General features: G+C 29.7%; 2 protein-coding genes across 3 annotated transcripts; one reads left to right on the forward strand and one right to left on the reverse strand.

Moving 5' to 3' along the window:
* Positions 1-19720: 19720 nt before the first annotated feature.
* LOC129912250 (sensory neuron membrane protein 2) lies at positions 19721-60484 on the forward strand. 2 transcript variants are annotated; one of them, XM_055990403.1, is made up of 10 exons: positions 19721-19876; positions 20818-21085; positions 37857-38014; positions 38088-38235; positions 38347-38484; positions 42762-43022; positions 43180-43609; positions 59534-59652; positions 59747-59872; positions 60088-60484. In XM_055990403.1, exons 2-10 carry the CDS (start codon positions 20975-20977, stop codon positions 60268-60270), a joined length of 1674 nt encoding a protein of 557 aa, XP_055846378.1. In that variant the 5' UTR covers positions 19721-19876; positions 20818-20974; the 3' UTR covers positions 60271-60484. The 2 variants fall into 2 exon arrangements, with proteins under 2 accessions (XP_055846378.1, XP_055846379.1); XM_055990404.1 differs by lacking the exons at positions 19721-19876; positions 38347-38484.
* LOC129912246 (uncharacterized) lies at positions 48520-54131 on the reverse strand. Its single transcript, XM_055990397.1, has one exon. It carries the CDS (start codon positions 53838-53840, stop codon positions 48936-48938), a length of 4905 nt encoding a protein of 1634 aa, XP_055846372.1. The 5' UTR covers positions 53841-54131; the 3' UTR covers positions 48520-48935.
* Positions 60485-60948: the final 464 nt, after the last annotated feature.

The raw sequence follows: 60948 nt of genomic DNA on the forward strand, positions 1-60948 counted from the left end.
TCCTTTTCAGTGAAGCTAGCAACCTACAGGCTTACAGACAAAAAACTAATAACTTTTGTCATCCTATGGAGAAAAGGTAGCCCACAGTGGAAGCCTAGCAAAGTACAGCAAAATTCACAACGTTCAGTTCTTAACACAGATGCTCCTTCAATGTTAATTAATATCCATCAACTATAACAACATCAAGTGCTCATCATTTTAGTCAAATAAAAAACTTAAATGTTTAGGCAGTAGTAGTATAAAGACTTTCCTTAATCTTTCCATAGATAAAAATATTTTCTCAAATGTCAAACAGGTTTGAATTAAGATTTTCACTATTCTTATAAAAAAAGCACGTATACGCCATAGTGAACAAAGCTATTTTCTGCTCGATAAATTGTAATAAATGCATCTGAATTTTGAATTTAATTAAACAAACTTGTGAATTTCTCCTCACTTATATCTCTCTCATCGTCAGTCAATTGATGTATAAAAGAGATTCAGAGAGGAAGAGAGAGAGAGAGAGAAAAAGTATAATATAATTGCGAGCGAAATTTTTGTTGCGTTGTGCTCTCTGGGTGACACAGAACTTTTCCCACAAAGAAGCAAGAATGGCTTAGTAGGAGATTGCGTGTTAGATGACAGAGGAATGGAAAAACGTCGAGGAGAATGGGTTTCTCAAAAAAACACCTCATCTTTTCCATTCATTTAATTCGAGAAACTAATGGAAAAGTGAGAGCAAAATTTAAAAAAAAAAAAAAAAACAAAAACATATTGGACTGGATGTTGGTACACTATTCGCATTAGATATATGCTCCGGGATAACCCACTAGAGACACAACGATGACTACATAAAGACGAAGGCGACAACGACAGTGACAACAAAAACAACAACAAAACACACGACGAGGACATGAGTCCTTATTTTGGGTTCAAAGAGTCAATCTTCTGAAAGTGCGGAAGGTTTGTATGTTCTGAATGATTATGCAGTCATGAGTGTCCATCAAACTTCCCCTTATGTTGTTTGCTTGCTAAAATGGAGAATGAGAGAAGGAGAGGATAGTGGGCTTAAGAATTAATCGCCTCGGCCTCATTTTCCTTGCAAGACAACTACGACAACAACAAATATAAAAGTGAAGGCAAAAAAAAAAAAAAAAATTGGAAACCCCAAAGTACATTGGCTTGACACATTTTCCGCATGTACTTTTCTCAGTTTAAGTGGTCTTTGTGTACAAGAAAGGAGGCAGGATTTCCCAGGCTTTTTTTTTGTTGTTTTTTTTTTTATTGCAATTTTATTTCTTTTTTTTTTTTTTCTTTAATTTTAAAATGTTTGAGTGATGCGAGGTAGTACATCTTTTATGTGGTTCGTCCTTTTTTTTTCCTTTAGGGGATTGAAATCTCAATTGGATGTGTCCAATGTGGATGATGATTCAAATGTTTACATTTCGTTAGTGTGGCAGTTGGAGTGTGACATGATTGTTTTTTTTTTTTTTGTCTTCTATTCGAAACAATTGTCACTCTGAAATTTTTTTTTTTTTTTTTTAATATTCTTCACGCTACAACCACTATCTACCACGATGAACAATTAATGTCAAGGTTCTTGGCTGCTGTTTCTGTCAGTATTTTGAGAGAGTGAGATGAAGATGAAGCAATTAGTCGAGATGTTTTACTGCGACACATTGAAGAGTGTTTTCGTTTGTTTTTTTTTATCATTTTTTTATTTTTTACTATATTTTTTTGTTGTTGATACACTTTTGTGTTGTGCTGGTCCTGTTATGGATAAAAATAAAAGATATACGATATGTATCTTCTATACTCTCTCTGACACTGATGGTGTTGTTGGATGCGCTGGGAGGTATACTAAGGACCTTGGTGTGTGAAATTTTGTTTGTACAGCACGTAGTAAAACTATAATTCTACTTATTGCCACTTTATGCAATAGCCATGGGATAGAAATAGGATGCATGCAATTTAGTATATTGTACATTGCACTCGTATGTACAAAAAGAGCTTCAGGCTATGCTTTAAATGAAGGGATTTAGTGAAATGGCTGGAAGGTATTCTCTCTCTCTCTCTCTCTTCGCGCTATATAAGCTTTTATGTTAAAGTGTTGAGTTTAACAACAAAAAAAAATTAATTGTTTCATTCATGGTCAAATGTATTCAAAATGGCAATGAAAGTTAAGAGATATAAGGAGATATATGAAAGTTTTTGAGCTGTGAAGATTTTGATATTAAATTTTTTGAAAAACAATTCAAAAATATTGTTAGAAAGAAAAACACAGGATTTAACAGTCTAATTGCTTTGAAAATATTTCGTTGTTGACAACAAGGTCAAAAATGTATGTCATTGAAAAATGCATATTTTTTTAATTTCAGTTAGGTACTTTTCAGTACGATATTATATAGCACGCAGATAAGGGAAAAAGGATTCAATAAAATATTGTGAAGGAAATTGCTATGTCAGTAGCTACTAAGTAAGTAGGTAATATAATAATTTTTCTTCTTTATCCTGCTTTGTTAGATATTATGATCTGGATGTCGAGGAGATCATAACTTTCTCACTTTCTATCTGCTTCAAACTTGTGATCTGCCTGTTGGATTTGCTGAGTCTGAGAGAGAGAGATCGCTGTTGTATGACTGAAATAAAACAATAATTTTAGTTAATTTTATAAAAACAAAAAAAAAAAACAATGTTAAATATGTTTGTGTTATGAAAACTTTAAACTAAAAAATGCTGTACTTTAGCATGTTGAAAGTTTTGTACAGCTAAAAAACTTTTTCAATAATTCAGTAGATATTTTTAAACACTAAATTTCAATTAAATTTAAAATCATATAAAAGTAAAATAATAGAGGAGGAAAATTTTGTAATATCATATAGAAAAAAAAAAACAAAGCATACCTAATTTGTAGTTATCTTTTCTTTTATTTTATGCAAATTGTTTTATTAAAAAAAAACTTTTTAATAATAAATAAAAAACAAAATTTTTCGAACTTTCTGGTAAATTTCTTATGGATGCCGTGAGAAATTTTTTGATTAACTTCAGATTCGTGTTGAAAGCCTCTCAAAAAAAACATTTATTTTGCAATTCTACAATTTGACAAATCACAAATTAACTGAACAAAAAATTTAATAAACAGAAATACACATTTTATAAACAAATACAAATGCAAAAGATATTTCGAAGATTCAAAAAATAAAAACATTTGTAAGTTCATAGATCTTCTGGTGTTAGCCTCTTTAAACTATTTTATCGTTAAAAGTCATGAAACTCTTTAAATAATTTTTCGGAAAAATCGTCCTATTCTTGTGCCATTTGCTTAAGAAATTTTTAAAAAGAAAAAGGTTTTTGTTAGAGCTGAGATAATTCTAATCTGTAACGTCAAATTTTTAAAGTTAGTAAGTTAATAAATTCTTTCTGATAAATAAATTTTGGTTTTTTATTTTTTTACAATAAAGACCCGTATTAATTTGGGAAAAAAAAAAAATTTTCTAAGAGTCGAACTTTCTTAGTTAAAAGCATGTTTCGATAAAATCAATTTTTTTTTAATTAAACATCTTTAAGAGCGATACACACGAGTTAATTTTTTCCAATTGGCTCTTGTTACAATAGCTGTGTTTTATTTTCCACGTGATCCAGATCAGATCATTGTTTTTATTAACTTTACAACAAAAGCAGGATTTTGTTTTGTTATTGTTTCGCAAATAAATACAATGATCTGATCTGGATCCCGAGGGAATTAAAACACACAGCTAATAGTTCTGTTTGATTTTTATTTTTCAGAATTGAAAATAGTATTTTCATCATCCTAGTGATTCATAATACTTCGTTCACGCAGAAAATTTTATTTTTAAGCTTTAGCAATTAAAAACAAACACGTTAAAATTTAGGAAAAAAAGTACGATAAATTCTAAACTTTTTTGACTTCGGGAATATTTCCACTAAATCTTAACTCTATGTTGAATTCTAACCATGAGCGTTTTATATACATAAATATTTATGTGTGCCTACGAGTATGTATGTAAGTTCGAATCTAATTCAAAAGCATTCTCGAGTTGTGTTTTCACTTTTTTCAATTGTTCCAAGAAATATAAATTATTTTTTCATTTCGTTTTCACCATGAGAACTGTTCTTCATTTTTCATGATTTAAATTGTCAATTAAAAACTTCATTCGAAAGAATTTTAAATTTAATTGAATTTGAAATAGCCAACAATTTTTTTTTTATAGTTCACCAGAAATATAAATACCCATTTAAAAACTACAGATTATTCAAATGCTGGAAATGAATTCAACCACTAGAAATTAATTCTACTTTTAGGTGGAAAGCTAAAAACTAAATGATGAAAAGAACGTTGCATATTTAGCTTTGTGTTGACACCAAAATTCATGCAGAACAAAAACAAAAAAACATTTTTTTACCGTCCGTTGTTAGTTTTTTTTGTTTGGTTTAAATTGTGTAAATTTTTTAGGTACTCCTTTTTTATACCTATGTATTTTCATAGTTTTTTAAGAGTTTTTTTTATTTTTTGGTTGATATGAAGGTACATATTTGTTGTTGTCAATGTGATGTATACTCGTATATATTTGGTTCTGTCATGTTATGCAGCTAAACTCTAGCTAAATAAAAAAATATAATTGGTCACTATGGTGTATGAGTGATTTTTTTTTTGTTTTCATCGCCTTTCGAATAGGTTTCATCAATTTATCAATTTACCTTTAGGGATGACAAAAAGGCAATTTGATATAGTGAACTTGTAACTATGAAGTGTTATACTTGCGGTTTTACCTATAGTAAAATTAATATTATAACTTCGGTTTGGTAAAACTGTTTCTTAATTTATTTGCACTGTTATGATCTCGATGTATAAATACCTATATTTCAATTATTTTGGTTTAGCCTGTGTTTCATTTTGTAAACTATTAAATTAATACTAGTTTGAGATTTGATTAATAAAATTATGCAAGAAGTACAAATTAAACGAGTGCATTGCATCATTTTTACTTGCGATATAGGTACTATATATCAAGTTATACATTCGTACAAAAAAAAAAAAGTTGAGATAGCATTTTTCCATGACATTACGATGGTAGAGAATGCCAAAAAAGTGGGTCCCGGAAGTCCGTCTGTCAGTCTGTCAGTCTGTCTGTCTGTAAACGAAGCTACAGCCTAAACGGATGGACCGATTGATGTCAAACTTGGTATGTAGCATTATTTGGCGACTCTACAGAGGCTTTTTTGGAATTAATTTTCTTGGACCAAAAATAACGGTACTTGTCATATATCGATTTTAGTAAAATTGAAATTTATCAAAAACGGCTCCAGCGATTTTGTTTAAAAAATTCAAATATAAGTTTAAAGACAAGGTCTATCTTTTATAAAAAAAATTTTTTTTGAAAATCATTATTAACGGTACCTGCCATACAACCGTTTTTTTCAAATCCGATTATATCCGATTTCAACGAAACTTTTTGTTAAGAAGCATTTATATGATTCAAGTATAAGCCAAAAATAAAATATCGAAAAAAATAATTTTTGGATTTAAAAAAAAACATCTAAAATCAAATTTTCAAAAACCGGACATTGAATTGGTTTTAGATGTTGATTAGTGATTTCTACAAAATGTCATACCAATTTTATTAAAATAAAATTGGTATGACATTTTGTATGACTTTTTTTCAAAAAAATTATTTATAAAAAATTAGTTTTTTATAAATAGTTTTTAGTTTTTTTGTCTAAAAATGCATCTTAATATATCAATCAAAACTGCATACTTGTTTTGAAGGGCAATCTGATTTCAGATTTTATTTTATTTTTTAAAAAACGAATTTTATTTTTTTTTCCAAATTTCTATATAAAAAGTCTTAAAAATTTAAGCAACTTTAACTCTAAGAGCAAGTTCGTGCGACCTAGTCGTTAATTTTATTTCATTGCGTTTAGGTAATATATAACAAGTTATGCATTTTCGTACAACAAAAAAAAAATTGAGATAACAATTTTAGATAACATTACGATATGATAGAGAATACCAAAAAAAAAAAGGGTCCCGGAAGTCCGTCTGACTGTCTGTCTGTTTGTCAGTCTGTTTGTCGGTCTGTATAAGGAGCTCCAGCCTATAAACGGATGGACCGATTGACTTCAAACTTGGTATGTAGCATTTTTTAGAGACTCTCCAGAAGGATTTTGGAATTAATTTTGTTGGACCTAAAATAACGGTACCTGTCATATAGAAATTTCGGAAAAGTTTAATTTCTCGAAAACGGCTCCAACGATTTTGTTAAAAAAAATTCAGATATTAGTTTTTTGGCAAGATCTATCTTACGATGAAAAATATTTTTTTTTGAAAATCATTATTAACGGTACCTGCCATAGAACTTTTTTTTCAAATCAGATTTTCTGCAAAACTACTAATTCAATTTCAACGAAAATTTTTTTTTACTGAAGCAAAATCTTCAGCCCGATAGTCCGATAAATGCTTAAAAAAAACTGTACAAATTTTATAAATTAATATTTAAGTACCGGCTTTGAAACTTAATTATTGTTTTTTAGCTCAAAAAATTTTACTTGGTCAGTACACCAACAAAACCAGAAAATTAAATATTTGAAAATTTTTGTTTGCAAGATTTTTCTGAGAACTGCCAAATAAATATGGTTTTTAAATTATTTCAAATAAAATATCTAAAAATAAGATAATTGGAGCTTTTAATAAAATGATCACAAACTTCACTAGAAACAATCAAAATTTAGTTTGGCTTTTCAATAAAGTTAACGAGCTTTGGTTTTTGTAATTCATCCCCCGTTTTATACAACGCTACAGCTATGGCGATAGGACGAGGACCAAACAAAAGAGAAAAAAAAAACTGACTGAAGTCCGATAAAAATCCGAAAATCGATTTTTTTGACTTAACGCCTTTGTATCCGGCAGCAAAGAATTATGCTTCCATTTTAAATCCTTGTGTTAATAGTTCATTCCCCTTTCGGATGAGTTTGCCATGTGGATGAGGTTTATTATTTGATTTCCCTCATATTTCATGATAGCCCTAAAACTACAACCAAATCAAACATTCAAACTTATTTTATTCAAAATTACTCATTTGTCATAAAATCATTTAACTATGTCATTATTTTTTTTTTCAATCGTGACATTTTCCATAAACCTTCAATATTCATGAGTTCAGTGACCACTTTCACACAAAAATACTCTGTATTATTTGTTTCCATTATTACTTTTGAGTAATAATAAATCTAAAAAAAAAAAAATCCATTTAGTCATAATAATAAATTCAAATCCTGATGGAATAAAACCCCCAAAGCTAATAAATAAAATCCTTAAAATCCCTTTTCCGCCAAATCTGTCTACAATATATTTTGCTTCGATACCCGATTTATTTTCACTCTTGTTATTTTTTTTTTTTACTATTTTACCAATATTATATAAAAGAAACAAAAGCAACAAATGGATTAGTGGAACTCAGAGATTCAGGGTAGACGATCCCTATCGCAATTTGAATGCAGTATACACATACCTATACATTATTTTTTGAGCTATTTTTATAAGAGAGAAAGTATATTGCATTGTGTGCCACCGGATAATGGTTGCAATCAATTTGTGTGATTGCATGCCAACTTGTATAGCAAATACAGATGAGATGGGTTGCGGAGGTGGAAGGCAAATTCTAGAGTTCACTTTCGGGGTCAAACGGCTACAGAACTCTAAAGGCAAAAAAAAAAAAAAAAAAAAAATAAACGAACCCTATTTCCATTTGACGATTACATATTTATGAGGATTTGAGGGGGTTTGGCATCAGTGTGGTTGATGGGCACAATGCAGGTATATACAAATTCTTACTACAAAAATACTATTTCAAGCCTTGTTAAGAATTTTTGTAGGTCAGTGAGGCCGAATAAAGAGGATTTTGTATTGTAATGAAGGTTTTGTTTTATGTTTTAATTTATTTTTAAATTTTCAATCCAAAAATTGAAATAAAGCTTTGAGTTATTTTTGGTTATTTTTGAGGGGAATAATTTGAGGTAGTCGTTATGAAAAGATTGAAATAAAAATATGAAATGTAAATTTCAATCTTTCTCTTAGAAAATGAACTTTTACATCAGCACTAAAATATTAAAGTAATTTTCTCAAGTAATTAAAATTTTATGACCACAAAACCATAAGGGCCAACACTTTCAACCACAAATTTTGCCTCAAACACACCTTCACGTAATCTTTCATCAAAATTATATTATTTTCCTTTAGATAAATAAATTGTGTAAGACAAATTGTACAGAGATCATGTTAGCCCTTAATTAGTTCAAAATTAAATTAATAAAAAACAAAGCTAGAACAACCAATTAAACCCTTTAAAACCCTTAGTGAAATTTGTATTCCCAAACAAAAAAGGTATGAATCTTTTGCCCTTTATAAAGCTTTTAAAATTTTACGGCAGAGAAATGATTAAGCTTTCACGTAAGCAGTTTTATGATAACGAAATATAAAAAAACCATAAAATATTTTATATTCGTTTGAAATATTCACATTACCATTTTTGTCATTATATAACAATTTTTTGGTGAAGATTTAACTCAGTTAGTATTGAAATTAGCAATAATATTTAAAAATTCTATGCATATCTTATGCGGTTTTGTAGTTTTGGTGTAGGTTTATGATTTTTAAATGGACTTGCTTAATTAAGTGGTTTTAATTTGTCCTAGTTGTGGGCAGTAATATAATGGCTCAGAGTAACCATAATAGTAAGATGCATTTAGTGAAGTTATGTAAATGTTTTATGATGTTTATTTATTCATCAAAATTGGGTGTGAATATTTTTATGAATCGGTAAAATAGTATTTGGTCTTTTTTGAGGAATGAGACGTTGTTAGAAGCGTCTTGCTTTTCCGCTAAATGTTTGGTCAAAATTAAATTAATTTAAATTGAATATGCTTCTAAATAGAGAAAAGATAATAGATATAGATAAAAAACAAGTCCATCCAAAACCTAATATGCACGAAATCGAGTGTCATTTTTATCACCTAGCCCTAGCGTATAAAACAATGGTGAAATATTGTTTTTTTTTTATATGTTTGTTTTTACCTCTATGATTTTTTTTAATGATAAAAAGACGGTTCAGTTCTTGATGATCGCAAATGGTCAAGTTTTTAATTAAAATTTTTAGGGTAAAGCTTTCCATAAGACACAATTTTTGAAATGGAAAAAGGAATTTTTGAACCATTTTTTTTTTCTATTTCTGAATTTCTCGTAAACGATTGTACACAATTTTCAAAAAAAAAACGTTTTTGCATTTAAAAATAAAATATTTCAATTTTTTTTTTTTTTTTTTTTGAAAGTCAATTTTTTGAAAAGGCACCGATGAATTTTTTTGAAATGTCGTTTTTAAGTGTTGATTATTATTTTCTTTAAAGTGGCATACAAAAAATTTTGTTTTGAAAATTTGTGTACCTACAAAAAATTATTAAAAACAAAAAACCACTCTAACGATTTTCAAGTTTTTCTTTCAAAAAATTACTTTTTACACAAGATATCAAATGGGATACTTCGTTTCATGACAAACATCATTTGAAACAGTGTTTACATAATTATAAAAACAGATTTTATTTTTAATATGGAACCTTAAAAAACTCTGCTAACTTTTATTCAAAAACTGTGATACACCTGCATTTGTTTTAAAGAAAACATAATTTTTTTGACCCACTAAGAACTCAAAATTTGAACGTGACCCTTATTCTCTACGTTGACTTTTGGGACATCCTGCATATTTACCTTCTATGTAAAGTAGGTATCTACAAATTTTACTTGAATTAAAAAATTAAAGTTCATTCAAATTACATAGTTAGAAAAATAAAATAATGCCATTCAATTTCGTATATATAACAAAGAATTATTAGATAAATTAATTTTAAAATTATTGCAGGAGTAAAAAATATATTTTTTTATTACATAAAAATTTTCAAAATAATCTTCAAAGAAAAATTTTGGTATTCCACAAAAACAGGGTTTAAAAAAATTTATCGATCTGTTTTCATAAAATTAATTTATATAGGTAAATAAAAATTTAAATTTTCTTATAACATTCAAAAATGTGTTTTTACAAAATTTTGGTCAGTTCTAATATCACTGTTACTAAAACACTTTGGTATAAAAAATAGTATGTAAATGATAACGTTAATAATAATTTATACATAAATTTATGTTATTTTTCTCATTAAATTAAAAAAAAAACCATATTTTATTAAAAGAAAAATTAATATCAGGTGATTTAAACAAGTGCGTAACATAGCTATTGCTAAATTAAAAAATTTCATAACGCCTAGTTAACACTTCGATTCTATTCAAGATGAATCATCTTGAAGTGTTATTAAAATTTACCGGAAATATGACATCCGTCAAATAAACATCTTCAACAGTTCTCATGGTAATATGATACCAATGAGAACGTATAGCATGGATCATCGATCATCAACCATCAGCTGAATCATCCATCGACATCAAGTGGATGATATAGTCAGTTCATAGATACTCATCAAGCAAACCGGTTCTAAAATTGTAGTTTAGGTTATTATCTAAGTTCATTTAAATAAAAGTTCTTTTTTAAAAACCCAAACAGGAATTGCAATTATTAATTGGCGCCCGAGCAGGGACACGCGAATAGTTTTTAATTGAAGTTTAATTTTGCTAAGAGTGCAGTGACGGTTATTAAAACCCAGCATCGAAAAATTTTACTATTCAAAATTTTAAGCTATAGTGCATCCAAAGGGGAGAACAGTACAAGTATCCTCTAGCCGCGTGTGAAATTTTAAAGTGAATAAATAAGTTTTAATTAACAAAATAAGTTTTGTAATGCAGTGACGATTTTTAATTTTAAAATCAAGCAGTGACGTTTTTTTTTTTAATTTTAAATCCAGCAGAAAAATTTTCAACAATTTTAACTTGCGTACTAAATCTAAAAACTCAGTAGTCCTACTCAACATAAAACATTGAGAGGCAAAAAAGTTTAATTACAACAGATCATGAGAAGTATACTTATAAAGTAGAAAATCAGAAAAATAATTAAAACAAAAAAAATAAAATATTTTTTATAAACATATATTCAGTGAAGTGAAACTGAACAATTATAAAGACAAACAGAGTGAAAGAGAAGAAAGACAAAAACAAAATAAATGAAATAAAGAAAATAAAAAAAATTTTTTAAAATATATTCAGTACTCATAATAAAGAAAGACAGGAAGTGAAGAATAAACAAATATTTTTACGAAGTCATCATTGATCAGTGTTAAGCAGAGATTCAACTCTACATCAACAAATCAACAATAATTATATAGTAAGAAAATTTTTATTTAAAAAAAAAAAATATTTAATTAATTAAGGAAATTAAAAAAAAAAATTACTATACTTATTATTAAGAATCTTTATTTATAAAATTAAATTTTATATAAATATCTATAAAACAAAAAAACTCAATATGGCATTAACAGTGGATCAGATACATACGTTGATTTCTCAGACAGTAGCCGAAAGTACGGACAAACTAGATAAGAAAATAGATGACTTGACGAAATTATTAGGTAGATTAGCTCCCATTGATAACATTGAACCATACGAGGACGTTACAATAGACCCACTTATAACAACCACAGAAAGTTTAGAGTTAGTTAAAAGTTTGCAAAAGTTTGATGGGGAAAACTATATTAGCTGGCGGACATCAGTAATCCACTGCATGAAAGCTTATGAATGTTGTAAAGGTAGTTCAAGTTACTTTACAGCAGTTAACATATTAAGAAACAAAATAATAGGGAAAGCTAATGACGTGCTGACATCTCATGGTACGCCATTGAATGTCAATGCAATAATAGGACGATTAGACCTAACTTACGAAGATAAAAGACCAGTACACATGTTACAAACCGAACTATCGAGTGCTAGGCAGGGGAAACAAACTTTGCAACAGTTCTATGATCAAGTTAGTCAGTTACTGACATTAATAACTAATAAAACAATAATGAGTTATGGGCCTAGAACGGCCGAAACTAATGTGCTCATTAATGTAGCCCGAGAGAACGCTTTGAGAGTGTTCATAATGGGATTAAATCAACCCATGAGTAACATCGTATTCTCTCTTAATCCTGGTGATCTGCCAAATGCGTTGGCCAGAGCTCAAGAAATTGAGGTAAACCAGAATCAAAGATTAAGGGATATAAATCCAAATCCACATAGAATGGATTATAATAGAGGAATACCTCAACTTCAGCTTCCACCTATACCAAGGTACACAAATAATAACAATAATAATAATAACAGACAGAATTTCATACCGAGACAGAATAATCAATTTGTTCCACCACCGCAAAGAATGGACTTAGCAAGTGGAAACTACCATCCTCCTAAGCCCCAAACAAATAACAATTATTACAATCAAAACAGATATTTACATAACAATCCATATAGGGACCAACGTTTTAATAACGAAATAAGAAACAATAACAACCCTTTCAAGCGCGATAGGCCACGAAGTGAACAGATTCCGGTAAAAACACCGAGATTAAATAATTTAGATGAAGGGGATAATTTTTTAGAATAAGGAACGACCTGCCTTTTATAAAAAGAACAGATCCAAAGACAGGCCGTATATTTACAATTTTAATTGACACAGGTGCAACACATAGTTACGTTAAACCAGGTTTATTCAAAAATAAAGATTTAGAAAGGACTACAAAGGTCAGAAGCGTCCATGGGACAAGCACTATAAACAAGTATCAGGAGATAAATATGTTAGGAATTAAGGATATTTTTTACGAAATTAAAGAATTAAAAGATTATGATATAATTGTAGGAATAAGAACACTCAGGAAAATTAAAGGCAAAATAAATATAGTCGATGGTACATTAGAATACGAAAAAGGCATAGTACCTTTATTATTCAATGACGAACTATTGAACAATTTGGCAATCTGCATGAGTACAGATGAAACCTATATAGAAAAATTGAAATCAATTTTAAAACGTTTTCAAGGTATTTTTACAGAAAAACCGAATTATCTTCCATATAATACGAACATAGTAGCGACTATAGATACTACAACAGACGATCCAATATGGTCAAAATCATATCCATATCCGCAAGCAGTAAGCAATTTTGTAAACAATGAAATAAATAATATGTTGGAAAATAATATAATAACGCCAAGCAGATCTGCATATAATTCACCAGTGTGGGTAGTTGATAAGAAAGGTACTAATGAAGACGGATCCAAAAAACACAGATTAGTCATAGACTACAAAAAGCTAAATTCATTCACTAAGACAGACAAGTATCCAATGTCAGATACTTCAGTAATTTTGTTCAATTTAGGAAAGTCTAAATTCTTCACGACACTAGACTTACAAAGTGGTTTCCACCAAATAATGATGAAAAAGGAAGACAGAGAAAAAACAGCTTTTAGCGTAAACAATGGAAAATACGAGTTCCTTCGTATGCCATTCGGGTTGAAGAATGCACCCTCTTTATTTCAAAGAGCTATGGATGATATTCTAAGACCTTACATAGGGAAATTTTGCCACGTATATATCGACGATGTGATCATATTTTCTGAATCGGAAGAAAAACACTTGGAACACATAGAAATCATAATTAAAGCATTAAGCGAAGCCAACATGAAGATAAGTAGTGAAAAAAGCAAGTATTTTATGCAGGAAGTAGAATTTTTAGGATATGTTGTTTCCTACAACAGTATTAAAACGGATCCAAAGAAAGTAAAAACTATTAAGGAATACCCAGAACCTAAGACATTAAGACAGTTAAGATCTTTTTTGGGACTAAGCGGTTACTATCGTAAATTCATAAGAAATTACGCTATGATCAGCAAGCCATTAACAAAGTATTTAAGAGACCAAGACGCAAACACAAAAAGTAAATTTATACCGATAGAATTAGATAATGAGGGGAAAAGAGCATTCCAAATTTTAAAAGACAAGTTAGAAGAAAATATAATATTGAACCAGCCAAACTTTGAAGAAGGTTTTGAATTAACAACTGATGCAAGTAACTCAGCCATAGGTGCAGTGCTTAGTCAAAATAACAAACCAATAACTTTCATAAGTAGGGGATTAAGTGTAACCGAAGAAGGCTATGCAACAAATGAAAAAGAATTATTAGCAATTGTTTGGAGTTTGAAAAATTTGAGGAACTACCTCTATGGAACAAGCGGCATCCATATATATACGGACCACCAACCATTAACATTCGCTATGTCAGATAAAAACCCCAACGCAAAAATGAAACGATGGAGGGAATTTGTAGAAGAATATTCTCCTATTATAAAATACAAACCAGGTAGAGAGAATGTAGTAGCAGATGCTTTAAGCAGACAAGAATTAAATATGATGGACTCGGACGTTGCAACAGTACATAGTACTCAAAGTAGTCCAGTTGAAGAAATAAAAAGATTAGGAGGTATAATTAATAGATTTAGGAATCAGTTAATCATTAAAGAAGGAAATAACAATAGTATTAGTAGTGAACAAGTACATAAAGGATACTGGCGACACACAGTAATATATAAAGATGAAAATATATTTAGTGATTTTAAAGAAATTATTAGGAAAGGCATTAATGCAATACATTCCAGCGAGGAATTATTATTTAAACTAAAACCAAAGTTATTAAGTGAATACCCCACTACTCAGTTTGCATATGTAACAAATATAGTAGAAGACATTGTTGACAAAGACACACAAATAACTATTCTAAAAAACGAACATAATAGAGCGCATCGTGATTCAAGAGAGAATTTCAAACAGATTACAACAAAATATTACTGGCCTGAATGCTTTAAACAATTATTAGATTTAACAAGAAATTGCTCTGTTTGCAAAGAAAACAAATATGATAGACATCCAGTTAGATATAAGATTGGAGAGGCTCCAATTCCAAAGAAAGGGGGGGAACGAATACATGCTGATATATACTATATAGACAATGATCAATTTTTAACCATGATAGATTCTTTTTCAAAATTTCTCATAGTAAGACATATTGAAAGTAAAATAGATGCTAAGGATAAACTCATTGAAACAATACCAATATTTGGCAGAGTTGAAACACTTGTAACTGATAATGAAAAGACATTTTGCACACCATCAGCACAACTAGAATTAGAAAGACTAGGCGTCAAACATGAGAGAACAGCTCCAAACCATAGTAGAACGAATGGTATGATAGAAAGAGTGCACAGCACATTGACTGAAATTATACGAATTACGAAAACAGATATCCATGCGGAAACAAATGAAATAATGCCATTTGTCGTTAAAAAATATAATGAATCAATTCATTCAGTGACTAACTTCCGACCAATAGACGTGTTTCATAACTTTGAAAAACATATTAGTTTGACAAATGTATTAAAAGAAAAACAAGATAAGGATCTTGCGTACTTTAACAAAAACAGGACAGAAATAGAATTTAGACCAGGACAAAAAGTACACGAAAAATCGACACGAAGGCAAGGGAAAGTAAAACCTTTGTATAAAAAAAGAATAGTAAAAGAAGATAGAGGAAGAGTTATACTAGACAGTAAGGATAGGATCATACACAAAGATAATTTGAAAAAATAATATATTCAAATTCAACACCAATTCTATTTCAGATGACTAACAGTATCATACTAGTATTTTTGGCATTACTAGCCACGACATTTGCGCAAGTGCAAATAACAAACTATAGTACAGAGGAATACATTCTTATAGAGGACGGACCTGCTGCATTATTCTACGAAAGAGGTGATGTTTATCACATAATAAATTTAACACATTACAAAAATATACTAAATGATATAAGAGGTAAAGGTGCTAGGGTAACCAGTTTAATTAAGACGAATCTTGAAACTGCAGACAAATTAATTAATCAACTTATTATAAGAGATAGATTTAGACGAGGAATAAATGAGATCGGTACTCTATGGAAATGGATATCAGGAAGTCCAGACCATGATGACAAAATAAAGATAGAAACAAAACTACAGGAACTAATTGAATCTAACAACAAACAGTACCAAACAAATTCAATATTATTTAAAACAATAGAAAAACTGACCAGTGAGGACAATAACATTGACAAAGAAGACGAACTAATTTTAAAATTTATAATTGAAGATTTAAGAGACATTATCAATACCATCAATTTAAGAAAAAATGGCATTTTAAATACAGTGATTTTAAATATAGAAGATTTAGAGAAAATAATAAAAACAGAAACAATGCCAGTTTCAATTACAGATGTTTTAGATGCATCAGATTTTCAAATTATTCAAAATAAGGAAATAATCATGTTATACATTCAATACCCGATTGTTAAGGAAATAAACACTAAATTCATTGTAGAAAGCATTAATATAGGTGATGGCAAGTTACAAATCCCAAATCAAATTGTATTGTACGAAGAAAAATATAAAATGGCAAATTGTAAACAAGAATTAAACAATATGTATTGTAAAATAAGTAATGAAACTAATTGTCTAACAGATTTATTAAATAACAAGAAAGCAAACTGTCATAAAATAAAGGAGAAGAATCCAGACATTAAAATAATTAAAGATGGTATAATTTTTGTAAGTGGAGAAACCACAATCAATAGGAAAATATATAAGGGTACATATCTCATTAATTTCAAAAATAATGTAACTATTAATTCTAAAATGTATGAAAATAAAAAAACAAAAATTGTAAAACATTTTAAAATGAATGTACCATTAGAAATTAATATTTTGAAATATTTAGAATCAAGAAATGAAAAATTAAAATTCAGAAACATTGATCTAATTAAACCTTATATTGAAGATATAAAAGAACACCCAATATTGTGGGGAATAACTTTAAATATAATATTAATATTTAGTATTGTAATAGTTATTAAGATGTTGAAAATTTATAAAAGAAACGAAGAAAAGAAAAATAATTTAGCATTTAAGAAAGCAACAATTAAATGTTTAACAGCAACAAGAAAAACTATAGAAGAGCGATCGGGACGATCACTATAGAAGTAAGGGGGGAGTTAACACTTCGATTCTATTCAAGATGAATCATCTTGAAGTGTTATTAAAATTTACCGGAAATATGACATCCGTCAAATAAACATCTTCAACAGTTCTCATGGTAATATGATACCAATGAGAACGTATAGCATGGATCATCGATCATCAACCATCAGCTGAATCATCCATCGACATCAAGTGGATGATATAGTCAGTTCATAGATACTCATCAAGCAAACCGGTTCTAAAATTGTAGTTTAGGTTATTATCTAAGTTCATTTAAATAAAAGTTCTTTTTTAAAAACCCAAACAGGAATTGCAATTATTAATTCGCCTTTTTAAATATTTATCAGGCTTTTACGTCCTAAAATGACGTTTATTCCATATAAAAAACGTCATTTAAAAATTTAAAAGCCTTTTAAATGTTTATAAAATCGGCCATTAAATTTCTTTAGTAAAAAAAATTGATTCTCCAAAGAAAAAATAATTAAAAAAGTTCTTTTTTTTTATTTATAATATCTTGTCTTATTTTAACTACGTATTTAAAAAAAAAACATCCTATTTTGTTCTTATTTTGTTTTTATAACCCTTTTAAGAATTTTTATCACAAAAGCAAGTTATAATAACACAAAAAATAGACAAAAACAAAAGGGTTGGGGTCAAAATTCTGCCGGGGTCAAAATTCTTTTGTCAAAATTCTGCTTTCAAAATTCTGCTTTACAAAATTCTGCTTTCAAAATTCTGCCGGGGTCAAAATTCTGTTGTCAAAATTCTGCTTTCAAAATTCTGCTTTAAAAAAAGCGCGCGCTTTTTAACATTTTCCAAACCCTTTTTTAATTTTTTGCAGAATTCTGTAAAATCATCTTCTTGAAAAATGATCTGCTTATTTGATTACTTACCTCAGTAATTTGTCATTCTTTGAATTAATTTTTGTTTTATAAATGAATAGATTTGAAAATATTAAGAAAAGGTTTTTAATACTAAAAATTTCCGAAAATAATTAAAAATTTTTTAATTTATCAAATAAAGATGAATTTTCAAAAATTTTAATAAGAAAAGGAATATTTTGTATCAAATAACATCGGTTCCAATAATTTATAGAATTTATTTAAAGAAAATCAGTCTATGCATTTTCAAAAATATTTGCGACACTTAAACAAAAAAATTTAGGAAAGTACCAATGTTGAATTACATTAATGAGGTGTATTTTTCTTTAGTCAACGCATAGCTATAAAAAAAAACAGAATTGGCAGAATTTTTTGGTTAAGTATAATAATGGCAGAATTTTGAAAAGCAGAATTTTAAAAAGCAGAATTTTGAAAAGCAGAATAGAAAAAAAAAAACAGAATTTTGAAAAACAGAATTTTCGTTAAAAAAGTATAATTTTGAAAAGCAGAATTTTGAAGCCAGAATTTTGACCCGATCCCAAAAAAAAAAATTAGGGATATGTATGTAGGTATTGTACTTTTGTACTAAGGTTATCTTGTAGCAAAAAAAAAGACTTTTTTGTTTGAAAGTGAAAATTGATGAATATCATCATTTAAATTTTGTTTCCCAAAAAATTACTCGAAAATCTAATGAAATTGTGGTTCGACAATCATCACATTCCCATTTGAAATAAAAATTTTCTTTGTATGTACCATATTTTTGAAGAGTAATGTTGAATTATTAAATGTTTAAATACATACAAGTTAAGTATATTTCTCTAAATTAAACTTTCCCTCAAATAAATTTTCCATCATCAAAATTTCTATTGACAGTTTCTAAGTGTGAGTTTTGACTGTCTGTCCACGAACCCAACATAAAACCTTAGTTTATACTTTTGAATAGCTCGTTTAAGAAAATATTTCATAATAAATCCATGCCCATTTTACAAATTGTTTGTTAGCCAAAGAATATTATTTGATTGGAATACTAAAATTTGATGCCAAGGTATAACGCCTTATTTGTTTAGAATTTTCCACATTTTTTTAACACTATACTCCACCTAAATGAATAAAAATTTAAAAAAAAAAATATTATTTACATTGAAATTTTCAAACTCTTTCACAATATTCCTATACACCCACTACAATCAATAAAAATAATAATAATTTTAAATTTCATCTAAATACGTGATATCTAACTAATGACTAATAAAAATAATTATAAACAAAAAAAAACTACATGCTATTTTTATATTAAAAAAAAAACAATCAAAATACAACAATGTAACTATACTATTCTGTCAAGCTTGAAATAATTTAAATAATACTCGTGTACCTACAAATGCATTTAATGAATGAAATTGAAATGAAATGAAAAGTCGAAACAATTAAGTATCTATCAGTATCAGTCGGTCAAATGAAAGACCTTGAAAGATAAACAAAATTATACATATACTCCACCCCCGCACACAATGAAAATTAAACTCCTCCGAATTCGATAAATAAAACAAAACTAAAAATAAAAGGTTGCGATGCAAACTTTATAACATACCAACAAAACTGATCGACCTAAAGTCTCCTATAAGACAAAAAAAGCTCTGTATGCAAGCCTCCAAGATCTTCGTCCATCAACACTATAACGTCATTAAAAATAGTGTCTCGATCAAAAAGACAAAAAAAAATAAAATTAAAAAAAAAAACTAACAACCTTACATACTCTCAAGGCATGGTGAACTTTGCCAGCGCAATAATCGCTACTCGACTACTAGGGCACTGCTAGTTTCGAATCTATAGTCACGCAGTTAAGGTGCAAAAGATACATTCGTCGTCGTGGTCGTCTTGTTAGCTTATTTCTCGTTGTTTCTTTTTCTGTAAAAAAAAAAACCTCCTACCTCGATAAATAGTATCCACTTTTAATATCAGTCAACGTAATCTATCTTTTTTTGTTATTATTTTAATTACCAACCTACAATTAAACATAGTGGATGCATCTAAAATACCCCTATCACATGCAATCATATATCCTTTATTAAAACACAGAGAAATTGAAATTGATTCCCGAAATATATCATGTAACCTACAATTCTATAAGATTATTCGTGCTAGATAGTGTCTCTAAACTACAAAAAGGTCTAGAACGACACAGTCTTTTGCTTTATTGTCTTAATCAACTTCAGTGCGATTGATAACCAAAAACGAATATTGGATACGCGAGTACGGGCATTTTATATATGTAATTGGGGTTAATTTGTAAATTAACCAAGTTTTTTGTTTTAGCCGGAAAGATTGAAATCATAGATACTTTTTTGTATCTGATAGATACAATTATTTCATAACCTTTAAAACCACAAAGAGTATATAGTCAAGTTTGTTGTTTAATCTTTTATTCGTTTCGTTTCGTTTTTGGGATAAAAATCAGACTTCAATTTTGTTTGAGTGTTTCTTATAATAATATACAAATTCGTCTGTAGGGTGAAATAAGTTTGATTTGGGTGATTTCTTGCACGGTCTTGGGCTAAATTTCAGTGTTAGCCATTTCACTTTCACTTTATGTTTTGTCGACCAGAGACCTGAAACTGGTTTGCTTTTGTTGTTTCTCGTGTGTTTGTTGGTGAATGCTCACCAAAAAAATAACTAAGATACAGCAGACGCAGTTTTGTATCTTTGGTTTTTTTTTTTTTTAACCTATCTTGGTTTTAGTGTGTGTTAACCTTAAAATTTTGCAACAAAATTTTGGTGTAATCAAAATAAATTTTGAGAAGAAAAAAAAAAAACCAACAAAATCTGTGAAATATTTTATTCGCATAGTGAAACAACAAGTTGAAATTTAAAATTTCATTGCTCAATTGTTAACCTTTAATTTTTTCAGTGTCTGTTGACTGGTATAATTTAATTTAAGTGTATACAAATTTTGTTATAAAATCAATCAAATGTTTGATTGGAAATATACAAAAAACTGCTTTGTTGTAGTGTTTTGAAAAAAAGAAAACTTGTTTTTTTTTTTTTTTACTCAATTCAATTGAAAAATGGCAAATTGTACAATTATCTTGGCAGCTGTAGGAGTACTTATTGCTGCTGCTGGAGCATTTTTTGGATGGTATCTATTTCCATCGGTAGTACATAAACAAGTTGAAGAGGTAAGTTTTTAAAGTGAGAAGATGATGAATATAAGTTGAGTTTGTTATTTTTTTTCTGTGATAGTTTAAATATTTCAAGGAATGAAGTGCTTTTTTATGGGTGGCAAAGAGATACTTTATTTATCTTTGGTTTTTTGTTATTGTTTGAGAGGTGTCAATAAGATTAATATTGACAAATCCATTTAGCAAGTTTTTGTTAGTTTAAAGTAAATATATCTTAAGATGATAAAATGTTTAAGGAGAAGGAGCAGAAAAGTAAAATACCAATATAACTAATAAGAGATTTAAATTTAAAACTATCGCATGTTTTGATTTTTGATTACAAAAATGATTTTTATAAATTGAGGACATTCGTGATGGTACAATAGTTATATGGTTCAATTTTTATTGGATTGCATGTTAGTTCACGGTCATCAATTCTCATGCATGCTTATTATTTAAAGATAGATTTATCAGTTACAACTGGTAGAAAAAAAAAACATTGATTTGATTTGTATTCGAACATAAAAAATGAAAAAAATATAAGCATGCATTCATACAAAATTGTATCTAAATATTTTAATCTGTTATTTAATGACTTAAAAATTGGTTGCTATACAGGGTGTCCCAAAAGTTAACGTCGAAACGAAAACGGTAGATAGGGTAGGTGGAATATTCTCAACAATGTTATACCATTTTGAAAAGAGAATTAAACACACCAACTTTTTAGGTAACTTGCCGAAACATGGTAGTGCATTTTTTTACACTACAGTTCATTGAATTAGAGTCATGTAAAATTTTTTAGTACTTAGTTGGGCAAAAAAGTAATATTTGCTTTGAAACTGAAGCAGCTGAGTTAAAATTTTTAAATGCATTTGGTAGCAGGGTTATTCACGGTTCCGTAACAAAAGAAAAAAATTAGACAAATTAAGATTTGTAGTCACGGCACATGAAAAACCGTCACAAAGTGACCATTTTTTCGAATGCCCATAACTCACAAAATATATGGCTGCGATTTTTTAAATTATTTTTCTGATAACTGTCACCACCTACCCTATCTACCGTTTTCGTTTCGACGTTAACTTTTGGGACACCCTGTATAATTGTGTATCATTGATAGGTTTTTGAAATGTACAATTTTTTGGTTGCCATCGATAAATACCATCTTTTAAGTACAATTTTGGGTGTGTCGTGTCGTGGTTTTGTTATTTTAAATATGTAACCTTTGCCAAAAATTTATTTGGAAAACATGAAACAAGAATTTCCAAATAGATAATCAATATCGATAGAGATGATAATGTGAACCCCCCTATGCTTTACCTATTTTTGTAGATCATGGAGCGGTCGTTAAAGAGCAGGACATTTGAGATTTACAATATTTTGTATCTACAGCAAAACAAGGAGCTTAAAATAAAACTTCTAAATTCATTCTGTAAATAATTAATTCCAAATTGCCAGAATTTAATCAATGCACGTTTTCATTAGCAAAAAGTTAGGCTCAAAATTCCGTCGGGTCAAAAAAAAAAAATGCTTTCAAAATGGTTTGAATATCCAAATCAAGTATGTTTGAAATTTAATATCTTAAAAAAAAAAATTTAATTTTTTGAGTTTTTTACATTAATATAAATCTTTTACTTATTTTTCAAAAAAAAAAACACGCTTTTTAAAAGGAAATATAAAACGAATCATAAAAACAATATTTCAAGAAAATTAATTAGTCTTTTTTAAAAAAGTTTAGTTAAATGTTTTTTTTTTTTTAATTTTCGTTCAAAACAGTTAAGACGTTCACGACAAAATAATAATTCAAAAAATCGGTTCTAGTCAGGTACCTTTAATAACGGTTCAAAAAATATTTTTTATTTAAAAAATAGGAAGTAAATTACATTTTTTTTATAGTAATCTTAAGGACCGTTTTTGAGAAAAATGCAGGTACCTTTAATCTTGGTAAAAAAAAAATCCCTCATGTACAAAGTTTGAAAGTTTCTTTAGTGGAGAGTATTTGGTATTCTCGATCATCATAATGTCATGTATAATTGTTTTCTTTTTCGAAATCATTATAAACCGGTTTTTTAAATTTCTGACTTTTCCCCAAATAATTTTTTTTAACTTTGATTTTTTTAAAAGCAGTTATAGCGATAATGTAAATCAAAATTAAAATTCCCAAAAAAAACTACATATGTATCTAAAAAAATCGAATTTTTATGTAGAACGTGTCTTCGCAAATTTTAAAATAATAAATCCTTGGTTTAAGGACCCCCAACCCTTAAATGAAAATCAATAGTTGGAGTGTGTATTTTTCAAAATACATTTAAATAAACGGAAATAAAAACAAAACTCCTATTAATGGCTTAACTGACCTAAAAACAAACAAAAGTCAATAACCTAAGTATAAAAATTTAAATATTCGTACATAGTACATTTTCAGGCACGTGTTCTTTTATTTATTTTTCATCACTTTCTTATTGTTGGTCGTTATTAATTGATACTCTTGCTATAGAACATCACAAATTTGCGTGTATAAACCATTGTTTACTCACGCACAAATTCACTTGACCCTTTTATGAAGTTGGAGTGGACATTAGTGTGGTCCACGTTATAAGGCAAAAAAATAAACCATATAATTCATTAGTACCCCACGCATTATTTTGCTTCAGACATCAATACCAACACATGCTGAAAGTTTTAGCCCTCAAAAGTAAAAGGAAGAGGGCGCTCATCAGCTTTATAATATTAGACTTTGTTACCCTTACCTTACCCTTAATATCTGATTATATTGTATTAGGACTTGGCTTGAGGTTGGAATTTGGCTTAAACATGATAAGCACGCAAGTTAACGACAACCATGTAAATGATTTTCATGTTTCTTTGGTTTTGAGTCACTAGCTCGTATTTCATTGATTAATTCTGTTTTGTTAACTTTAAGCAAAAAATACTTACAGACAAATTTAAATGAACAAAAATTATTATCTGTAAAAATATCACTTAACTATTGGTTTTTTATGAAAAACTTTACCACATCATAACTTAATCCACTTGATAAATCAAAACAAGAGTTAATTACTAGGCATGAGGACCCAGCTATAATAGCATGTGAGCAAAAACTTTGAGCTTGTTGAGCGCCCACTTACACTTCACCTAAAAAGCTGAAATTTCACGTGTGTAATACAAAACACATATGCAACCAATTTTTGAGTGGGGAACAACGGAAATGTAAAAACCAAAAAATTGGACCACCCTAGTGGACATATTAAGTTCAATGACACAACCATATAAACAGGGTGCTTTTTTTTTAAAAAGGGTTCAAATTATTTTCGTTTTATATAACATGAAACATCAACTTTAATAGATTAGTCGATTAATCTAAATTGTAAATTTGAAATTACTTATGGTAGAATTTTTTTTTATCCATTTTAAAGGTTCTTAAAAAGACACCCCCTGAAAGGCACTGATAAAAAAATCCTTATTTTTATTTCCTTTATTTACTTTGTCATCAATGTTTTACTGTTATTTAAAAAGCATAGCCCCTTTATTTTAATTCTTTCCCTTTTCATATAATTTTCATTGTTATTAAAAAAAATCCTCTTATTTAAATATCTTTGTATTACATATGTACTTATTAAATTTAATGAGTAGGTACATTAAAAAAATGTTAAGGCTATGAAACTTTACTACCTTCATATTTTAATGATTTTTAATGATTTTTTACTTTGCATTCATATACCAACAGAAGTCTATAGATGTTTTTATTTTAATGGGATAAAAAGCTCTCCTTAAATTTAATTTATGTATATGAATAAAGTGAGTTATACATAATACTCGTACTCGAGCTCGAGAACCAGGCGCTATATTATTTGTCAACCAGTAATTTTGAGTTGAGCAATTATTCTTAAACAGATCATTACATATTTCTCTTACGTAACTATCCATAATAATGATAGAATGGATCAAATGAAAAATTGTGGTTTTCACCTAGGGGTTATAAAAAAACTTGTTTCTAGCCTCTAACATCACACATATCAATTTCAATTTACAATTAACATTTTAGAACTCATATTAAATCAAGCAAAAATTATTAAAATAAAATCAGAGTACATTTTTGACATCTTAATTGTGTAATTGTGATTCAGAGATCAGAATGCAAATTCTTTAGAATCAATCAAATACTAGAAAAAATAATCAAAGAAAATCTTGATAATCACTTAGCAGCAAACAATATTCTTCCTGATTATCAATTTGGATTCAGACCCTTCCACAACACCAGCCATCAAATTCTCAGAATAAAAAATCATGTTAAAGAAAAATTCAAAAATAAAGAGTCGACTGCCTTAGTACTCTTAGATATTGAAAAGGCCTTCGATACTGTCTGGCACGACGCATTAATCCACAAACTTGTACAATTTAACTTCCCAATGAGTATAGTAAAAATTATCCAAAGCTTTTTAGATGGGAGAAAATTTTTAGTAAAAGTTCAAAACGAAAAATCTTCTTTGCAAAATATTCCATATGGAATTCCTCAAGGTACAGTACTTGGTCCAACTCTCTTCAATATCTTTGTCGCAGATTTACCCAATCTGGGAAACAGTATAGGTATTGCAATGTTTGCTGACGACACGGCTATTTTTACATCAGGTACATATTTCCTAGACGTTTGTCATACATTGCAAATGTCTCTTTCTACAATAGAAAAATACTTTTTCAAATGGAAGATTAAGGTAAACCCCTTGAAAACGCAAGCTATTTGGTTTACAAGACGTCGAAAATCGTGTTTCCTCCCAAACAATGTACAGCTTCGAATGGGCACCGTGAACATTGACTGGTCCGAACATTGTCGATATCTTGGTGTTATAATAGACAAAAAATTTAGTTTTCAAAAACATATATCTACTACTATTGATAAGATAAATCTATATAAAAGAATTCTTTACCCATTAATATGTAGAAGTTCGAAACTTAGCAAAGAAAATAAAATTTTAATGTTTAAGTTAATTTTCCAATCCATCCTCCTATACGGTGCTCCTGTTTGGAACGATTGTGCCAAAACTCACAAACTTAAGCTTCAAATATGCCAAAACAAACTTCTAAAAATGATGCTTGATTTACCATGGTGTTATTCAACTTACAGGCTTCATGAAAAATCCAATGTCAACTTTTTGAACTCCCTTATTGAAAATTTAACCCAAAAATTTTATGTAAATTGTTCCTTCTCTGATAATGAACTGATTAAATGTTTATCAACACCATAACGTTATATATATTATCATTTTATATATATATTTAAAGGCTCTAGATTTGGAGTGAATGAATTTGTCGAATGGTTTACTTTTCTAAAAGGAATCCTTTGGCAATGTTTGTTTTCTTCGGATCTGCGACCTAATATATACATTATAATTTAAAAAACTTAATGTGGGAGTGCAATATTAGTTTTAAGAGTTAAATAAGGGTTTTTGTTCGTAGCTTTCCCTTGAATTATTAATATCAATTTCATTATACAACTTATTGTCATTATATGTTTGTTTAAATTATAGTTGAAAAGGAAAATAATTATCCTAAATCTCTAACTTGTAACTACCAAATGTAAAAAGAAACTCTGTTATTGCTACTTAATAAATAAATAAATAAATCAAGCAAAAATTATTAAAATAAAATCAGAGTACATTTTTGACATCTTAATTGTGTAATTGTGATTCAGAGATCAGAATGCAAATTCTTTAGAATCAATCAATTTATTAGTATTAGAAACTAAATGTTTAATTAAAAAAAAGTACAATGCACTGCTTTGTTTTAGTATGTTAGATATCTACGTGATGACGTTGCGTAAAACTTATTCCGGTCGTAAAATAAAAGCAAATTGTTTTTATTTTATCTAGCCGAATAAGATCGACATGAATAATGTAAATAAAGTGTCTTATGTACGTCAAGTGAATTATTTTATTAGGTGATAAAATGTCATAAAATGTCAGTTAACTGTTCAGTGATATGTACTGATGAGTTTGTTTTACAAAGCTTGATCGAATTAGAAATTAGAAATCCCATCTCCCAAAAAATTGAACACGGCCAACTCAGTTGGTGTTGCCATATTCAAAGGAGAGATCTTGAGAGCCCCCGTCAAAAAGGCATTATCATACAATGTTCCAGTAAGAAACAAGAAGAAAGGTAGGCTTAAAAACTCCTAGTACAAGCAAATGCAAACTCCTGGTAAACCCGGCACACTCCACAGGTGCATCACTAGTGTGAAGCAGACACGTAAGAGAGTTATGATTCTTCGACATACATTGGGATTATAACATCTCCGATTAAAAGGAAAAAGAAGAGTCTGTTTTATGACGATATAAAAAAAATGTTTGTTATGGTGCAAATGTACCAAAATGAATTTTTATAATATTTTTATAAATAAAGTCTTAGGCTAGGCGCACACATGCGATTTTGATGTGTGTTCACAGTCATTGAAATCCTTGTGATCCATTTTTGCGACTGAATAATCGCGCGACTAAAATCGCATGTGTGCGCCTAGCTTTACACAGAGTATCCCACAGTGAACCCCACAGACAAATTCAATGGAATTCTGATGTTATTCTTGTGCGAAAAACTTAGGGCACAATTTTCTCGTTTTCGATTTATAACGGTTATATTCGTTTTGGGTGTAGTTTTCTTTAAATGGCTTTTTGTTTGCCAAAGTGCAGTCGATTTTTCAAATTTTAATTTATTCAAACACGAATTAATTATCTAATTGTCTAAAACCTGATTCATAACTTTTTTCTTTAATCTAACGGTTTTTTTTTCGAAATTTATCTAAACATTTTTTATCACGTTTTTTACTTTTTTCTTTTTTTTTTATTTCATTTGAAGTTATTTTATTTTAAAAAAATGCATTATTTGCATTTTTTTCAGCGAAGAATTAATGGGTGATTTTTCTTATTACATAAGGTACCTACTTTTATTTTATTTCAAAAACTAGAAAATTTTAATTTAAAAACGACAAATTATGTTAAAGTAAAAACAAAATATTTTTTTGGAAAAAGATGGATAAAACATTTAAATAACTTTTAATAAGTAAAACCTCAAAAATTAAAACGAAATTTTAAAACCGTTGAAATAAAATAAATGACTAAGTCGCTAGAACCGTTTTTTTTTTTTAATAATTTTTATAAATACAAATTTTCAAACATTTTTTGAACAAAAAATATGGCATGTTATTCTTAAAAATTTATTATAGGACGTTTAAAAAAATTTTAAAAAAAAATCATTGGCACGTTTTCAAGAAATAGATTTTCGAAAACAAAATTTTGAAAAATATATTTATAGTAGGATCCTTTGCTATTTGCTCTATTACGGGTATTTTTTTTAATCAAAATCTTTAGGGTCGTTTTTGGAAAAAAAAACTAGATTTTGTAATCTAGGCGTAGGTACCTACCGGTAATTTCGCCCCAAAAAAATTAATTTCAATTTGTATAGGTACTTATTTTGTATAGTTTTTAGTTAATTGTCAGAAATAAATCAGCTCTTTCCTCCCAAATAAGTTGCAAAAGGCATTTTTTGTTGTTTTTTTTTCACAAATAAAACACTATGACGTCTTTTTAGAAAAAAAAAAAATAATATATGATTTTTTTTTATGATATCATTTTTGTTTTAAAAATTTAGGGATAGTAAAATGTTTGCCTCTAAAGGGTTCACATAGCTAATAACATAAATTTTGACCATCGTCAACCTCTTTCCGCTCATCTCCCTCCTTGTATACGAACAAAAAATTGTTGTCATATGAAAAGAGTTGGAGAAAAAAGGAAAAAACCGAATGAACAATAACAGACTTGTGTGAGTTAGTAAAAATGCTAGTCGTTTCAAGTAAACTTCAAAATTGGAAAACCTGTTCGGGGTAACACGCAGAAAAATGATCGGTTAAAAACAACGTAAGGCTCATGTAAAATTAACAGAGGCAGATTGTTAATATAACACATGCAAACTAACCCGGTTAAAATGACACGAGTCGACTCGGTTATTCAAAATTGTTTAATCTAACCCACTTTCACGGTTAAATTTTTTCTAACATCTCAAATTTAAGCGGAGTTTCTTGATCAAGTGTATCGGTTAAAATAACCTTCTAAAATGGTAATTTTAAACAATTTAACTTAACCGAGGCGACTACGTTGATTACCTATAGTAACGAGAACTATGTAGTTTTTAACCAAGACTACGTTATTTTTAACACAATTTTTTTTAACCCACCGAAAATTTTCTATAAGTCCATTATTTTTCTGCGTTTGGACTTGGTTTCTAGGGAGTGAATCAGTTTTGCTATTGCTCATAGTTTCCCTTATAATTGCTCATATTTTAATGGAACTTAGATTATTCAAACAAAGTTCACGCATCAGAATTGTCCTCTAGAAAAAAGATTATATTGATTCATAAGTCAAGCTGCGGTTTTAAAATCATTCATGGCAAAACAACAAAAATATCTCTTGAACTTTGTATTCTTGACTTCAACGCTCCCTTTCACCATTGATATACTTAATTATCTTGAATAGAGCTTATCTGAATTCGCAATTCCCTTCCATAATCACAAAACATAAGTTTCTTAAAACGACAGCCCAGTCTTTCATACATCACTTCTGCTACTACTTAGCATTCTTGTAATACCAACACGAAGCGTCGCTTGTTGTCTGTTGTATCTATGAATCATAATAACATTGGTACTCGGTTTGAGTATGATTCGACTGAGCGCGCGTGCTGTGTGTGGAATTATTTGCGTCAAATTAAAACTTTTCCCACCATTAAATAAATTTTTATTCTTCGCCACTGACCCCGAACAATGGAAATAAACTTTATTTTTTTGGTTAAACTCGAAGCTCACACGTCTAACCAACATCGAATCAAGACATGAACTTGAGCTCCAAAAAAAAAGACAACATAAAAACAATTTGCTGCAAAGAAAAAAGATAAATTATTTCATAACAAATCATGCCAATGAATTTCAAAGAAGTTAAGTAGATGGAAAAAAAATCAAAAACAGAAGAGAAAAAAAAAATCGCAAACCCAAATTGGACAACGCTATAAAGCCGGATGGTCAAGTGCCGCCTAACCGGTTGGAATATGGGGTGCTCCATGCGTAACTAAGTTGTAAAAAATCTATGTAATTATCAAAGAGTCCAACTGTCGTCATCATAGCATTTTGATCACGTCTCTGTTTTGATTAAAAATATTATAAAGTCAAATATGAATAGGTCACAGTTGGAGTATAGAAATAGAGAGATACTTAATATTTCTTTCGCAATTATTCAGATACTATATTTTGTCTGTGGTGGAGAGACCATAACAAAAAAAATATCGGCCAGTGTCGTTTCGTGCAAATATTTTGTTTTATTTTTAAAAGTTTGAGCACTTTTGACCTTGATTTATAGTTTTGATTTAGTCAATGATTAGCTGGGGTAACGAATATATTTAATGGGAAATTTATATTCTGATTGACTTTTTTTTTTGCGCGCGCTCCTCCTTTGCACATTCGATTAGATTTGGAGGTCATACATATATGAATGTTTGTTTGTACTTTCAAACAGCTTTTGCTTTATAGCATGTTGGAAAAACTCCAAAGTTTAATAGTTTTCTTGCATGCTAATGTGATGATTCTTCGTCAAGTTAGTAGTCAAGGATAAAAGCAATGCGTTTCTAATACTAGTTCAAGATTTGATAGAATTTAAAATAAATTTGTGCAATGGATTGCTTTTATAAGTGGAAATGAATAATTACAGGATATAACATGTTTTGCAATTCATGTATTCTTAATGAATACATTTTCATGTTTCTTTTTATTAATATTATAATAATTCTATTAAAATGCAACAAACAAACCGTTAAAATGACAGGTTAAAATCCGGAAAAACTGATATAATAATTCAAAATAGCAAAATATTTCCTTAATTTTATCATTTAATGTATTCGAAATATAAAAAAGGATTAAAAACACCTTTTTAAATGGTTTTAATCTCCAAACTAAGTAAAAGTTTGGTATTTAATTTCTTGTATACAACAAAGAATTTTTAGATATTTTTTAAAAAAATTGTAGAATCGTTTTTTTGTTTTTAACATCAAATTCAAAAAATTGATTTTTCAAAAACAAAATATTTATAAAACAAAATCTAACACCGAAGGTTTTGGAAATTTCTACACATTTAATATTATGGCTAGGTACCTAAACGCTTTTGTCTTTTAGTAAAAAGCCAAAAATCAACCTAATGGTGCAAAAAATATTTTCCATATTTCAAATGCAGCACCTTTTTTGCCACAAAATCGTTTTTATTGTTTCACATGGAGCCGTTAAGTTTTCAAAAAACAAAATTGGTGAAAGAGTGTTTTTTTGAATGGTTGAGTTATGTATGTGTATAAAAAGTTTACAGCTTAGGTATATAAATTTTGTTTATTTTTTTAACTTGGTGGAAAATGGTAAATTGGTGCCTGTGGTATCTACCACAAACAACAGTCTATAAAAATATTTAAAGGGTGTTTTTCAGGAAATAAGGAAAATGCTTACGAACTTTATTGAAAATGTTGTCTTTGGCATGAGAATATTTAGAATAAAATAAGTTTATAATTTTCTTGATATGCAAGGGTGTTTTTTAGGTTGTACGGAAAATTTGGATTTATTGCAAAAAAAAATAAGTAATAATAATAGTCCCAATGAAAATTCAACATTTTGAGATTGAAAACAAGAATCAGAAGTGGTTAAAAGGGTGTTTTATTTTATTAAAAAAAAAAAAAATAGACGAGCCATCCTAATAATATGGTGGATAGGCCTTTGTACATACATAGGTTAAAGAATTACAAATCTATTTTGGGATTTCGAAAAAAAATCCTACCCCTTGCCAAAAAAAACCATTTTGCAAATTGTTCTCAAAATTCATCGAGTCATACATCTAAGAAAAGGTATCTTTAAACTAAATTCACAATTGAAACAAAAAACTTTCTATGAGGTATGGTTCTTGAGTTATTTGCAATCGAAATATTTTTTTTTTATTTTTTATACATTCGGAGGCAGGTAGTTTCAAAACAAAGTTTCGAAATAAGTTTTAGTTTGAAAAAATTGCTTCATGGTGAATAGCCCTTTGCAGTACAAAAACTACAAATCTATTTTTTTGTATTAAAAAAAAAACCAAGGTTAAACTCTTTGCCCCAAAAAAAAAAAAAAGAGTGTGTGTACACATGTACACGCGACTGAAGTTATACTTCTCATTCAGTAATGTAAATGAATTTCATTTGATATTTTTAATTTCTATTATTAAATTAATTAATCCACACATCGTTTTTTTACATTTTTATCAAGTGAACAATAAATTAATTCTTTCATCCTCCTTGCGTCCATGTAGTTTTCAATTTGTTCTGTGAAATTTACACATGTTGTGCGGTTCAGAACGTACGGTATACGCTTAACGAAACTAAATGAATTGAGCATAAAATGTGCGATATGGTTATTTTATGAGGATTGTGTGTGCTTCAGCACTAGTAGTAGCAATATGGAACTTGCAGAGTTGCTACAAAGCTCAAAAGTGAGCTGAGCTCAGCTCACAGCTCAGCTCAAATTTTGAGCTAGCTGAATTTTTGAGCTATGTACCATAGCTCAGCTCATTTGAGCTGAGCTGAAAGTCAGCTGAGCTGATGGTTGAGCTGAGCTGTTGGGTGAGCTAAAGTAAAGTGAGCTGAGCTGAGCTGTGATGGGTGAGAGGATACATTGATTTTTATTTGGAAAGTATAATGAAATATGAAGATATTTTAAACTTTTATAAAACACCATAGCTCAAGATGTTTGGTTCTAGTTATTAATGGAATTATTTTAACACATGGATATTTTTATAAATAAAACAGATAATTTTTCGTGATCTTTCTCTTTACTCCAGTCAAAGCGTCATTTGACCTTGCGATGAGAGGCACTGTCTGTTTTTATTTCATGGATCGATGGGGGTATATTTAAAAGGCTTAAACCCAATTTCTCACCACCTGATCATTCTTTTTAGCGGAGTTATTCACAAAAATGCATTTTTTGGGATATTTTACTTCTAAGCTAATATCTTTGCTCCAGATTATCGTAGACCAAAAAATAAACATACATTCTCTTCCTTATAATATTTTCTATCGTTGTATGTAATTTCATTGTATTTGCGTGAGTAAATATAAAATGGCAGCCATTTAAAGTCAAATTCTTGTTGTTAAAAAACACATTTTTGTCATTATTTCGAAAAAAGCTTATATCATGATTAACATTTTTCTAACCTATTTTGTAGCCCTGTTCATGTCCTGCATTTTAAAGAAAAAATGAGCTCTTTATCACCAAAGATGGCCGAGCTATTGATAAATGAACGCATGCAAAACCGGTGCGAAAACACCCAAAAATATCGTTTTTTGGGAATAACTCCACTTCAGAATGTCCTACGGCCAAAAATAAAGCAATGAATTGTTCGTTACAACATTTTCTATAAATTTAGTGCACAATCTTTTTGTTGAAACAAATAAAAAATAAGTAATATTAAGTCAAAGTCGTTTTTTTGTTTAAGCAAACTCTTGCCTTATTATTTTGCAAACGGTGCGAGTATTGGCTAAGAAAATAAAATATTATTGTAGTCCTTTAAATTATCTACAATTAAAAAAAAAATTTAGCTTTCTACGACCCACGGGAGCCGAGCTATTATAATTTTAAGAAAGCATTAATCCGTACGAAAATTCAAAAAAATTTCCCTTGTTTATGATTCGAATACAAGTTCTCAGTGAGAGGGGTTGTTTTCATTGTTTCTTGTTATAAGAGAATTTGTCTTATGTTTGTTCGTTGGTCATTTGGACCTTTTTTAAAAAATTAATTACTCGGCTCGTGTGGGTCGTAGAGAGCTAATTTTTTTTTTTAATTGTAGATAATTTAAAGGACTACAATAATATTTTATTTTCTTAGCCAATACTCGCACCGTTTGCAAAATAATAAGGCAAGAGTTTGCTTAAACAAAAAAACGACTTTGACTTAATATTACTTATTTTTTATTTGTTTCAATAAAAAGATTGTGCACTAAATTGATAGAAAATATTGTAACGAACAATTCATTGCTTTATTTTTTGCCGTATGACATTCTGAAGTCGAGTTATTCCCAAAAAACGATATTTTTGGGTGTTTTCACACCGGTTTTGCATGCGTTCATTTATCAATAGGTCGGCCATCTTTAGTGATAAAGAGTTCATTTTTTCTGTAAAATGCAGGACATGAACAGGGCTACAAAATAGGTTAGAAAAATGTCAATCATGATATAAGCTTTTTTCGAAATAATGACAAAAATGTGTTTTTTAACAACAGGAATTTGACTTTAAATGGCTGCCATTTTATATTTACTCACGCAAATACAATGAAATTACATACAACGATAGAAAATATTATAAGGAAGAGAATGTATGTTTATTTTTTGGTCTGCGATAATCTGGAGCAAAGATATTAGCTTAGAATTAAAATATCCCAAAAAATGCATTTTTGTGAATAACTCCGCTAAAAAGAATGATCAGGTGGTGAGAAATTGGGTTTAAGCCTTTTAAATATACCCCCATCGATCCATGAAATAAAAACAGACAGTGCCTCTCATCGCAAGGTGAGGCCCTTTTTTCCGACGCTTTGACTGGAGTACTTGGTTTTTTTTAACCCTAGAAAGATAATCATAATATACGTCTCAGAGACGTATGATTCTAAAAAAGATTTTTGGTCTTATGTGTTATGTTAACACTTTTTGTCATATTTATTTAACTCATTACTTAGATTATTTTAAAGAAGTGATATAATAAATCAAATCAATTTAACAAAAACCCAGAAATTTGAATTGAATTAGATAAAACAGTTCTTTACACGCCATACGTCTTACAGACGTAGATTATCTTTCTAGGGTTAATAGTAAATATATTTCTATTTTTTTAGTAAAATATTTCTTTTTTAATCATAAAAAAAATCAGGTACAATCCGGTTTTACGACTTTTTTCAAAATTCCGAGAAAATCGCGTTTGAAAGTTGGGGTAAATTTTTTTTTCGAAAAATCCCCGAATTTTTGAACGCTCCTGGAAGCTAAACCGCTTGAGAGCAATTTTTGGGAGTGGTGCCAAATGATAGCTTGTGTCATGGGCCTACGCTTTGCACATTATCAGATTTTTAAAAAATCGCCTTCCATGTTAAACCGCCACATCATGCCTTTTTTTCAGAATCGGGCTTAACTTTTTTTTTACCTTTAAGTTCTCCTGGTTTGAGAACGCGTGTACCTACAGGGATGGAAGTTGTACCCAAATGTAGGTTAGAGTCCCCGCTACCTTTTGGCATCAAAAAATTTTTTTTCATTTTTTTCAAAATTCCGAGATATAGGCGTTGCAAGGCTTTGATCTAGAGACAGGGGAGTGGTGCCATATGAAAGCTTATATTCTCAGCTACCCGAAAGTGGTATAATCCGGTTTTTCGATTTTTTTCAAAATTCCGAGAAAATCGTGTTTGAAAGTTGGGGTAAATTTTTTTTTTCCAAAAATCCCCGAATCTTTGAACGCTCCTGGAAGCTAAGCCGCTTGAGAGCAATTTTTGGGAGTGATGCCAAATGATAGCTTGTGTCATGGGCCTACGCTTTGCACATTGTCAGATTTTTAAAAAATCGCTTTGCATGTTAAACCGCCACATCATGAATATTTTTTCAGAATCGGGCTTAACTTTTTTTTTACCTTTAAGTTCTCCTGGTTTGAGAACGCGTGTACCTACAGGGATGGAAGTTGTACCCAAATGTAGGTTAGAGTCCCCGCTACCTTTTGGCATCAAAAAAAATTTTTTCATTTTTTTCAAAATTCCGAGATATAGGCGTTGGAAGTTGGGGCGCTCACTTTCAGCTCAGCTCAAATGAGCTAAGCTATGGTACCTAGCTCAAATTTGAGCTGAGCTGTGAGCTGAGCTGAAATGTTAGCTTTTTGCAACCCTGGCAACTTGCCACATGTAACTTGCCACATGCAACTTGCCACACGCAATTTGCCACATGCAACTTGCCACACGCAACTTGCCACATACAACTTGCCACATGCAACTTGCCACATACAACTTGCCACATGCAACTTGCCACATGAAACATGTAACTTGCTACGTGTTGTGTGTTTTATGTTTGCCGTACTGTGGCGTACTGCATTTTTAAATACTAAAGTACTGAGTACTCTAAAGGTGAAACGACAGCCCTGCTACCCAGGGTGATCGCGTCATAATCCCTTTGACATTCTTGTCAAAAAGTAAATTTTCATACCCACCCTCCCATAAGAAGTATAACTTCAAAAATCATTTTGAAAAGTTTTCTCCACATCCTTCGAGTGAGACATCAAAATGATGGGTTCTTAAAGCTCTACTTACAATTAAATCCAAATTTTTTTTTTTTTTTTAGGTCTTGTTTCTATTTTACTTTCAGTCGATTTTTGCTTCCTACATTCAGAAGTATGTAGATAACTTCGTATCAAAGTTACGAAATAAGTTTTGGTTTAAAGATGCATATGAGTTCGTGGTAATTTAGGTACAAAAACTACAAATCTTAATAAGATGATCTCCATTGACCATTGATTTATGAAAGCCTTTGAGAATAATATTATTTCCTCGAGAACTATTTCAAAACTTTCACATTACATTCACATTAGGCTTAAAAGTTAAACGGTCACTGTGGCGTATACGTACTATTTTTTTTTTTTTTTTTTTTAATTTAAATTAATAAGGTTTCTTTTGACCAAATAAAAAAAATTAAAATTATATTTTTATTTGATTTGTAATGTGACACAAATATGCAACAGCGATTTTTGAACACTACCTTTTTAGCTAACTTTTATTTAGACCTCTGGGCAAAGCTAATATTATCTAAAATGCCATATTGCTAAAATGAACGCTTGTTTTAGTTTAACAGCTTACTTGCAGGGAAGCTGTCTGTGTAATAAATTTATGTTGAAGATTTTGAATAAACAACAACAACTTGTGCGTGTTACCACAAAGTTCATAGGCTGAAGTTATAGCTATTTCTTAAAACGGTGATATAACTTGTTCAGGTTTCAGGAACGATATGTTTGTTTTAATTTAATTTAATTTTTTTTTTTTTTTTTTTTGAGAAAACAAAATTTCTGATGTTTTTTTCTAAAAGTTAATTCTGCTACAATTTCCGGGAATAATTTTGTTAAAAAAACAAACATGTTTAACTTCATTTCCTTCCTATAAATGTAAATAAATCTTATGAATTACTTAGCACACAATCCATTTCTATGACGTTCCTAACACCTGCGCTAATCAGATTCATTCAATTAAACAAATATTTTGTACACTTTTTGTATTTATTTTTAAAATGACAGAATACTAAAGAATCTCATAATTGCATTTTGACGAATTATGACGACTTAATCTCATATACAATTGTAGTTTTTTTGTATTGTATTTTTATGAAATAACAACTCGGATGTACAAGTATAATAATCTCTGATTGTAATAATTGAGAGATTGAACCTGGAACCAAACAATAATAATAAAGAATAATAATCAATGACTATTGTTCCATCCACAGCACGACTTGTGGCAATTGATCTTTGCTCATTTATTCCTAAGTGACTAGTTAATTAATATGTAAATAAATTGCCTTTGACGTTGCCAATGGCCAGGCCAACGGTTTTGCACAATTTACAAACGTAAATAAATGTTTATGCAAAAAAAAAAATGAATTAAAAATACTATTGAATAAAGATTTTTGTGTTTTTGTTGAAAATGACTCATTTCTTATTAATTTTATTTGTTTATTTCTATTTTCAGGGAGTTGTGATAGCAGATGGCACGGAACAATATGAACGTTTCCTAAGGCTTCCGCAGCCTATTTCCTTCAAAGTTTACATCTTTAATGTGACAAATGTGAACAGAGTTCAACAGGGTGCCATACCAATTGTGCAGGAAGTTGGTCCATATGTCTATAAGTATTTTATTTGAATTTAACCATTTTTTTAAGTAAGTTTTATTCTAATATTGATTTTGCTTAAAAAAATATAGACAATATAGAAGTAAACGAGTGAAGCAATTCTCTCGAGACGGATCTAAAGTTACCTATGTACAAGACTATCGGTTTGAGTTCGACGAGGAGGCATCAGCTCCTCATACTCAATCAGATACAGTAGTTGCCTTAAATATGCATATGAATGTAAGTAAGACTAAACCATCCATTTCCATCATTTTCAACTTCTTCATCTCGTCCAAATCTTTTTTGATTCTTTAAAAAAATACAAACAAAAAAAACCTATCGAATTTGCAGGCATTTTTACAAGTTTTCGAAAGAGAAATAACAGATATTTTGCAAGGTTTTGCAAATAGATTTAATCGAACCCTGAGTCGAACGCCAGGCGTTCGAGTGCTCAAACGACTGATGGAACGAATTCGAGGGAAACGTAAAGTAATTTTATCATACGCAATATTATAAGAATGCTGGTGACTAAATTTTCTCTTCTTAGCCAACAAATCAAAATCAAACAAAACATTCATATAACCATAATTCGACAATAATTAAGTTATTCATTTTGCTACGGTAATTTTAATTGGATATTTTGCATGATTTTTTAATACATTTTGGGTTATTATTTTTTTTTATTTATTTGTATATTTTGTCAACGAATTAAAATATTTAACAAGAGCTTAACTCAAGATTTTGAAGACATTTATTTTTAGTTTTATTTTTTTTCGGTTTTTTTTGTTGGTTTTGCATGGCTTATAGTTAAAAATTATGAATAATTGATTTTTTTGTGTGAAATATTCAAAACTTTGTGTCTGAAATGTTTGGAGGGTAGAAATATTTATTGCTAAATTGAATATGCATAGAAACTTGATTATTCATTGATCAATAACAATTTTGATTATTTTTTTTTTTTGATAAGGAAACGGTTGTATAGTTTTCTAGTATTTTTAATCAATGACCAGAACATTTATTATTGCTATTTAGAAGACATAACAATAAATTAACAATATAAAGAATGTTGATTTGTTTGTAAAATAATTTTTTGTTGCTTACTCAACGGGATTCCCATTAAATCTAGCTATGTAAACCACATTCACAGAAATTCTTTTTGAGAATTTACAAATCTTGCATAATTTATTGTAAACGATATTTTCAATTTCTATAAAAAAAAATTATTGTAAAAACAATTCAGAAATACTTATAAAATTGCATCTTAATTACATATGTCCATTATTTCCATTTTTTAAAACATTATTTCTTAATAAATTGTCATTTTTAATTCAATTTTACCTATGTTCTGACATAGAAATGATTCTTACTACAATTAAAATGGTATAGGTACAAATTAGTTTCATAAATCTTTTTATTTTCTCAAATTAGGTCTTATGTTCTATGTTCTGAAATTGTCTCATTCGATGCCATTTTTCTTGACAATGACAACAAACAACTGAATTAACATTATTTTATTTATACGTCAGGAGATGGGTGAAGTCAGATGAAGGTCGAATAATCAAAAGCTTAAAAAACTATAGACATTAGTAGACCATCAAAATTTTTTTTTAGTATTCAATATACGAATGTTCTTCAAAACATGATTCTTTAAGCTATTGGACATTATATCTGTGCACAAAATAACACCTCAGAATTTGTTTTTTTTTTTTGTACATTTTCAACTACATATCGCTGGCTGAGAACTATAATGTTCTATGTCTGCAGGGATTTCTATAAGACATAGAACATTATAGTTCTCACCCAGCGATATGTAGTTAAAGTTTTTCTAGCTCTAGAAAATAAACGGAAAAATTAAAATTGAAAACTTAAATAACCGAGAATTTGAACAATAACGAAGAAAAAATAATAAAAATTATTATTATTTTAAGTGGAGCGATTGAATATAATTTATGAAAGACATGAGTTTTGCCATATTTCAAGCCCTTTTTCATTTTTGTTAATATTTCCTTTTAAACGGATACCTCCCACGGCTTTAACGATTTCAGTTGAATTGGATGTACAATGTACATACGTAATGAACGTATTGTTTCTAGCTTTTTTAGTTTTTCTCCAAAAAAACAAAAATCGGATAACAAAAATAAGCGTCGGAACCTTTGTTTTTTTTTTGCGAAAACTGACATATTTTATATATATGTATTTCTTCAAAGGCCAACAAACTTTATTCAAAATTTTTAGACAGATATTTCCATCAAATTAAAAAAAAAAAGTTTTTGAATAGGTACTATCATTTATTTTTCACACTTCTTGAAATAGTGTAGGTAGTTCAGTTTTATTAGCAGTGCTGTTCATTTGTCGTCAACCCGCCACAGAACAATTAACTCCCGATGATTTTTACCACAATTTAAATTGGTTATCCCCGAGCTTTTTAAGTTCATTGCTGGAAATATTTTATTTATATAAGACAAGTTAAGGATTCTTAAAAAAACAAACTCGAGATAACTACTGCATATGGCATTACGATACTCTTTTTCTCCAATTTAAACAATCATTATGTATGTTTTGGCTTTCGATGAAAGAACTACGATTGACTGAAGAATAGAGCTGTGTCAATCGTGATTGATTCGGTCTTTTTGATCCGTTCACCGAAAATTCTGAGTGATTGTAATCACTATAAACCAAATCAATCAATCCTTACATCAATCTCGTTCATAAAATAAGAAAGTACGAAGTAGAAAAGTGCGTTTCGTTCATCCAAATCGTTTACAATCAAAAACTACGAAGTGGAAAAGAACGTTTCGTTCATCCAAATCGTTCACAATCAAAAATCATCTAAAAAATCTCTCAGAACTCGGATTTCGTTCATTCCATTCATTCTCAATCATCATTTCGATTCCATACAACTGATACAAGTTTATATAAGCAGGTTCAGAGTTTGAATTGAATCGGATTCGATTGGGAATTTCTATCGAATATCTGACCTTGACTTCTTTTTATTTTTGATGTATCTATTTCGACGTTTTGAACTTGGTGGAGAAATAATGCCTTACTGATAATCAAAGTTACCATTAAAATTTTCCAAAAATATATTTTCAAAAAAAAAAGCGGAGATAATTAAATTTTAAAAAAACTCTCATAGAAAATATAAACGAAAAATTGTTTTATATGGTTGCATTGAAATGTTAATATGTAAGGTTATATGCGATTTCTTGTTTCTTCTCTCATTTTTCAGAACGAAATGAGTGAAAAAGAAATGGTTTCGAATAAATGAACGAAAGAACGATTGATAGAAAAGACCGAATCTTTGGTGAAATCAATCTTTGAACGATTCGATCTTTTGAAATGAACGATTTGCCCAGCTCTACTGCAGAATAAAATCAGTTATAACAAAATTTCGCTTTAAAGAAAATCATAACTAACAGGCATTATCAAAATTTTGGGAAACATAATTTCGCATTTTCAGAAAAAAATTCGATGTACTTAAATGACTCGCAGAAAGAAAATTAAAAGCTTTTTTTTTATTTAAACTTTTCAAAATATTACAAATTTATATATGCTCATAACTTGTTTTTTAAATCCAGAAAGAGCTCTTTTGTTCGAATAGAAAGTAGACAAAGTGATTGTTCATGTTCATGCCATGCACATTGATCGTTTAAGCTTAGTACGCAGATCGCGCTAAATTTTAGCTGACATTTTTTTCTCCAATTTAAAAAACGTACAGCTGGAAACGAAACTATGATTTTTTAGTTCGGTCTTCGCTTATCTGGGCTGAAATTCTTGAATATAATTTTACCTCGGCAAAAGTTTAAAGAGAATTTTGTATGGACGATAAAATTTATCTCAATCTTCGTTCTAGGCTTTAAAGAAGAAAATATTAGAATTCAAAGATAGAGGATACAATTTAAATATCAGCTAAAAATTAACAATAATGGTATTAATTTCTTGAAAGTTTCTAGTATAGGTATCTACTTGGAAATAGTTCTTCAAAAAATACAATGCCTTAAATTTTGTTTTTGCTTTCTTAGTTACAAATAAATTCTTATTTTTTTTTTATAAAAGTGATGGTTAGGAAGTATGTAACTGAATAACATTTAAATTCATCCTTCTGATGGTTTTTCTATTACCCTTGTTTTTTCTAATATTTTCTTTTTTTTAAGCCAAATTTTACTAAATTTCATCTACCCGCCTAAAATGGGGAATAAAAACCCCTGCAGTTATTTTTTTTTTTTTTTTCAGATACGTTGTTGCTTTTTGATGCATCACATAATTCACTTTGTATAATAAACATTTAATATAAATTATCTAATATCTCAAACAACTTGAATTTTAATTACTTCCCATAAAGTTCTACGTTTTTGTCTTGACAATTCGAAGACAACTCTACCATTTCTATGCTTTATTTCTTATGATGTAATGCTTTTTAGAAAATAAACATAATTTTGCATATAAATACTAAGAGAAGAATAAAGGCTTACAAATCATTTCAAAACTTAAAAAAAAACTTCCGCTTGCATTGTAGATTTTTGCCCATACTTTTATTAATTATCCTCATTTTGCATATAAACGGTCTAGACTTACAGGTAAATTATTTGAAAAACCCATTTTTTAAAAGGACTTTGGCTAAAAATCAATTTTGAAAGCATTTTTAACAATCATATGGTTTTGGTTTCATGCTTGCTAGAGCTTTAAAAATAATATTAATAAATTTAAATGTCTTGTAATTTGTTTTCTTTTTCTGTTATACAACTTATAACCCCTTCCGATATCAGTCTCTCTTACAGATAGCTGAAAATGATCCAGGTCTATCGTTGTTGCTGATGCACTTGAATGCAAATCTTCGAGAGATTTTCAATGACCAAAAGTCAATGTTTGTTACGACAACAGTGAAAAATTACTTATTCGATGGAGTACGTTTTTGTATTAATCCACAAGGACTTGCTCGAGCTATTTGTAAACAAATCAAAGACCAAGGATCGAAAACAATTCGTGCTCTCGATGATGGAAGCTTGGCATTTTCATTTTTCTATCATGTACGTTTAAATTGAAAACAACAAGTAGATAGTTGTTGCTTTTTTTCTTTGTCATCATCAAAGACTATCTCGAGAACATACATGTGTTATGATGTTATTCAAATGCGTATAATATTGTTGCTTATACAAACTATTTTTACTTTTTTTATTTTCAAAGAAAAATCGAACCGGAGAGGATGTGTATGAAGTTCATACAGGTCGAGGTGATGCAATCAAATTGATGGAAATACAAAAGCTTGACGAGGTCAACACCCTACAGACTTGGCTAAATAGCAGCGACAGCGAAACATCGATTTGCAATTTAATTAATGGCACCGATGCTTCCGCCTATCCACCATTCAGACAACGTGGGGATTCTATGTATATCTTTAGTGCGGATATTTGTCGGTCGGTGGAGCTGTTCTATCAAGGTGATGTCGTTTACAAAGGTATTCCAGGATTTCGTTATTCGATTGGAGACAATTTTCTAAATGACATCGGACCAGAATTTTCAAATGAATGCTTTTGTGTTGATAAATTGACAAATGTGATTAAGCAGAAGAATGGATGTTTGTATTCGGGTGCAATGGATTTGTCAACTTGTTTGGGTAAGTGGATTTTCAATTGAATTTTAGTTGTATCTATTAGATTAAATGGTACGTTTGCATTTTTAAAATCAGAGAATAAACTCCAATAGAAAGTTTATTATGAGATGAACATTGTTATTAAAATTTAACAATTTACTTAATTTAAAGTTACGTTACGTTGCGTTACTTTACGTTACGTTACATTACGTAACGTTGCATATGTAAGGCTCCATAATACAACAGAACCAAATAATTATGTTATGCAGAAGTGGTGGGTTTCATAAAATAACGTTACTAAGAGCCACGTTAGCTTACGTAAAGTTATGTTTAAATTTGGTTCCTGTATATGATATTGGGTGATCTTCGAGAGGCAGAAATTATTATCTTGTTCTTGTAAGGGAGCAAGAAATAACTTCATATAGTTTTTTCTTTTTTTAATTCTTTAAGGACATCCTTTATATTTTCCTCAACATCGCAACGCCTCAACGGTTTAAAATTTATATATAAAATAACTACATATATAAACATTAATAACTACTTAAACTCCTCTAAGGGCCAATTTTTCAATAGTCAGATAAACCTCAGTTAGAGCTTATTCCTAGGGATAAAAGTTTTTTTTATATTGACATTTATTCCTCTGATTGTCTAACTGATGATTGAAAAATCAGGGCTAAATGTCATAAAATAAGCTTGTCTCTTAAAAAATTTTGCAAAATATTATCTAAAACTGAGAAAAACATTAAATTTCAAGGTCTTGAACTATCTGCAACACCATCTTGTATAAGTAAATAAAAATAAGAAGCAATAAAAAAAACTCGTTCAAACAAATCAAACCGCAATTTTTTTCCTTAATGTCTCAATAATCAAATTTTTTTTAAACATGATTAATGAATCCAAAATGAACATCTTAATTTAAAATAATAATAATCATAAAAAACGCAAAATTTCCACAATCAATAACGATTAATCGTCAGAGAAGCCATGAAAATTATTAAGAAAAAAAAAAAAATAACACACCTACACACTTTGTTTTTTTTTTTCTGATTCTGCCGAAATAAAAAATAATCTAAGCTTTATTTATAAAATAGATGTATATCTTTTATATTGATAAGTTGTTTTATATAAAAAAAAATAGCTTGATCATATATAATTAATCAAAAAATTTGTATTTTACTTATTTAATACCATTAGAAAAGAATTAAATCTATTAGATGGAATAAATAATCAAACAATAAATGCCTTAAGCTGTATTTAATTCCGGGCTTAACAACATAAAGTTCATCATTTTTGAATTTTGTTTATTTAATAAATATTTTAATTTATTGTGCGTCATGCCATGTGGAATGGAATTTTAATATTTTAATTTTTTCTTCATGTTATTAATAGTTTTGATAGTTTAAAAGATTTTTATCAATTGTCATTAAGAGAGGCTGGGAAGTGTTTAAGTAAATTAATCAACTTATTTGTCATTTATTTTAATTTATTGCTAGAAGGAGAGGTTTGCTAATTGGAATCGACAAATAGTATAAACACACTTAATTTTGAACTGATGCACAGTGGTGCCATTTGACGTTTTTGGCGACAAAATTCATTTGCACGGCCATTTCTGGACGAAAAGTCATGAAATTTGGTACACTGAATGATTATAGTATGGAGAATACGAAAAGACTGCCAACTTTTTTTTATTCAAAATGGCGGCTCCAAAATGGCGGAAAGATTGAGGGTTAAAATAGAATTTTAATTTTCAAAACAGTATATAAGCTAGAAATTGGGCTAAATTCATGTCAAAAAGGTGTTAGATTAAAGATTTAGAACTCATAGATTCATATTCGTTACAAAAAAATCAAAAAAATTGAGAACAAAGTCCAAAAAATGCCAATTTAGTAAAACACACTTTAAGACCTCTAATTACGCTATTTGATGCATTTTTTTTTTAATTTATCACAATTTTGGGATCTCTTCTATTTATGTTTCATAAGAAAATTGAAAATATTGGGGTTATATGGTTGCCAACTATGTTTTTAAGTAAATATAAGAAAACATGATATAATGAAAAGTTACAATGTTCAATAAAACTTAGAATTTATTTTTTCGGTAAACCAAAATATATTTTTCTAATAGATTTTAACGTTATAAATTCAAATCCAAAGTTGAAAAAAATCTATGACGTCACGTTTCAAAGATAAAAATTAATTTTGATCTGCTTATATCTCGAAAACGTGACGTCATAGATTTTTTTTGACTCCGGATTTGAATTAAAAACGCTAAAATCTATTAGAAAAGTATATTTTGGTTTACGGAAAAAATAAATTCCCAGTTTTATTGAACATTGAAACTTTTCATTATATCATGTTTTCTTATATTTACTTAAAAACATAGTTGGCAACCATATAACCCCAATATTTTCAATTTTCTTATGAAACATAAATAGAAGAGATCCCAAAATTGTGATAAATTAAAAAAAAAATGCATGAAATAGCGTAATTAGAGGTCTTAAAGTGTGTTTTACTAAATTGGCATTTTTTGGACTTTGTTCTCAATTTTTTTGATTTTTTTGTAACGAATATGAATCTATGAGTTCTAAATCTTTAATCTAACACCTTTTTGACATGAATTTAGCCCAATTTCTAGCTTATATACTGTTTTGAAAATTAAAATTCTATTTTAACCCTCATTCTTTCCGCCATTTTGGAGCCGCCATTTTGAATAAAAAAAAGTTGGCAGCTTTTTCGTATTCTCCATACTATAATCATTCAGTGTACCAAATTTCATGACTTTTCGTCCAGAAATGGCCGTGCAAATGAATTTTATCGCCAAAAACGTCAAATGGCACCACTGTGTGATGGAAAAACCGAGTGCTTAACTGCTAGTGCTGGTTTAATAAGCTAGTAGAATACTTTTCCTTTTGAACTTAGCTAAACGAGATCTATAAAAATTTTATGACAAAATAACCAATTTGTTCTTAATTAAATGTGCAAAAAAATTGATTTTATATCATATTTCCATGTTATACAGTTATAGATCACTGACTTAAACATTTTAAGCATTTAAAAAAAATTTATTTAATTTTGAACTTGGAACTGGAACTTGTTCATTAGATTAAATAACCTTTAAATGAAAATCGAAAAACTAAATTTTAGCTTTAAAAAAAACTTTGATAGTGAACAAGCAACAAGAAAAACAGACATTTTCCTCGTTGTGATTTTTTTCCACCAGAACTAGCAAGTTTTTTTTTTAAATTTTAGTGAACTACATATTTTCTTTCATTAAAATTGTACCCTTAATGGTTTGTGTCTGTTTGAGGGAGCATTTTTTTTCTTCTAAGTAATAATAACAATTAACACCAATTTTATTTGAGATTTTGCACTCAATTTTGATGTTATTTCTCCAAAAAAAATTTTTTCGTAAAGTTACGCATACGCCACAGTGACCCCATAATTGTTCATTTTGTCACATAAATTATCTTGTCTTGGTTTCAATTAAATTTTAAATTGTTCTTATGTTTCCATATTTGTAGTAAGAGAGTTATCTTCAATTCAATTGTTTATAATCTTTGAACAACAACAACAATTTAAATGATCGGATTGGCATCCGTAAAACATGAAAAAGTGATTGGGTTCAAAAAATTCTAGCTCTTTTTGTAGATGTTGTATAGACATGGTCGATATAAATATTTTGAGCTGAAGCAATAAGCTTTAAAATTTAAGTATGGCTTTATCTCTAGAAAAATTTGTAATCTTTTTAATGGAGTAATTTTTATTGGTGCTGTTGATTTTTTTTTTTATTTTTTTATTTCAAAATTGGGATCAGTACCTAGACAAAAGTAGACAGTATTTAAAATCGCTGTAGCCATTTTTGAGACAAACTACTTTTTTCTTTTTGGTCATATGGCAAGTACCGTTAATGTTGATCTTAAGATGTATAAATTTTTTCAGTTGCTTGCACTGTAGTTTAATATAACGATAAAGATAGACAGACAGACACACAGTCAGACAGAAATTTGTATATTGCGAGTTAAAATCAAAAATAATTTAATGTATTTTTATAGTTTTTGAATTTGTTTCCGAATTTTCCTTAAAAAGTAACTTTGGTAAAATTTGCAAACTCAGCTTAGTTTTTTAGCTGTAACCTGTATAGCCAAAAAGTAATTACTAGTATATATTGCCGCATTCTTTTAATGCTTCTCTAGAACATCTCTTTCTAACCAAATTTAAATAGAAATACTAAAGGATAAGACGTAAGAATAGAGCAATTCAAGTTACGGAATCTTTCCGCACGTTTTTGATACAAAACCCATCATCAAAGTTCGTTGATTCCGAAGTTATTTTTTATTCTGCGAAAATTTTTTTCTGAAGATTTCACAGTTTATGATTCATATTTCATCCATTTAATTAATGCCCTCACCACACAATCCTTTAATGTCAAAGAATTAGGCATAAGCACTGTTATAAAACTTGTTCTTCTATGCCTTAAGACAAAAACTAATTTTAATAAAGCAAAATGACCGTCTTTTTTCTTGGTAATTTTTCAATATTTGTCATGACGTTATGGGTTATACCATACCACACCAACTGTCAAAACACTATCAATTTTAACATTCAATTAAATATTCAAACAACTTTAATCCACAATAGAAGCCGATTCTTTTATTAACTCGGTATCCTAATCAACATAATAATATGACAAAGTTTCCAATTATATCGATGTGACAGAAGCAATATGTTTAAAACTCAAAAATTTGCATAACTACACATGTTTGACATAAACACCACCCGAATCCTAAAAGTCATAAGAAAAACAAACAGAACAACAAAAAAATTCTTTTTAACTTTTTTTTTAAATTTATTAAAAAATAAAATAACAAATCCTTGAACACATTATTTTCTGTTATAAAATAAAAAAACATTTATAATTCTCTTATACAATAAAACAGGAAAATTTTAATACCCTGACTTAAGTTTATAAAACAAAATATATACTTAATCAATAAGCTAACTAGCGAGTCAATTGTATCTACTTAATATCAATATCTAACAAATAAACTGGCACATAACAGACAAAAATTATAATAATCTTTTTTTAAATTCATTGTTTTTTGTTTTATTAATTTATGGCATTTATTTAAAAATCAGTCCGTCTAGTTTTGATATAGTATAATTATCATTTATCCAACATAACTGTTGACGGGAACTAAAAATACAAAACACAAACAAAGCTGACTTAACTAGAACTAGACCTGTTAGATTTGATTATTATTTAATTTTAAGACTTAGAACCACTCAAATTGTCATTGGAATATTTATAGGTTTACGGTTTTGACATAAGGGAGTGACAGTTGGTGTGTGAATTATGAAGTCGTTTTAGTTCCACTTTGAGGTTTAATGCCGTATAATTTTGAATATAAATCGAAAATGTTAGTTTTTGAACTGGAAGTTGTTTCGGCGGAAGATATTTTGCTCTTTGTCGTTGTAGTTGGAGGTTGTTGTGTTGTAGTAGTTATTGCCCAGGGTGGAATTATTGTTTGTAGACTTGGAAATTTCGATGAGGTTGTTGACTTATGGGGCTGAGTTTTTGTCGGAGCGACATATGACCACGGGGTTGTTGAATTTGCAATTGATCGGGAAGTACTGGAAGGTACTTTTGGAAGTGGTGTGGTGAATTGGAAAGAAAACTTTTGTGCTGGTTTTAAGCTGGGTTTAAGTGTGGTTGAAAATGTATAAGGCTTTGAAGTAGTCCATTTTGGTTTTGTTGAAAATGCATATGATCCCGTAACTGATGGTTTTATGGTACTTTTAGTCGTTGTTGGTTTTGTTGGTGTTGAGGCAGTTGTTTTTGCTGTTGATTTTGATGTTGACCACGCATTCCAAATGTTTGTTGTTGGAGACTTTGTTGTTGTTGGTGATTTTGCTGTTGGAGACTTTGTTGTTGTTGTTGGCGGTTTATAAGGAACGTATGCCCCTAAATTGGCAGACTTTGATGACTCAGACTTTTTACCGTAAGTTGTTGTTGTAGTTTTTGGCTTCAATGTCGTAGGTGGAAATTGACGGAAAGGATCGTATTTTGTAGTTTTGGATGTTGTTGTGGAGACTTGCCAAGAGTTCCATGATGACTTTGTTGTTGAAGTGGAAGCCCTTTTTGTTGTTGGTGATTTCGTTGTTGTTGTTGTTGTTGTTGTTGTTGTTGTTGTTGATGATGAAATGCTTTTTGGAGCTTCGTATTTTCCGGATTTATAACTGCCAGAATTATACTGTCCAGCATTATACTGACCAGCTTTTTGAGGTGCTTTTGTTGTAGATGGCGTGGCATACAGTTTAGTGGAACTTTTAATTTGTGACGTTTGGTATGTTGGAACTGGAAGAGGAATAACCTTTGAACTTACTGGAGATTTTGTAGTTGTGGTTGGAGACTGATATACTTGGAAACGACTTGTAGGTGGTGGCAAAGTTGTTGTTGAAACTAGCCAAAATGGTAGAGCTCCCAATGGTGAAACACTACTCAAACGAGTTGTAGACTTTTGAGTTGTTGATGAAGTTTGCCAAAAAGGTATGTTTGTAGACTTTGGAGTGGTGGTTGTTGAAGTTTTCCAAAAAGGTATGTTTGATGATGATTGCAAACGGGTTGTTGGCTTTGGAGTTGTTGTTGTAGTCTGCCAGAAAGGTATGTTTGATGACGATTGCAAACGAGTTGTCGGTTTTTGAGTTGTTGACGAAGTTTGCCAGAAAGGTACGTTTGTTGACTTTTGAGTGGTTGGTGTAGTCTGCCAGAAAGGTATGCTTGATGATGATTGCAAACGGGTTGCAGGTTTCTGAGTAGTTGTTGTAGTCTGCCAGAAAGGTATGTTTGATGAAGATTGCAAACGAGTTGTCGGTTTTTGAGTTGTTGACGAAGTTTGCCAGAAAGGTATGTTTGTAGACTTCTGAGTAGTTTGCCAAAAAGGTATGTTTGATGACGATTGCAAACGAGTTGTAGGCTTATGAGTGGTTGTAGTTAGCCAAAATGGAGTTGCTGCAACACTTTTTTGTGAAGTCAGTTCATTAAACTGAAAACGGTTAGTTGATGGCTTCGTAGTTGTTGTTGTTCGCCAAGATGAAGTGGTTGTTACACTTTTTGGAGTGCTTGGACCATAAAACTGGAAAAGTGTGCTAGGTTTTGGAGTTGTTGTAGTTAACCAAAATGGAACGGCTGCAACATTATTCTGACTAATTCGATTTGTTAATGGTTTTGGAGTAGTTGTAGTCAACCAGAATGGAACGGTTGTTTCAAATGACGACTTGATTGTATTCAAATGATATGGTTGCAAACGATTAGCTTTTGGTGTGACTGTAAAACCAAATGGCGGAGGAGTAGTAAATGTTTTGAAGTATTCATATTTTGCCCTTTCTTCACTCATAGTTGTTGGAGATGGTGTTGACCAGGCATAAGATTTAACTGGAACAGCTGGTTTTGTTGACTTAAAGTTGTTGAAGTTAAAATTATTAAAACCTGGATAAGATACAGTTGTACTTTGTGTAAAGGGAATTTTCCATGATGGAGTTGAAGTTGTTGTTTTAAAAGTAGGCTTTTGAGTTACAGAATTGGCAAATGCCAAAAATGGATTTCTCACATATTCTGGATGATTAACTGATAAAACATCTTCACTTGCACTAAATGATTCAGCAAAACTATTTTGATATGAATTTAATGATGGTAATCCATTTAAAAATGGACTAATTGTTGATTTACTTTGAATCATATCCACATGTTTTAAGAAAGGATTTGCTTTAAATTCATGATCAAATACTGGTTTATTGAAATCAATTGATCGTCCACCAAATTTATATTGATTTTCTCCATAGTTTATGGAATTTCTAGCAGTCGATTCAAAACCTTGACATTGATTTGTAAAATCATCAGCTCGGCCATTGCTGCAGTGTTGATCATAAACTCTCCATGCATTAAATCCATTTCCATAAATTCTTTGATGTTCATCGTAGATTTTCTTTACACACTGCACATCATCGGTTATATCACTGTCTTCTAAGTCGGAACAATGTAATTCACAAGCTTTACCTTTTCCTGGTGGTGAACACCAGAATTCGTCACTTATGTAAAACATTCCATGTGAATCAGCAGACGTTGCTGAAGTATTTAGACCTGACTGATGTTTGGCTATACACACCCAACTTGATATTTGATCTCTTGGAATTCGATGTTTGTCACGCAATTCCCTCGCCAATTCACAATCTTCATAGATTTTACCTTTTGGTTTATTCTTTGACTGATAACCACTATCAAGTATCCTTGGAATAGGTCTAAAATCTTCAACCGATGCGCTGCCATCAAAACAACCCTGAATATACTGTTCCGATAGATCCTTACAATATGCATTATAAACTGTCCAAGCATTAAATCCATCTCCTGAAATCCTTGTATGTTCGTCATGAATCTGTTTGACACACTCAACATCATCGCTAATATCACTATCCAACAGTTTACTGCATGGAAGTCCACAAGCTTTTCCATATTCATCAGCATCATCAGAACACCAAAACAGATCACTAATTTGAAATAGTCCATGATCAGCACTCCCATCAGCATTTAACCGACCAACAGCTGAGGTATCAAAGTTCGATTCATGATGGGCAATACATACCCAAGTTGGAATCTCTTCCATTGGCATATGATATTTGTCAAGTAGCTCATTTGCAAGTTCACATCGTCCATAGACCTTGCCCTTAGCCGAAGGGTGGTAGTCTCCTATGGAATTTGAGGTGAGTGCTTTGGAATATGATGTGTAGGAAGCAGCTCCACGAAGAGTTTCCCCTCGGCCAGGACAATGGGAGATATATTTTTCTGCCCTCCCATCACTACAGTATCTTGGGTATACAGTCCAGGCATTAAAACCATCTCCAGAAAGATGAGAATGTTCATCATAAATCTTCCGAATACATGCAACATCATCACTAATATCGCTATCTTCAAGTTCCGAACAAGATAATCCACATGCCCAACCCTTTCCTGGAGGAGAACACCAATATATATCACTAATTTGGAAGAGTCCATGATCTCCATAACCAATGGCAGAGGTATTATAGCCTGATTCATGTTTCGCAATACAGACCCAAGTTGCAATCTGATCCTCAGGTAGGTGATATTTATTTCGAAGATCCTCTGCGAGCTCACATGGATCATACACCTTCCCATGTGGTTTACCTGTATCACCTTTACTAGGCTTGGCATAAGCCTTATATTGTTCTGAAATCTTCGATTCTTCAACATCAATTCCATCGAAACAACCGCGGATATACTTCTCATTCGCTTCGTGACAATGAGCATTATAAACCGTCCATGCATTGAACCCATCTCCCGATATTCTCGTATGCTCTTTATGAATCTGTTTCACACATTTCACATCATCGGTAATGTCAGAATCAAGGAATTTACTACACGGCAGTCCGCAAGCCTTTCTTTGGCCGCCTTTCTGCGAACACCAATACAAATCGCTAATTTGAAACAACCCATGATCGGCACTACCATCGGCATTAAGTCGACCTACCGCAGAGGTGTCATAATGCGATTCATGCTGTGCGATACACACCCAAGTGGGTATCTCATCCATTGGCATTTTGTGTTTAAGGAATAACTCCTTTGCCAATTCACACCTTCCATAAACCTTCCCACGAGAAGAGTGTGAATCATAAGAATTCTCATTCTCATCTACTACATAATTAGTTGTAATAGATTTAGAACGAATATATTCCCTCTCCTCATTTCCAAAACAATCTTCAATGTACTCAAACGGATTTTCTTTACAATAAACCTGATAGGCATTCCAAGCATTAAAACCATCACCAGACAGTCCTTGGTGTTCGTTTCGAATTTTCTGAACGCACTCCAAATCATCACTAATGTCATCGTCACGTAATTTATAACATGGAACATTGCAAGCGACCCCTTTGCCCGGCGGCGAACACCAATATTCATCGCTAATTTGAAAAATACCATGTGTACCGATTTTTGCATTACCCGCAAAAGCCGACGTGTTCAACGAACTTGAGTGTTGGGCAATGCAAACCCAATTAGCGACATCATTCAGGTCAACGCCATGACTATACCTCAATATTTGTGCCAATTCGCAACGTTCAAAGATTTTGCCTTCTGTCAAAGTGACATGATGGGAAAAGAAAACCGCTATAGCGATAACCGCAGCAACACGAACAGATCTCAAGACAATGACGTTTAAGAGATTATACCTGCTGTTAGCACGATTCATTATGCACACGATAACGATGTCGTAGTCGTAGTCGTTATCGAAGTCGTCAACATGCAATCAAAATAATATACCGTCGTGTCGGTTATGAGTTAATTAAGAACAGGCAGTAGATAAGTTTGCGAACAGAGAGAGAGAGAGAGAGAGCAAAATAATAAATAAAATTTGAATTTTAAATCCAAAACGGAGAAACTTTTCTTATAGGTATGTTTGTTTACCGGACCTGCGTTCGCGTTCACGACTAAATTTCAACTGACTTTTGAAGATCGTTTTTACTGCTGCTCATCTGCCCAGATAGATGTTTTATCTTCGATGATGGGGGTAGCTATATTGTCTACTTCTATATCCGCCAGACAAACTGACTGACCAGAGACGCAACCTGAGCTAAAAGCAGGTTCTAAAATAAATACGAAACAAAACAAAAAAAAAAAAAGCTTCTTTCTTTTGACCAAACAAAAATATCATCGTAAAGATTAATAGCTTTTTTATTGATTAGCCGAGAGAGATATTAAAGAAACGACAATAACAACAACAATAAAAAGTCAGCTTGAAAGTGTCAAGATGATTTGTCAGATGCGAAACATATCAATTAATTAGATTTATGATGGATTGTTAGCAGTTTGTTAGCAGTTACATAAAATCAACCAAGTGTGAGAGTTCATTTTATTTGAAAATGAACAATGAGAAACTTGAAAACAAGTTTCCAGATGAATTCATACTGGAAATTCAACTGTCAGATTAGGACACAAAATTTTAGAATTATACGATTTATGTACCGTAAATCACAAGTTTACTGGACACAAAGCAGCACTGTAAACAAAGTGATGTTATACACGTTTTTAAATAAGTAATAATTGTTGACTTTCTTGTCTTGTTTTGAGTCTTTGTTTGCTTGTTTAATAGAGGATGTCTGTTAAGATTATTGATGCAAGATTTTTTTTTTATTTTCTGCCTTTTTTTAGATTTTTTAAAATTTTAAAAATGACCTTAACATTGTTGGAATTTGCCAGAAAAATTTATTTTTTTTTTTTATTATAATAAAATCTGAAACAGTTAAAAATATAATAACGATGATGTGGGTTTTGTTGATTTTAATTGATTTGATTATTGGTTTTTTATTGGGACTCTTCGGAAGTTAAGTTGAGGCTATATGAAGGACAGATCAATATCAAATTATTATTGATTTTTATTGTAAGCTCTTTATACCTACTTTGGTAATTAAAGCTGCATTTTATTATCACCTCTGATCTAGATATGACAGTTTATTTATTTTTTTTTTAGAGATAAGGAAATATTTTTTTTATTTTTGGTAATAAGAAGGCACCTTGAGGTTAACTTAACAATTTTTGTTGACTTTAAGGAAAAATATGTTTAACACAGAACCTTTTGGAGTACTTTTAAGTAGTTCGGTATGATTGATAAAAAAGTGTTTGACATTACAAATTGAATATAATAATTTAGGGCTTTAATCAATAATCTATTTTCAAAAGTAGATTAGTTCCGAAACCTTTTTTTACTTATTTTTACTAGAATTACATTTAAAGTATCATAAATTTAACTTGTTTTTATTTAAACACCCCTAAAAAGTAAGGAATAATTTGCAAACATTCTACATATTCATAGGAACACATCTAAAAATAGATAACATTTTTGAAAAACTTTTAAACAAATCCTCAAAGAATCAAGACCTTCCATGGAGAAAAAAAGCCTTTTTTCTTAGTTTTAAACACTTTTAACTTCACTCTGCCTGAAAGAGATGTTACATATTATAAACTTTTATTTATTTGAACACACCTTAATTTAACGGGAGTGACAAACACAAACAAAAATTTTAAAAAATATACAATTTGCAAACTTGAATTTTAAAATATTCAATAGACTTGGAAGATGATTGAAATTGTAACCACACTGATGCCACACTATTTAATCTATTGCCGCTTAATTATGACGTATTTTAAAATTGTGATATCAAGAGGACATATTTTAAAAACGCTCGTACGAGATACAAATGTAACAATTCCTGAAAGAAAACATAGTTCCGTCATGGGTGGGTCGATTCTCTTCAAATTTGTATGTATCAGCTTTTATGAGATTGTACAAAGATTGTATGCAAATTTTAAAGAGTCTATTTTTTTATTAAATATTTTTTTTTTTTTTAATCATTATTCACGGTATGCAGAACCATTTTTTTTTTAATTTTGAATTTCTCAAAAACATATTTATTTCAATTTTAAAGAAAAAGGCGAATTTTTTATTTGATTTGAAAATTGATTTTTTTATTTTTATGTGAAATTTTCGAAAACGGAAGATTTATTTATTTTTGAAATTTTGGTTTTGGTGTCGATCAATAGTAACTACAATACGGCATACGAACTTTATTTATTTTTTTTTTTGTTTAAAAAGTTATTTATTTAAATTAGTTTTAAGAAAACTGCAAATTGAAAAAAAAAATTACGCATACACCACAGTGACCCATAGAGTTTATATCTTTCTTTTTTTCTATCTGATTATTGTTAGGATGTGAATTGCAAGCATTTACCTCAACAAATATGTCAACATATCCTGCATATGGTGCTGAATTGTTGGTCTCTTCAAATGGGTCGTTGATGAACTTCACGTAGAATGACATGAAAGCTTAAATTTAATTCACTGCAAAATACCCAGACTTATAAAAACTCACAAAAGTCTTAAAACTTAATGAAAAATTAATTAATTGAGACTTAAATTCTCAATTATTATTAAAATTTAAAAAAATCAAGTATTCTATTCCACTTTCAATTTCACATCTGCTTTTAATTGTTCCTATTTTTGTAACCTTTTTTTTTCTTTAATAGAGTTGTGAACTTAATTTTGTCATCGTTCCCATTTTTCAATTTAACTGTGATTATTTTCAATTCTTTTTATATATTTTTATAATTTGTTCCTTATTAAAGAAAAAAAAAAAAATCATGTGTGTAATTCACACGTGGTAGAAGTGAAACCTTAAAAAATCATTTTTCTTGCAAAAAAAAATAGACAAAATCTACCTATTTTTATTCTATCACTTTCAAATCCATGTTTTTTATATGACAACCTAGATATCTTTATATTATCTGAAAGCTTATTGTCTTAGCTCAAAATATATATATCGATCAAGTCTATGAGACATCTACAAAAAGAGCTAGAATTTTTTGAACTCGATCAATTTCCATCAAAAAAAGCGAAAAAACACGTATTTTTATCTTCTCACACAATTAAATCCATTTTTTTCCCTAACACCCTATACAAATTTTTACACCATCTGAAAGTCTTAGCTCAAAATATATATATCGATCAGGTGTATGAGACGTCTACAAAAAGAGCTAGAATTTTTTAAACTCGATGAAATTTCATCCAAAAAGCAAAAAAACATTTATTTTTATGTTCTCATGCTATTAAATCAAATTTTTTGTTTGACAACCTATACAAAATTGTATACCATGTGAAAGCTTATTGTTTCATCTTGTATAATGATGTAGAAATCTTATTTCAAAGATGTCTACAAGAGAAGTTAGAATTTTTTAAAGTCAACCATGTCGAATTTCCAGACTGAGATTACGGTACTTCCTACACTGGTAGCTGGTCATCGCCAACAGATCTCCACAGGTGTTTTGATGTATTTTTAAATTTGTTTCAATTTATGATTGTGTAACTTGTAGAGCACGTAACGTTATGTGTGATATATCAAATAAAAGGTTATATTATCAGCATGCGTATTAAAGTTAAATCAAATTTGTATGTGCACTAGATCAAAAGATATAACGTGTGTTGGAAAAGAACATCTTTTTACCGTTATCTCCGAATTTTGAATATGAAATTAATTGAAATTTTGTACAATTATAATTTATTTAATTACCTATCTACAGTACAAATTTCATTCATCTATCTATTAAAACAAAAAAGTTATAACAAGTTGAAGTCGTGTCGCGTTTTCGTTTCATCTTGTTTCAAATCACTACGATACTAAAGAAGTTTTCACTTCAAAAAATAATAGTTTTATATATTTATTCTTTGTAATCACAAGAAAAGTGAATCTGATCGTTCCTCTTATCTTACAATTTTTCTTACTCTTCATGATTGTGTTTTTCGTGTTGTAAAACATGACAATTTAATTTTAATTTCTATAAAAAGTGGTAACTTAGTAATTAACTTTCCAGTTCGGTGCGTAAAAACAGAGGGCATGCACTCAGCACACATGAGGCGATGTTAGTCTTGCTTTTGGTTTTTCAAACATGCAGTTTTTGGAGCAATCTTGATCTGAATGTTTGGTCGACGAAGCTATTGTTTAATTTTCCACTAAAAATTATCGTAATTAACGAACTTTTGATAAATGTGTATGATACGAAATTTGCTCGCAAAGAGAAAAAAAGGCAAACAACAAACGTATTCAACAACATTTTTGTATCAAAGACGAAAACCAAATCGAAAACAATCGAATAACATTATTCTTAAGATCGCAGACCCGTTCGATTTTACTAATTATTAAAATACTTATGAGTCACTTATAAACTTGAAACTATTAACATTTTTTTTTTTAATAATGTTCATTCAAAAATCCTTAATAATGCCAAAAATGTGTGAATCGAATAAATTTTCTTAAATTGACACTATTTGTGGCATTCAATGAATATTCATGAAATGTCGGTTTCTTCATGTTGTTTGTTTTATTAAAAAAACTAGAATTCTTAGAATGAATGAAAATAATTTATGTCTTTTAAAAGCTTTTACTTTTATGTTCAATTCGTAATCAAATCATTCTTGGAAAAATGTTAATTATGTCTTTTTAATACAATCTTTTAAATACTTGTTAATATGACACATTTGTTTTGCAAAAATAGGACTAACATTCTAGGAGGTTCTAATTGATTAGTAAGATTTCCTATAGAATAAATATTTTCATTGATTTTGGTAATTCATAGAATTGAAAGTAAAAAATAACAACATATTTGGTAAAAAATAAAAACAAACAGACACACTCCATGCTTTGTTTAATGACAGTAAGCTTATCCTATTAAATTTAAGTCACTCACATTATATTATTTGGTGATCGAGGTGAATGAATACGTGTTTAGATGGTTTAAGTGGTAATAAGGTTTTTAGCTTCAAACCATAACCATGACCATGAAAACAAGTAAAGGCATTAAAAAAAAAATAAACAAACTTGTTAATAAAGTCTACAAATGCATTATAAAAAAGTAAATAATTTTAACAATAATAATTTTTTATTGTGATCTTTATAACAAGTTAACACAAAGACTTATTTATCTAAGTTTGACTTGGATCATGTTTGTTTAGATTGTTCGTATCATATTTTAAAGAACTTATTGAAATCATAAAATTAAAAAGACTTTTGACATTTCTGTTTCAAAGGCCGTTTGCATTGAGAACTGGCCGATAAATATCGGTCGATTTAGTTGAGATAGAATTTTAAGTTAACGAGTAAGGCTGTTTATTTCATAAAAGGTTAGAGTTCAGATTAATCAAACATGGTTGTCATTATTCCTGAGAGATTTTCGGTTTCGTGAATCAACGGAAACAAGGAATTAAATTGATATGAATCAACTATTCAAGACTTTCAAAATTTAAGAGTGGACAGATTATAAATCAACTCCCAGCATTTTTCAAGTTCAAACTCAAAGTTACAGTTTTTTCATAACTTCTACACATTTTATTTTCAGATGCACCAGTAATTCTGACTCTGCCACACATGTTAGGTGCTTCAAACGAATACAGCAAAATGATAAGAGGTCTTAAGCCGGATGTAAAGAAACATCAGACTTACGTCGATGTTCAATATGTAAGTCACTTTAAACTAACCACTTTTATAGTTGTTTGATAAATTCTTAATCTGAAAGTTGTATTTAAATGCATTTATTTATTCTTGTTTATAGCTGACGGGAACTCCCCTTCAAGGAGGTAAACGAGTACAATTCAATATGTTTTTGAAGAGCATCAACAGAATCACTTTGACAGAAAATCTAACGACAGTTTTGATGCCAGCCATTTGGGTTGATGAGGTTTGTATTAAAATCAGAAGTTGAATCTTCATATACAAAAAAAAACGATGGGACGTTAAATTTTTGACAGTTCTTCCATAATAGTATTTATGTGAAGAAAACCACGTCGTTTAACGTTAAAATTCGATCGTTTTTGTGTGCAATGATTTTATATTTTTAAGATTTGTTAATTCAGTTTGAACTAACATTTTCAATACCTTTCCTTTTATTTTCAGGGTATTCAACTCAATGCAGAATCAGTTCAGCTTCTCAAGTCAAAACTTTTAAACTCACTCAACATTCTTAATATTATACATTGGTCGATGTTATGTGCTGGTATTGCAATTACACTAACTTCAACAATGTTTTATTTTGCTTTTCGAAATAAACCTGAAGATGAAAGTAAAGTTCTTCAATAAATTTAAGAGTCAAAATTCAAAATTATTTTTACACACACACAAAAAAAGACACTTTTACTTAAGAAAAAAAGCCTAAAATGACACTTTATACTTAAATCAACATTCAGTTTTATAATTAGTCGAAAAGAAACAAAAAAAAATCAACTTTAAATTTTAGGATCAAACATATTTTTGCATTCTTCGACCCATTTCACACTCGTTTTATTTACTTTTACTAGAAAATGTGATTAAAATATAATGTGATTTATATTTTGTTTTGTTTTAAGAACATAAAAAAAAATCTTTGTTATTTACTTATTTAATAAAATTATTAAAAAAAAATATTGTTATTATTGTTGTATTTTGGCTAAATTGGCTTAAGTGAAAACGGTAAAGTACAGACATCAAAATTTCAAAAACGCGTCCAAAACGCGTCTGAAACGCATCCGAAACGCGTCCAAAACGCGCCCAAAACGCATCTGAAACGCATCCGAAACGCGTCTTAAACGTCCAGAACGCGTCTAAAATGCATCCAAAACGCGCCCAAAACGCATCTGAAACGCGTCCTAAACGCGTCCAAAACGCGTCCAAAACGCCTCTGAAACGCATCCGAAACGCGTCCAAAACGCGTCCAAAACGCGTCTGAAACGCGTAAAAAACGCGTCCGAAACGTGTCCAAAACGCGTCCGAAACGCGTCC

Source organism: Episyrphus balteatus, chromosome 2, assembly GCF_945859705.1.
Source record: "Episyrphus balteatus chromosome 2, idEpiBalt1.1, whole genome shotgun sequence".
NCBI classification, from domain to species: domain Eukaryota; kingdom Metazoa; phylum Arthropoda; class Insecta; order Diptera; family Syrphidae; genus Episyrphus; species Episyrphus balteatus.

What these genes read in the sequence shown, in the direction of transcription:
- LOC129912250 (XM_055990403.1), top strand. Translation starts at nt 20,975, where the DNA reads ATGGCAAATTGTACAATTATCTTGGCAGCTGTAGGAGTACTTATTGCT. An exon ending in GAATTCGAGGGAAACGTAAA is followed by an intron (nt 38,485 to 42,761) that starts GTAATTTTATCA and finishes TTCCGATATCAG; the next exon opens with TCTCTCTTACAGATAGCTGA. An exon ending in CTTACGTCGATGTTCAATAT is followed by an intron (nt 59,653 to 59,746) that starts GTAAGTCACTTT and finishes TCTTGTTTATAG; the next exon opens with CTGACGGGAACTCCCCTTCA.
- LOC129912246 (XM_055990397.1), bottom strand. Translation starts at nt 53,840, where the DNA reads ATGAATCGTGCTAACAGCAGGTATAATCTCTTAAACGTCATTGTCTTG.